Source organism: Squalius cephalus, assembly GCF_949319135.1.
Source record: "Squalius cephalus genome assembly, chromosome: 15".
Taxonomy (NCBI): Eukaryota; Metazoa; Chordata; class Actinopteri; order Cypriniformes; family Leuciscidae; genus Squalius; species Squalius cephalus.
Genome location: NC_137136.1, coordinates 30,143,887 through 30,215,975, shown reverse-complemented (window position 1 = coordinate 30,215,975; position 72,089 = coordinate 30,143,887). Strand labels below are relative to the sequence as shown.

The window sequence follows — 72,089 nt, the reverse complement described above, 5'->3', positions numbered from 1 at the left end:
CAGGAGAGGATGTCTGTGATTCAAGCAATCTTGCACGCTGTGTGATGGATGTGATATTTGGAGTGTTTTTCATTTGACTGAATGTTCAAAAAATAAAGATGATGAGTAAAAAGCTTCAACTTCAAATTCATCACCATAATTTCTAATACTGTTTTATCACATTTACCAAACAATGGCTGCAAATACAAATTTGCAGTGCAATAAATCGCAAGCTCAAGTAATTTGTCATAGATCTCTAAGCAATCTGTTAAAATCAACAATGAATGGCATTCACATCCCGTTTTATTTCTGTAATGAGCTGAATTTCTAAGTGAAACAGGATATTCAATGAGAAAAAAATTAGGGTGGGACTTGATTTTATCCGTCAGATCGATCGAAATTGACCGGATCATGCAAAGTCCCTATATGACAGGTGGGAGGGAAGGAGTTGGTGACATCAGTCGAAAAGGAAAGCCATTTCAGTAGTGGAGCAAGTTATCGGTTAGCCAGTCACCTCCGACCTCTCGGAGGCATTAATCAGTGAACAGATGAAGAAGTGAAGTGATAACGGTTGTGGCAGATACCTCTTCAACAAGCTGTCTACAACTGTCCAAAGCACTTGAAGGGCATTAATGCTGAAGTGATCTATGGCCCGGCAAACACAGGTTGAAACATAAAGACAGGCTTGGGGATTGAAAATGCGCTGGACAATCTGCCTGGATGTATGGATGCTAAGGATGAGGTTTGGTGTGTGTGTGTGTGTATGTGTGTGTGTGTGTGTGTGTGTGTGTGTGTGTGAGAGAGAGAGAGAGAGAGAGAGAGAGAGAGAGAGAGAGAGAGATACAGAGAGACAGAGAGAGAGAGACAGAGAGAATGAATGAATGATTAAGAGACAGCAAAAACGATTCCATCGAATTCAGAGTACTGGACCGAATTAAAGCGAGAGAAAAAAAGCAAAGTGAGAGAAATGAAAGAACTTTACAAGAACAGTTCAGCTATTTAATTTCAGCTGCTTATTGCGCATTTTGGAGCTTAACAGACCTAGTACTCTGTTATATTTCATGGAAAAGTGCATCCAGGATATTCTTCAAAATGTCTCTTTTTGCATAAAACTACATGACAGTGGGTAAATGATAGGATTTTATGTATCATTCCTTTAAAGATAAAGGGATGAGGGTGAAAGAGAGAAAGATGGTTTTGAAGGTGTGGAGTGGTCTTCAGGGGACAAAGGGTCTACTCATTACATTATTGATTCGAAAGTGGACTAACAGATGCAGCCCATACGGCTGAGCTTTGGCCCATGCCTGGTTAAAGCTGCCCACACTCATTCTGTTCCTTTCACTGCTCACTTCATGATGAGATCCATAAAGTGCTCCCTGAGGTTTATCTGATCCCTGAGAGGAGGAGAAATCCATTTAAATCATTTTCTAGATTAAATGATGCCAGTGAAATGCATTATGGTAAGAGGGGATACATATTACATAACTGCTTGTGCATTCACTTCTTATTTGGAGCTTATTTGTTCTTGAATTTACTTGAATTTTAGTGTGAGTGTGTATGCACCAATAAAGAAAAGTCACATATGGCTCTTTTACATCTCAGTTGTTTCTCCTAGACACCAATGAGATTAAATGGAGAGCAAATGGAGATTTTTTTCTATTTTTTTTTCTATTTTTTATTTTATTTTTTCAACATTATTCTATATCCATTTACTCTTACTGTATTTACTCGTGTGTTTGCATTTTTCCAAAGGCCTGTGATATTTTCTGCATTAAAATACTTTCTCCTGTCCCGTCTTATAGACTATAAATGTGCCATTCATAGGTTAACTTTTCCTCATTAACTATCAACACTGTGTCTCTGTGTAAACCCTCTTTTTGTTTTAGCTTTCCTTTCCCTTAAAACTGGATTCACCTTTAAATGTGTTTATTAGCCTAATTGCTGATTTCTTAAGCACTAAACTGAGAGGCTGTCATTCAAAGACTTCTACAGTTTTATTTAACCTGATGACAAATGTTTTTAAAAGCTTTGTGTGACCTGTTAAATACTGTATGCACCACATATGCAGATTCTTACACAATTTATCTTTAATTTGGCCAAAATTAAACAGGCAATTTTCTCCAAGCAGAGATTCTGTTGAATGAAGAGTTTGTGCCACACACAATACTAAATGTTGTTCACTGACCTTTCATGTGCCTTGATACTCAGGAAAAAAAATGTTTGGAGAAACATGACATATGTTTAATGTTATTATAGATTATAGACGATTTTAGATTCGAACACATCTGAAAAGTCATTGAAAGTAAAATAAAAAATAAAACAAAATCTTATTCAAAACAGCAGTTTCCAGCCCTGCATACTCTCTTTTAACGGCCACAAAGTTTCAAATCCAACCCCGTACCTGCTATAAAGTATGCGATTGTTTTGTTGGTTTATAGTTACAAAAGCCACTCTTGCATTTTTGAGCCTTCTGTTCCCTTAGGAATTGAATGTGGATTTTTAAAATGATGGATTAGAATTACAATAAAGTTTTTTATTTATTTTTATTTTTTATGTATAGGTTGCTTCATAAGGACTGCAATTAGTGTGTGATTTTAAGTGCTTGACTTACAAAGGATTCAATTAATCACAATAATTTGGTACAATTATTCCATGAATGAAGCACACAAATGACAAAGCCCTAAAACAGACAATTGATCGTAATAATCACAATTAGCTACTTTTAGACAACAACTGCAGTATGTCACACAGTCAGCTATGCTGTGCAAGATCAAATCAATCAGTGATAAATAAATCACTTCATTTATAAACGATCTAAACAAATCGATTCAATGAAATAAATGAGTGTGTCTGATTATCGCCTTCAGCTCACAAGCTGATGTGCAAAAAGTAGGCCTAGCTTGTGCATGGAAAAGCTGCACTGTTTTGAAAACAACTGTCACGCTAATGAAAAATGTAGTAAAGTTAGTAGCATGGGTATGTTTAGTGAGTTACTGTGTGTAAGCATCTGCTCTGTGCCCTTGGCCCTTTTCCACACACTCAGCACACAGTAGTGCTGAAAGATAATGCTTCTGGTGTCACGAGGACATTTCCCTGTGCCATCTCTGGCATCTGCTGCTGTACTGCTGTCATACAAGACTCACGGCCCAACCCCAGAGACCCACACACACACACACACAGAGAGAGAGAGAGAGAGAGAGAGAGAGAGAGAGAGAGAGAGAGAGAGAGAGAGAGAGAGAGAGAGAGATATTGTGCCTCAAACGCACAATGACTGACTGACATGTTTATGGTGTGCGTGTGTGTGTTTGTGTGTGTGTTCAGACTACTGTGTAATCCCTCTGTAAATTTATTAAAAAGGATTTGCTCTACATTTGTTTTCTAGTTTAACACGTCACCCCAGCTACAAAAATATGCTCTAAAAATGTTTTGCCATTAAGTTATAAAAAAATATTTTTAAATGTGTGTATATATATATATATATATATATATATATATATATATATATATATATATATAACACATTTGATAAAACTAATGCCTTCTTTGTTAATCGAAAGTGAAATGAACATTTGATTTTATCATTTTGCAAATCTTATGGGAATGTTTCACTTAATGTAATGTAATGTAATGTAATATAATGTAATATATATATATATATATATATATATATATATATATATATATATATATATATATATATATATATATATATATATATCTTATGGGAATGTTTCACTTAATGTAATGTAATATATATATATATATATATATATATATATATATATATATATTTTTTTTTTTTTTTTTTTTAGAAAAAAGAAGAAAAAAAAAAAAAAACATTCCGTTTTGAAAAAAATGATTAAAGACCGGATAATTTTAAACGAGCATTCTGTTAACGTTTGCCGAAGGTCTCCGTTCTTCATATACATTTTCAGATATTGTATTATCCACTTTAAAGATGCGTTTTAGTCTTTTTTATGCTGATGAACAGTGATGAACAGACAGACTAATCTAAAGATTTGTTTGATTTCTAACAGCTTGAACAGTAAAAAAAAACAAAACAAAAAACACGTAATTGTATCCTTAACTAACCTTACAGTTTTTCTAATCACAAACTCATCCTTCACTTTCATCACAGTGATGCCGGAATTAGGCTATATGGTATTTAGATCGAAAGCACACATTTGCAGTTCAGTGCATATATTATACATTTTGGATGTGAATGCTTCTCCATTTTTTTTTTCTTTTCGTTTCTTCATCGTGTATGCATTGTTTTGTTGTATAAGAACGAATGCCTTGAAATCACTGTTTCATTCGGTCTGAACGGCCTTTTCCGTTATTTTCAGGAAAACTGTCATCCTCTAAACTGTCCAGCAGGTGGAGACTGTTCTTCTGTTTCAGCAGCTGCCTGCTAAAACTAGTTTTGATGTCAAGACATTTCTGATTTAATGATTCCCTTCAAAAGACGGATGTAAGCTGTGTCACACGAAGAACAGTATAGACTATTTAATATTCAGTTGATTTTATTTACCTGTTTGAAACATGTATATCATGCCTGAAACATTTAAACTCATATCATTATTGTTACAGACCTGTACACATATCTTACATTGCCTACATTTTTATTTGTATACATAAGATTAATGTGTGTAACATTCCTATTATTTGTAGCAGTGATATTACAACAGATATTTATAGGCCTATTTGTTAAAACAACCATTTTCTGCATGGTGTGTTTGAGACCAAATACTTGTATGCAACTAAGAAAATAAATAAGCAAAAGCTCAGTCAGACTCGTAACCTTCCCAAGGGTATTTTGTATCCAGTCCCCTTATAAGAGGTCACATTTCCCAGAATCCGGTTTACATTCTCAGTGTCACAAAAGCAATGCACTGCAATTTCCCGACCCATAATCCCCCTCTGGTCAACTGGAATAGAATGACCTTTTCTGCCGATTGGCTTGCACCTTCATTATAAAGGATGACAATCAAAATCTCCAGCACTTTTTTTAGACATTGAGTTTATGCGGCTCTCGGAGTCCCAGAGTGACAGAGAAAGAGAGAAAGTCTCGTCTCTTCCACAGAGAACACACTCTGAATGTGTGTGTGTCTGACTGACTTACTGTGGAAAGAGAAATTCCCTTAAGAACGCACTCTCCTCTCCTGTTCAACTCTTGCTGTCTCTTTCTGGGGGTCTTTTCCAGACCACCTCTCCTCTCTACTGCTAATGTAACAATGCTCTCTGTGATTTCATGAACCTGAGCCACAAACCACAAAGTGCAGTGTGTCGTGTGTGTGTGTGTGTGTGTGTCCTTGTCTGACCTCACCTCCTGAGTTTAACTTGCTGTGCACACTGTTTCAAACTGTTTTAAACACACACACACACATTCATACAAGTCATTCTCATATAATCTAGTCATTTTTGGTTTATATATATAATATATAAATTACTAGATATGTGTTTTATTATTTTGAACTTTCTATTCTTTCCAAGAATTCTAAAGCAAATAATAAGCAATGTTTCTTTAGCAGCAAATCAGCATCACAGAAATCCGTTTTAAAATACATGAATATATATGATATATGAATGGGATTTTGATTAAATGGCTGAAATAAGTTCTGTGGTGAACACAAGCTTCTATGACATAAAATACATCAGGATTACCCCACTCGTGATTTTTTTTAAGCTGTTATGTGTCTTAAAAAAGGTTGTTTCTAAAAAGTGGCTAAATGGGACTACAGAGGAGGCCGGGGGAATTAAACGTCATCACAGCGAAAAGGTAAGCTCAGTCCGCTTTTTTTTCCCATTGTGCTCATAACTGTGCTCTTAATAAACTAGTCTAACTCAAACGTTCTGCGAAAGGGTTTTCAGATAAAAACCAAAAGAGTTGTTGGAAGCTTAGTGATGTTGACGTTTTATAGCCTACAGTACCTTTAGCTTTTTATACACCCCCCTTCATGTGCACGTGCACTAACTAGCAGTGCATCACTGAACACTACCTTCCACTTTTCCAGAACTTTGAGGCCTATTAGACCACCAACTCTGATTTAATAATTTGACAGATTGGTGAACAAAATATTTTTGTAGTCTGTTCAAACAAGCATGTGCGACTAAGTCTTCTGGAAGAAGCTGATATTCCTCAAATAGAAAATGAGATGGATCAGACATAATTTTGCCTACCAGAGACAACTATTGTTATTGTAAGGATCAGATAAATGTTCAAATTAATTATTAATAGCTTGTTTTACAGTCTTTACTAGAGTGTGAATTACCTGTAAGAGGTCATGTGCGAACAGGACCTTTTCAAAAATACTGGTAAATCAGTTCTGGCAATTTACCAGTCAGGGAAGTTGTAACACTACCAGTAAATTACCGGTATAATGCTGTGTGTAAAGTGCTGTGAATGCAACACAGAATGAAAATTACCGGTATGAGTGTATGAAGTCAGAACGCGCTAATGTATGAAGTCTGCTTTAGGCCAATCATAAAGTTGTTATGAGATGACGTGATTTAGACGTAGTTTTGCATATACAAAGTTAGTACATATGCGCTAGAATGAAACTGCATCCAGAAAGTATTCACAGCGCTTCACTTTTTCCACATTTTTTCATGTTACAGCCTTATTCCAAAATGGATTAAATAAGTTAATGTCCTAAAAATTCTACAAACAATACCCCATAATGACAATCTGAAAGAAGTTTGTTTGAAATATTTGTTAAAAATCACATGTACTTAAGTATTCTGTTCAAACCTTAGTTGAAGCTCCTTTGAAACCAATTACAGCCTCAAGTCTTTTTGAGTATGATGCTACAAGCTTGGCACACCTATTTTTGGGCAGTTTCTCCCATTCTTTGCAGAACTTCTCAAGCTCCATCAGGTTGGATGGGGAGCGTCGGTGAAACAGGTGATCTACTGGAGGCAAGTTGTAGAACCCAAGTGTAGTTTATTAATACTCTTCAAAAGCAAGATCAAACATAAAACAAAGGCATGGTATGAAACTCAAAACAAAAGCATGAACTTGGACATGGTGCTCACCAACAGTGGTCACAAGGAAAAAAAAAAAAAATCCTTGAACAAAGTAACAAGGCAAACATGAGGGCTTAAATATACAAGGACTAATAACAAGACAAGGGACACCTGAGCACAATGAAACAATGACAACATGACAATCACATGGGGAACACATGGCAGGATCACATGACTATAGTCAAGTCACCTTTATTTATATAGCACTTTTTACAATACAGATTGTTTCAAAGCAGCTTTACAGAGATAACAGGAAAATAATGCAACAAAGTTTGTTTCCGGAAGAAAATAGCGCCACAGTCCGGCTTAAGTAAGCTCAGTGAGGTTTAATGTTTGTTGTAAAAAAGTTATTAATTTAGTTCATATATATATATATATAGCCACTCTGGAGAAAACCGTGATGTCATCGTCCAGCTCAGTTCAGTTCTCATATAATGGTGTCAATGCAGGCAGATCAATAATATATTGTTGAATATTAAATTAAATGTCCCCAACTAAGCAAGCCAAAAGCCAATGGCGACAAAGGTGGAAAAAGGCAAAAAAGGTGACAGTGGCAATTACAGAGAATCACATGACAACAGGAAACATGACAGGGACATGAGACAAGAACATGAAACCTGAAGATGACACAAACCAAAACAACCCGTGACAGTCAGTGCACAGATATTTTCAATCGGGTTCAAGTCTGGGCTCTGGCTGGGCCACTCAAGGACATTCACAGAGTTGTCCCGTAGCCACTCCTTTGTTATATTGGCTGTGTGCTTAGTGTCATTGTCCTGTTGGAAGATGAACCATCGCCCCAGTCTGAGGTCCAGAGCGCTCGTGAGCAGGTTTTCATCAATGATGTCACTGTACATTGCTGCATTCATCTTTCCCTCGATCCTGACTAGTCTCCCAGTTCCTGCCACTGAAAAACATCCCCACAGCATGATGCTGCCACAATTATGCTTCACTGCAGGGATAGTATTGGCCAGATGATGAGCAGTGCCTGGTTTCCTCCAGACATGTGACTTTCCATTCAGGCCAAAGAGTTCAATCTTTGTTTCATCAGACCAGAGAATTTTGTTTCTCCTGGTCTAAGAGTCCTTCAGGTGCTTTTTGGCAAACTCCAGGAGGGCTGTCCCACAAAGCTCCATCATCTGCAAACAAAGATCTGCAAATATTTGTATCCACCCTCGTAAACACATCATTTATCATGATTATAAAAAGCAATGGACTAATGACACTCCCCTTCTGTATTTTAATGTTGGATTTCTTTTTAGCATCTCTTCCCTTAATATCTTCCTCTCTTCACACACGTTTCTAGAAGAGTTAACCTTTATAAACGCCTTTTGAAACATCATTGCCTTCTCTTCATCTGTTATTGCTGACTCATCTCCCATTTTGAGCATTGGTAATTCAAATTCCTTACTTATTCCTGTAATTTTTTTAATCATATTCCATAAATCTTCTACAGGAGTACTTCTACCCATTTCATTACAGAATGCTCTCCAAAAATCCCTTTTAGCCTTTCTTACCACTCTCCTTACTACTGCTTGAGCCACTTTATATTTAACTTTGAAAATTATGTGTGTTTTTCAATTTCCTAAACGCTTTCCTTTTATTTCTTATAGCTTCATTAGAGTCTTCATTCCACCACAGAACCATTTTCGACTTCCTAATTCCTTTTCCCTTTGGGATATATTTCTCTGCTGCCTCCTTAATTATTGCAATAATCCTATTATTTGTTTCATCAATATATTTCTTTATATTCTTTCCATCTTACTCAATCCCTCTTCACTTTCTCTCATAAATTCTGCCCAGTTAGCATTTTCATATGTCCACCTCCCTGTAGCTCCCTTTTTGTTCCCTTTTCCTTTTCCACTCCCAAGTATTGTGATTACTAAAAGGTAATGATCACTACCCATTGTGCATTCCCTCAAAATCTCCCATTCCGTTATTCCTCCTAACACTTCTGATACCAATGTTAAATTTAATGCAGACTCTGACCCTGAAGTAATATTTACCCTCGTTCCACACCCATAATTAATACAGACTAATTTTCTTGCATCTATTAATCCTTCAATTACCTGTCCATTTACAACCACTATTGTCCCACCCCAAAGAGTATTATGCGCTTTAAAATCTCCACACCAGATAACTCTCTCATCATCTTGTCCTTCTATTTTTTTCCAATTTCTTAAATCCTAATCTCTTACATGGGTTATAAAAATGAACTAGAACATACTTCTTCCCTTGGTCCCATATTTCAACCACTACATATTCATTTGTTTTCCCTATTCCTACTTTCTTATAGGGAATACCTACTCTGATAAACTTCACACACACCCCTCCATTACTTTCTCCTCTATCCCTTCTCACTGTATTGTATCCTTTAAGAACAAAGTCAAGGTTTAAGCCATGATTCCTGGATACAAATCACATCCGGTTTCACTTACATTTGATTTATATATCCTTTGAACTCCAACCCATTAGCCAAAAGGCTCCTTGCATTCCACTGCAGTATTAATATCATCCAGATTAATGTCCACCCCATGTTTCCTGACTTTGCTGCAACTCCATAGTTTGACCATCCCTAACTTTCTCCCATGTGAGCCCTTTTACACTTAGAAATCTTTCAGATGCCTTCACACTTATTTGAATTTTCTCAGTTATTTTTTGAGTCGTGCAATTAATAACTTCTGCCATAAACAACACAAAATTCTTCTTACTTACCACTAAAACCTCTTCCTTGTCTCCCCTTTCTTCTTCCACCCTCATTTGTTATCTTGCCTCACTTACATTCTGTCCCCCTTTATTGCCACCTTCTATCTTCTCCATATTTCTTCTTTCCACTAGTTTCACGGCTTCAGCATATATGACACATTATTTTTATCCTTCTCTTTCTGTTCCTCTACTGTTTTCTTCCTAACTACGTAACCCCCATATGCAACATTGTGTGCATCCCCACAGTTGCAGCACTTTACCTCAGCACCTTCCTCACATCTTCCATAATCATGCTCTTGTCACAGTGTCTGGTTGGTGTTCCCTGGGTGTCCACTAAAGGTCTCTTCCCCATACCATCACCACCTCATCATGAACTGCATTTCCCATAATCCTTTGCCTGTACTTATCACTGATCATTGCACACAGCTGTTCCCACTCACATTGTTTGTATCTGTCTATTTATACCCTGTCTGTTTCAGTGTTTGTCATGGAGTCCTTGCTTTATGTCGGTTAGCACTTCTGAGTTCGTTTCCTGGTTTGTTTCTTGACTGTTTCTGTATGGATTTTGACCTTTTGCCTGGATGTTTATGATTACGGATTACCCCATTAAAGCTGCAATTGGATCTTACCTTTTGTGTGTGCATCACATGACAGCTCTCCTCCACATCTCACACATCTCTTTTTCGCTTTACACACTTTTACTATATGTCCATATCTTTGGCAGTTATAACATCTCAATTGTATCTTCACTAAAGCTCTTACTGGGAAACGTACATACCCAATTCTTACCCATTCTGGTAACGCTGCCTCTTCAAACTGTAACATTACTGTTAAACTATTAATTGTACTCCCATCTTTGTTAGTTTGTAATCGTCTGACTTCTCCTATTTTCCCTTCCCTCTAAATGCACTCCAGAAATTACTCCACTTACCCATGTCTTTTCACCTACTGGCTTGCAACTCAATACCTCTTGTTTACACACCTTTTTGATTCTCATTGATTTTATTCTTTGCTCATCATTAACACATATCACCAACAATGCTCCATCCTGCATTACTTTTGCACTTTTTATCTCCCCTATCAACCTTTTTAACTCAATCGTTACAGCAATGGGACTCACCCCTATCATTCTATGACCCACTCTAAACCTAACCATTAACTTAATTTCATCCCTTCTTCTCTCTATCATCCCCTCTTCAATTCTTTCCCCTGAACTACCGGTTGTCCCTTCTTTATTATTATTTTTCCTTTTACTTGTCCCTACCATTGAGAATGTTCTCTCCTCAACATTTAATCAACCTACCTCCATCCCATCTCCTTCTCCTTCTCCTTCCTCTGAATCCTCTGCATTCCTTTTGTCTCTGGATCAGCCAGATTCTTTTTTATTCGAGACCTAGTCCTCTTTCTCTCTGATCATATAAACTCCCGTTGATTGAGTTTGTATTTGTTTGTTTGTTTGTAAGTTAGTTTCAAACACTGCACCTTCTTCAAAACTTCCTGGTTGCCCCTCATCGAACCATTAGTGTTGCTTCTCCTGACATGCATTGTTAACTGTGGGACCTCATATAGACAGGTGTGTGGCTTTCCAAATCATGTCCAATCAACTGGATTTACCACAGGTGGACTTCAATCAAGTTGTAGAAACATCTCAAGGATGATCAGTGGAAACAGGATGCACCCAAGCTAAATTTTGAGTGTCATGGCAAAGGCTGTGAATGTGATTTTGTAATTTTTAATAAATTTGCAAAGATTTTAAACAAACTTATTTCACGTTGTCATTATGGGGTATTGTTTGTAGAATTTTGAGGAAAATAATTAATTTAATCCATTTTGGAATAAAGCTGGATACTATGCGCGTCTCGTATTTTTAAGAGCAAAAACGCATTCTGTGTGATCATAAAAAAAAAAAAAATATTGTGAAACTAAAGCGCTTCTCCTCATGCGGGTGAATGAAGACAATTGCGAAGTGTTTAAAGATAATTTCCGATGGCTGACATCACAGAATTTACCAGTATTTTGGTGCTGATGTGTGAATGGCCTCTTAGCGGTAAAAAGCCAGAATGCCCTTGCTTGTGTGAACAGCATAGGCCTATCTGTATTAACTAGTAAAGTAATTCTGGTAATTTTACGGTAATTTACCAGGATTGCTGTGTGAAGGGGCTATTCAAAGAGGTCTTCAATACCATAAAATTGATTGCATAGGTATATACACTCACCTAAAGGATTATTAGGAACACCTGTTCAATTTCTCATTAATGCAATTATCTAATCAACCAATCACATGGCAGTTGCTTCAATGCATTTAGGGGTGGGGTCCTGGTCAAGACAATCTCCTGAACTCCAAACTGAATGTCAGAATGGGAAAGAAAGGTGATTTAAGCAATTTTGAGCGTGGCATGGTTGTTGGTGCCGGATTTTCACGCACAACCATTTCTAGGGTTTACAAAGAATGGTGTGAAAAGGGAAAAACATCCAGTATGCGGCAGTCATATGGGCGAAAATGCCTTGTTGATGCTAGAGGTCAGAGGAGAATGGGCCGACTGATTCAAGCTGATAGAAGAGCAACTTTGACTGAAATAACCACTCGTTACAACCGAGGTATACAGCAAAGCATTCGTGAAGCCACAACACGCACAACCTTGAGGCGGATGGGCTACAGCAGCAGAAGACCCCACCGGGTACCACTCATCTCCACTACAAATAGGAAAAAGAGGCTACAATTTGCACAAGCTCACCAAAATTGGACAGTTGAAGACTGGAAAAATGTTGCCTGGTCTGATGAGTCTCGATTTCTGTTGAGACATTCAGATGGTAGAGTCAGAATTTGGCGTAAACAGAATGAGAACATGGATCCATCATGCCTTGTTACCACTGTGCAGGCTGCTGGTGGTGGTGGTGGTGTAATGGTGTGGGGGATGTTTTCTTGGCACACTTTAGGCCCCTTAGTGCCAATTGGGCATCGTTTAAATGCCACGGCCTACCTGAGCATTGTTTCTGACCATGTCCATCCCTTTATGACCACCATGTACCCATCCTCTGATGGCTACTTCCAGCAGGATAATGCACCATGTCACAAAGCTCGAATCATTTCAAATTGGTTTCTTGAACATGACAATGAGTTCACTGTACTAAAATGGCCCCCACAGTCACCAAATCTCAACCCAATAGAGCATCTTTGGGATGTGGTGGAACGGGAGCTTCGTGCCCTGGATGTGCATCCCACAAATCTCCATCAACTGCAAGATGCTATCCTATCAATATGGGCCAACATTTCTAAAGAATGCTTTCAGCACCTTGTTGAATCAATGCCACGTAGAATTAAGGCAGTTCTGAAGGCGAAAGGGGGTCAAACACAGTATTAGTATGGTGTTCCTAATAATCCTTTAGGTGAGTGTAAATTAAGTAATAGCATAACAGATCGAACAAAGAGAATTACTAATCACAGTAATTTAAAAAAGGGAAAACAGTAGGCCCTGAAAACTTCTATTTTGTGTTAAAGTTTGTTAAATAAATACTGTACAAGAGAGGGAGGTTTGAGACACAATTCATGGTCAATAAAAGCCTTTAAACATTGGCTTTTTTTTAAATCCTAGATGAAACAGTCATTGTAACTGCAAAGGTGATTTTATAAATTTATTTGAAGCTCATTTTAGCACAGAAGTGAATCAGGAGTGAATGTGTGGAATAAATTCACACTAGCAGTAATAAAGCATTATGTTCGATACTAATAATGTCCAATACTGCATGTAGCATATGAGTTTAATTAATAATACACTAAGCCTGGACATTCTGCCAAACATCTTTTGTGTTCCAAAAGAAATTGAATAAAAGAAAAACAAAGGGTAGTGAGCTAGGAATTGAACAGCAAATATCCTTAGTGTAAGGGGACCAAACCACACAAATATTACTTAGCCATAAAGTTTTACTTGAATGACCAATCCAATGTGAGTGCAAACTAAAAGTAAAGTTGTTTACATTAATTTATATTTATATGTGAGAATAGCTTAGTCTGCACCAACAGATGTTTTACATCACTATATAGGAAAAAAAAATAAATCACACATTTGTCCACACATCCACTTGGGTCTATAGAGACCAGTGGACATACAGTAGTTTTAAACCGTTTAAGAACATGCTTTAGAATCAGATGAGATCCATTTAAACATAAGAGCAGTTTACTGAAAACAATCATCCTGTTTATGGGTGTAACAAGGAGTCAACAGAAGTGGGATCCATGTGCGGCTTTATTGTTAACAAACGTAATACAACAGGCAGGGGTAAATCACCAGCAAACAAAACGAGGTATATCCAGGTAAACAGGCAGAAGATCAGAAAGTCATTCAGTGATACATCAACACAGGGAAAACAGTCTAAAGTCAAACACCATATAACAATAAACATGGGAGAAATGCTCAGAATTGTCAGTCCAGGCAAAACAAGACTTCACAGTGAGTGTGTGTAGCATAAATAGTCCATGGGATGAGGATCAGGTGTGAGGGTGTGAGGTGTGAGGTACGGGGTGATGGGAAATGTAATCCGAAACGAAGTTAGTAATCCGGTGAAGGATCCAACTGGCGGTGATCAGAGGGAGCCACAGAGGCTTGATTGTGACAGAGCCCCCTCCCTGCGAACGGCTCCTGACGCGAGGAGGTGGTCAATGCTGGGACACCTGGGGCTGATTTTCCTGTAGGGTAACCGGAGTCGAAGGTCTCTTGTAGAGAGCCAGACCCATTGTCCAGGGCAGTAATGGGGCTGAAGGCGGCGGTAGCGGTCAGCCTATTCTTTCTGGCGCCTCACAGCCCTTTGAAGATGCACGTGTGCCTCGTTTCAGACGTTCTCACTCCTCTGCAGCTAGTAATTTACTGCAGGTAGTTCAGAAGGTTCTCCCGACTAGGGGAATAGAGGAGGTTGACAGCCCAGGATGCATTGAAATGGAGTTAATCCGGTGGAGGGTTTTCGGTGTGAATTTTGTGCATATTCCGCCCAGAGCAAATAACAACTCCAGTTGCTTGATCATTGTATACTGTAGGACCTGAAGTAACGGGTGAGTTCTTGATTGAGATGTTCAACTTGACCATTGGACTGAGGATGGTAACCTAAGGTCTGACTGACATTGAGCATCTGGAAGAAAGCGGCACACACACGTAAAGTAAACTGAGGCCCTAGAGCGGAGAAGATGTCCTCCAGGAGGCCATAGAATTGGAATACATAATTACAGAGATGTTCTGCTGTCTCAAAGGCCGTGGGTAACTTGGGCAGTGGGATGAGACGGCAGGATTTGGAGAAACGATCGATTACAGTGAGTATTGTGGTATGACCCTGGGAATTAGGGAGATCTGTAACAAAGTCGATGGCTATGTGTGACCAAGGACATTAGGGAATAGCTGCGGATGGAGTAGACCGGCAGGGGCTTGATGGGATGATTTGGTCATTTGACAGGTGGTACAGTTCTGGATGAACGTTATAATGTCAGACTGTAAATAGGGCTACCAGAAGCGATTGCTGACGAGTTGCATGGTGGTAATGATAACTGGGTGATCAGAGCTGGGGGAATTATGCACCCACTGAGTGACTCTTCTACGAAGTGCAACTGGTACATAATTACAATTCGGAGGACAATCAGGTGGAGGTGGATCAGAGCTTTGGGCATCTGCAATTTCTGTCATGAGGTCCCACTGCACCGGTGCCAGGATGAGAGTAGAAAGAAGGATAGGCTCGTTAGTAGGTGGTGAAAGGGCAAATTCATGCTGCCTGGAAAGGGTGTCCACTTTGATATTCTTGGAACCGGGCCGATAAGTTACCATGAAGTTGAATCTGGTAAAAAAATAAATAAATTGCCCATCTTTCCTTTTTGGACTGAGTCTTCTAGCTGAACACAGATATTCCAGGTTTCGATGGTCAGTTAGTACCAGAAAGGGTACCCTTTGCTTTTGAACAGTCGCCGCTGTTCAAAAGCTGCCTTCATGGCCAGGAGTTCCCGATCTCCCACATCATAATTTCGTTCAGCAGAAGTGAGTTTCCATGAGTAATATGAACAAGGGAAGACTTTGGGTGGATTGCCCTGTCTCTGAGAAAGTACCACCCCGATGCCAGTGCTGAATGTGTCAACTTCTACAATTAATTTGTGTTCAGGGTCAGGATGATGTAAGATAGGGGCTGTGGTGAAGCGTTTTAAAAGAAAGGACCTTTCTGAAGCTGGTGACCAAGATAGACAATGTTCTCCCCTCCTAAGCATGGAAGTTGGTGGTGTTGCGACAATGCTGAAGTCTCTGATGAAGCACCTGTAGAAGTTGGCTGCAGACTGCCATCTTCTTTACTCACAAAGAAGAAACTGAGGAAGTGGATGGTCAAATGAACCTTTTGGACAGTCTTCGCTGTAGTTTTTCATGGCCTCTGATACGGGTTGTGACGGGGAAAGTTCTGCCTTTGAGGGGTATGGTACCTGGAAGAAATTATATGGCACACTCAATCGAGCAATGAGGAGTTGGTTGATGCCTTGGTTTTGTTAAAAGCCTCTATGAGATCGTTGTACTCTGGTGGTAGATTGGAGATGGACACAGGTTGCAGTCTAGAAGTAGTGTGTTGGCTGTTTTTGACAGGGACAGGTTGGATACAGTTTTGAAGACAGGAGTCAGACCATTGCACAATTTGTTTCTCAGCCCAGGAAATTTGAGGGTTGTGTTGTTGCAGCCAAGGAAGTCAAAGTATGATGGGGTTCTGTGGTGATTTAAATTCTAAATTAGAAAAATTCTAATTATTTCAGTGTGCAAATCCCCAATCTGTAGAGAAATGTCCCCGGTGGTGTGATGAACATGGCACGTCCGTCTAACGCTGCCACTGCCAAAACAGATTTGCACAGAATTAAGGGAATATTATGATTCCTGACAAAGTCTGAATCAATTAGGTTAGCGGCAGCCCCAGAGCCAATCATGGCCATGGCTTTGACTGAACCATCATTAAAGGTAAGCATTACTAGTAATTCAACATTAGTGGAAGAATGAGACTCCGCTGTGGAGTTTCTTTGAGATGGGTGGGTCAGGCAAGGATGCTCTCATATGTCCTGGTTGAACACAGTACAGGCAGAGTCTCTGACGGACGCACCACTCTCTCTCCTCTAAGCAGGACTCTGAACCGGTTCAAGGAACGAAAACGAAAACCGGAAACAAGCAAAATTTTAACAGGAACAAAAATGAAAACAAAATCAATTTTAATCATTCTGAACAGAAACATTTATTAACCGGTTAATAACACTGTTTTATCGTTCTCTTTAATATTTTAAATTGGCAGTGACTAATCATGAATTGAGTAGAACAGCATGTGACATTGACGCATCAAGCGTGAGTGAACGCTTAGTTTTACTCAATTTACTATTCTCCTTTAATGCTTCCGCTCCTCCGTGAGAGATGCAAGACCAGTATGTTGCGCAGGTGTCGCTTATTGTCAATCATGCCACCAGCCTCGCTCCATTCTCTCACGGCCCTTGGCCTCATCCTGCTCGCCACATACCCCCATCGCCCCTCACAGGCCGGGGGGTACTCACGAGACTGCGCTCTACTCCCCCCCGGCTCCTCTGGGTGGACCAGTCACGGTGACCGTGGCACCTGGGGGTATGGATAGACGAGGCAAGAGAAAAGGAGATGGAAGCATGAGGAGTGACAGGGACGAGAGAGGAAAAAAAATTGTGGTCTGGTTCCCACAACGCACTGCCATCTGGTCCTCCACCAGCTGGGTGATCATCTCCGCTGTGCCTGGCGATGGCGCTGGATAGCCCTTGGTGAACGGCTTGACACTCCTCCACCGCCTGGTGGATGGTGACGGCTCTTCCGAGTTCGGGGAGTCGGCAGGAGTCCCCAATTCCCTGCTTCTCCCCATCATGGCAGATGGCAGCAGGCTCCGGCCCACGGCGAACGGTGGTGACTCCTCTGCTCCCTCACAGACGGCAGCTACCCCTCCAGAACCCAGGCAGCCAGCAGCGAGTTTGACCGTTCCCCCAGCAACTCACTCCAGCACACTGCCTTAAGCGTCCATGGCAACAGACTCCGCTCTGCCCTGCTCGGTGGCACCACGGATTCCCCACAACAGCAAGGGCTCTCTGACAGCGCGTCCCTCTTTTCTCCCAATGAACAGCAAAAACCCCTTAAATTATTTGGGGGAACCATCATATTTCTCAGGGAATGCTAGACCAGGGCTGGCAGTAGCTGTCGTCATTGGTGCAGCGTTTGTTGTGGGGGTGATTAAAGGCTGGCTTGCTTTGGATGTGGGGAGACACCAGCTTTGTAGCGTCTTAATCAGCTCCTCCATTACTGACCTTAGCCGGGTGAGCTGTTGTTGGTGAGTAGCCAAAATACTTGCTTGTGTGGACACCTCGGTAGACAGATGGTAAATAGCCGCTGGATCGGGGTCTGGCGAATTCTTCTGTAACGAGGAGTCAACAGAAGTGGGATCCATGTAGTACAACAGGCAGGGGTAAATCACAAGCAACAGAGATATCCAAGGCAAAGCAAAACCGTAACAATAAGACAGGCAGAGGGTCAGGGCAGGCAGCAAACAATACAAGGTATATTGAGGTAAACAGGCAGAAGATCAGAAAGGCAGTCAGTGGTACATCAACACAGGGAAAATAGTCCAAAGTCAAACACCAGAGAACAATAAGCATGGGAGAAAACACTCAGAATTGTCAGCCACGGCAAAACAAGACTGTGTGTGTGTGGCATAAATAGTCCATGGGATGAGGATCATGTGTGAGGGAAATCAGCACCAAGTACGGGGTGATGTGAAATTTAGTCCGAAACAAAGTTAGTATCCCGTTGAAGGAGTCCTCTGGCAGTGATCAGAGGGAGCCACAGAGGCTTGATTTATTAATTGAGCATATTATTTGCTTTGTTATGGTTATTGGTTGTTGTTAATATTATTAGTATTAATTGATGATAATAACAATAATAATATTAATAATAATTTAATTTAATTTGTATAATTCTAATAAAAAGTTGTCCCTTTCATATAAAAACCGCATTCTTCTTGCAGAAGAACATTGTTTTGGATGCACTTTGGTATGCACAGAAATCAAAAAAGTTGCCATCTGAGCAGGTACCACATCTTACACTGTTGTTTTGACTTGGAAACTTTCATATTTTCAAATATATAACGTAACAAAAGCTTACATTACAAGTGTTTAACATTTTATTGCAATTCTGATAAGGTCAAGCTTTATACAATGAACTCACACTACTGATACATGACTATCTATCAGTTCAATAAAATATCTTACCCGATGAGTAACATATAAAATGAATTCTGCGTAATTTTTAAATCCTTTTAAATCTTGTCTTAAAAAATCAAGTTCTTGCCACCTCTGAAAAGCCAATCCAATGTTGATTCAGGTTTTATTACTGACCCAGTCGCTTTCTCTTTTTGCTTGTAGATGCTGATCTGTTCTGTGTTCCTTTTTCTACATATACAACTGGTATTTCTCAGGAGGTTTGCTGTTCTGCTTTGTCTATGGTAAGCATTTCTCGCTTGTTGTGACAACTAATGTATAATACACAACTTCACATTACTCCCATACCATTCATGCTCCAGTCGGAGCTTCGACGTCTATGACGTCTATGACGTCGTTAAAACATAATTATTATTATAGGTTTATCAAAGTGTTCCTGGGCAAAGTTATGACTTTATGCTATAATCATAAATTTTTTGAAATATTTTCATCAAGTGACAACAGGCCCTGTGATATTGCCAAAAAAACTAAACTAAAAAAACAGAGCAGAAGTGCTGTGCAGGATGAAAGAGCATTCACTTAATTGCAAATGTCAGAATTAAACATCTATTTTTATTAATTTGTTCATTATGAATATTAACTGCTATTAGATTAGATATAGCAAATTTCAGTTTGATGTTTTATTGTGAAAGTTTACATTTATTGTAAGTCATAATACCATAATGCCCCTAATGCAGGTCCAATATTTTGGCAAACTGTGCCTCGGGCCATCCCAGGTGCAAAGATACAATCAAGACTTGCATAGACAAATGGATCTAGAATTCCAAAACATCAAATGCATCATAACGTGCTGTTAGCTGCCAAAGTATTAGAAGCAGGAGTGTGCCACCCACCGCAAACTTCAATATCATGCATAACATTGTGCATAAACGTTCTCACAATCAATGAAAGTGGATACAATGAAGATTTATAGAATAATATGCATCATTACACTGAGGACAGTCAACACAGGGAACCAAATAACATATTGTACTTTGTTTTAACTTATAAACTGTTCATCATTTTGATATTCATTTTATAATCAGCTACACACACGTCATACTGGGAAAAGAATGATACTGTAATGAAAACAGCAAAAAATAATTAAAGTAATATTGGAACATTAAAATGCTGTCACCATGTAATCACCTGCTCACCAGTCTGTTTTTAGTGGATGATGAAAGATGCTTTGCAGAATGTTCATTCTGCTTGTTTCCATACTAGAAAAAAAATAATTTCCTTCTGAAATCATATGATGTTCTGTGGGAAGAGCACACCGAACCCTAAAAGGGCAGTGTATCTCCAGGGATACAAACATTTACAGACAGATTATGAAAAATGTACAGAATGTTTATAAAATTTCAACATAAGCATAATAAGCTAATGCTTAATATTGTAAATATGTGAAATATATCAACTTTTATCTGAAGGAAAGTAGATTTCCTGCTACAGGTGGGCATGCTGTTTTTAAATGCTGCCCCTGAGCTAAACAAAGAATGTATGAATGAAGTCACCAGATCGAAATATTCACAACAAACACCCTTTCAAAATGAAACTAAGAAATTAGACCTACACTTTCACTGCCTTTCCCCACAGCCACTCAAATTTTTGTATCCCCCAGGATACAAAAACCTTTTTAGAGGAATTAATTATTCCATTGATATTAATTCCATTGTCATTGGTATATGTACAGCACACACAATCTTGTTGATCCAATTAATTAAAGGATAAAAACCTCCCTCCCAACATTTATTTGATCTTTTTAAAAATTGGTGGCAACATGACTATTCTAAAAGTGAATAATAATTTTGATTTAATTCTGATTCTCACATGGAACAATTATAAGATTCAAGAACATAACCAACATAATGCATAAGTTACTAAATGTAACAATGTATTTTTTTTTTTTTTTTTTAGCTCTACAGTCCCTGCTGTTATTCCTTTACATTGTATTCAAAAGAGCAGCTCAGAAGTTCTGCAAAGCATCTTCTTTTGTCTTCTATGAAATAAAAACTGCATTCATGACTCAACACTGGGATGAGTAAATGCTAAGATAATTTGCATTTGGCTGCAACTATTTTTGTAAAACACTGAGAGTGCACATTTCAAAGTGCTAACAATTTCAGATTTGATCGGACTTGTGGTATTTTAGACACATGACATACTGACAGTCCTTCATTATTTACAGTGGAAATCACTCCATGTCCTTTAGAGAAGAGTTTATTAAAAGAGTTTTTTAAAGCCTAGTAATTTAGCATGGCTCAGGATTGATGGTATTAAACTGGGCAGTTCAACTTATTTCTGCTTTGCTCTGCAGTGAACTGCATAAGTACACAAGCTCTCCAGTGACATCAAACGCTTTAAATGGGTTAAAAAGCTTCAACCATTAAATTCCCCCCAGGAGACAAAAGGAGCCGGGCAGACTAATGCATGCTGGTTAAGAGCGTAATGAACTGAGCCTGGTCAGGATGCGTTGACTCTATGGGAACTATTAATAGGCATATTAGCCTCTCGTTGAGTTGCACACATCTGATTGTTCCGATACCTAGTCGTCTTGCTGTACTTGCCTACATATCCTCACTGAAAGAGAACCTTGTAAGTGACTGATTTGGAACATTTATACATGGGCAACAACTCCACGCATCATATCAATAATACATCTCGCACGAAGCTTGACACACTCGATTAACAATTTATTTTAATAGGGTTTGCTATTAGATTACTGATTAGTTAACACATAAATGATAAATAGTGGGTAAAATAGTCTATTTTTAATTAGATTGAACTGCTTTAGCAATACTTTTAAGTACTGAATTAAATATTTACAATCATATTTATCTTTCTTCATTAATACACTGTTATTCCACTTGTTTAGTTGTCAAAATATAATATCTCATTTGTTATTATCTATGAATTAATATATATATATATATATATATGAAAAGTATTATATATATATATATATATATATATATATATATATATATATATAATACTTTTCATTAAATTGTTCATACATTTATTTGTATAGTGCTTTTCACATTACATATCGTTTCAAAGCAGCTTTACAGAAAATGCGTTTGTCTACAGTACAATTTAGAGTGATCCGTTATCAGAGGTTACTGTGTCAAAGTAATGGAGTTCAGAAATGTACATATACAAATCATGTAGTTACGACCGTAACCCTGAATCTCTGAGAAGGGAACGAGACGCTGTGTCTGAATCATGACGGTATGAGAATGCGTGATTGCATCTGAAGCACGTTCAATAGCTCCAATCTCATTGATGCAACATCACCGCGTGACGCATAATTGCTTACCGTGGAAGCTACAAAGGATACCCGGAACACAACAGCGTCAGCTTCTGAATGGCTGAAGTAAGTCGCTCACAGGCATACTGAAAGTATGGCAAGGCGACGCAGCATCTCGTTCGCTTCTCAGGGAGCCAGTAATCGAGATGTTCCCTTTCAAGGGAACTCAACATTGCATCTGAATGATGATGCTATGGGGACGTTAATACTGACTGCTCCATATTGACAAGTGCCTGTCCTAGCTTAAAGCTTGAATTGTATGTGCCATGTTCAGGGAAAAAAGGACTACTGTCAAATAAACAAAGAAAATAAGAACAAATAATCAAACTACTGTCACTGATGAAGACGGATGCAAGGATGAATCAACACAAATCTTTAATGAAGATACTTCAAACACTCTAAAAGATAAAACATTGGGTCAACAAAAAAAAAATATGTTAACGTTTTCCACTAGAATTTTTATGTTAAGACTGCTGGCAGAATTACATTAATTCAAAGCGATGTTTTGAGTACGGTGAATTACTTTTTTTTTGGCCACAATAAAACACATTTCTAAGTAACATAAACTTAATAGGGAGAGCAAGACAGTTTGAAGACTGTGAGAGTGCGCGCGCGCGGCCGTAGGAGGGGGGGTCTCTCTCTCTCTCTCTCTCTCTCTCTCTCTCTCTCTCTCTCTCTCTCTCTCTCTCTCTCTCCTCATTCTCTGCTCGTTCTCTCAGTAACATGCGCGGGCGCCTGTCACAATTGTAAACAATAAAAACGAAATTTGGAAAACTAAAACGGAATTCATAGGGCCCTACATAACTCCGACTTGTTTTGAGCAAAGTATCTGAACAAATAGTGTAGCTACTCAATCAGTGACAGGCTACAGCTACTAGCTAACTTTACCTCGGCACACAGACTAACGTATACTATCAACACTGCTCAAATTTCAGAGTAAGGACTTCCAGATTTTGGTATTCGGTTACAGTAGGCTATCACCAACAGAATCCTGAGCGAATGCTAATATGTGTAAGCATAAAATTACTTACCATTCACCACATTACGCTTCAGCGAGTTTCAGCTGTGGCCACACTCGTCGGGCCTTAAACATGCGAACGGAAACTGTGGACCGTTTACACGTCATCAAATTGTTTTTTACATTAACAGAACTTAAAATTAAATACATTTTTGATTAACTGAAAATGTTAAACTCTGACAAGTCATGATAGTATATTTAATCAATATGCATAATTTGTGTGTCATCCCAGCTCAATAAAATAACAATTACAAGTAAAAAGTCTAACAGTATCTCAGAACTTTTTTTTATTTCACAACAATATATATATATATTTAAGTAATGACTAAAGGTCCTCTGAATTAGTTTTTAGAGTGAAGGAACACGTAAGGCAACGTAAGGAAATGTTTATGTTAGTATCCGAACAGGCAACTTAGCTTGATAATAACAATGCCTCTTTTTGATGCAGGTCCCAGGACTGAAGAGGATTACGAGACTGCAGAGTGGCTGAAGAGACTGATGAAGATGGAGGGATACAGAATAGCAGATAAGTAGTCGGGTCAGATACCTGTTTGAGCAATGATACCAGACAATGGGAGTTTGTGAGATGGTGGCTTAAACAGCAGTCCATGATGAGTGACAACAGGTGGGTCAGAATTCTGGGGACTGGGAATGAGTGGGAAGAGCTGAGGAGTCTAGCGCTGAGGGATCGGATGGATTAGTGACAACTACAAGCAACAGTGCAAATAAATACAATAGAGCAAAGATACAAATAAAATAAACAGTGCTTTTCATGTTTTTCAGGTAGGTCTAACAGTAGTTTTTAGGCACAGAAATTGAATAAAGTAATCAAATATAAAACAACATTGCATATAATCTTCACTGTATAAATTAAATAAAAATTAATCATTAAAGTTACAAAAGCTGTTCAGTCAAGAGCAGTGAGAGATTTCCTTTTGTTGTTTGATTAACATTAAAAACAGACAGCAGGAATATTAGCCTGCTGTCACTTATATATAATATATAATGCACGGACCCAGTACACTAATACTGTACACATGCGTTAACTTTCTCTACTGTTTATATTCACTTAAGTCATTACCTACTATGTTTGTTAGTATACTCGCCAAGACGGGCATGTTGGCATAATTTGTATGAGATGCGGCTGAGATGTGGTTTTCCGTGTGCTTCGAATGAGTGAGCACACAAATCTTCTTACAACGCGCCTGAGTTCTCTTTCACATCCTCTTGTGCTTGAATGTTTAAATTGGCATGGCTTAATTGAGTTTACTTTAAACACAGACGCTGTACATAGTCTCTCTCTTAGAGAGCTTGCTGCTAATGTACAGCACCGGCCGCTCCTCTCCTTCTATCTCCTGGGACGGGACCGCTCCAAGCCCTCTGTCCGACACGTCAGTCTGTAACAAGAAGGGCAGAGAAAAGTCCGGAGAATGTAAGAGCGACCCGCCACACAGAGCAGCCTTTACCTGGGTGAAAGCTTGCTGAGACTGCTCCATCTACTTGGCCGGATCTGGTGCTTCCTTTTTAGTGAGATCAGTCAGCGGGCAGGTGAGGTCCAAATAATTAGGCACAAACCTTCGATAATATCCCGCCTGCCGCAGGAACTGTCTCACCTCCTTTTTGGTCTTGGGTCTCGGACAAGTTGCAACTGCTGTCGTCTTATTAATTTGGGGACGCACTTGTCAGTGACCCAAGTGGAAGCCCAAATACCTGACCTCCACATGCCCAACCGCACACTTCTTTGGGTTGGCCGTGAGTCCAACCACTCTCAGCGCTCTCAGTTTACTGCCAGTCATTATATTCAGCATGTGGCCGGAGAATTCGGTCCATGAGGCGCTGAAAGGTGGCTGCTGCCCCGAACAACCCGAAAGGAAGAATAACGAATTGATGTAATCCAAACGGCGTTGTGAAAGCTGTCTTTTCTTTGGATACAGGCGATAAGGGGATCTGCCCGTATCCTTTTGTTAAATCCAGTTTTGAATAAAATCGAGCTGTTTAGCTGATCAAGCAATTCGTCAAACCCAGGCATTCGATATGCGTCATATTTCGACACAGCATTTACTTTGTGGTAATCCACGCAGAATCAGACAGAGCCGTCTGTCCGATTCTTTTTATCGGACATAAAAAGTCTTATCGGTCTTAATGTGTCCTGTAACAGGACACCAGGTTCTGCCAGTGTGTTAGCTTCATTTGGGATGTTAGTTTTGGGGGGAAGTTTCATACACCTTTGTTGGGAGCGTGAGTTTGCTGGATTATTAATAAAATATAATAAATAATTTGTGTGTGTTTGATTGGTCCAGATGCTACACTGAACTACCTCATAATTGATATCTCCAATTGGCTGTGTGACCTCAAAGGGTCCTTGCCACTTTGCGAGTAATTTAGAACTCGAAGTTGGGAGCAATACAATGTAACAATATTAGCTCAAAGGGGAAATATTAATAATAATCCATAATCCAAATTTCTGGCGGGAGTTTCCTCTGTCACCAGGATTTACAAGCCTTTGTCTTAAGAGTGCTCATTCGGGCTGGCATGCTGAATTGGTGTTTGATGACACAACTACGAAAGATTCTTGTAATACTAATATGTTGCACAGCTATTGGCATATCATGTACACAATCATTTCGATCTTCAGAGTACCAATTTATCGAGACCAAACATGGTATAAGTGGGTTACATTGACCGTTGGTCCTGTAATAACTACATAGTGTCAAAGAGATCATAGTATCAACAGAATTATTAAAAGACAAAACACATAACAGTAAATCATTCTCAAAATGTTCTGGAATGCATGTTAATTTCATGTTAGTCAATTCATCAATAAATGAATGCAGGAGAGTCTGTTTAGCAGATTGTTTCTGTCTTTCCATGGTCTTTCTCTTGCATTTGGCCACATTCTTTAACACCCATAAAACCTTATCTGATCGTAAAAACTCTCTGTGTTCCCTGTAACAAGACACCGTCCTGCCAGTGTGTTAGCCTCATTTGGGATGTTAGTTTTTGGTGAAGGTTTCACAGTGAGTTTGCTGGATTATTCATTAAATAAATGAATAATTTGTGTGTGTCCGATTGGTCCAGACGCTACAACAAGGACTTTATCTCCCAGTGCAAATTCTCGCTGTCTGTTTCCCCTGTTGTACAGCCGGCTCTGTTTGTCCTTGGCCTGTAACAAATTATCCATTGAAAGCCACCCCAAAGTGTGGAGTTTTGTTCTCAGGTCCAGCACATACTGAGTTTTCACTCTCCGAAGGTTCGTCCTCTCAAGTTTCTTTTTGAACGTCTAAGACCCCTCAGGGCTGACGTCCATAGAGAAGCTTGAAGGAGGAAAACCCAGTGAAGGCTTGCGGGACCTTGCGCATAGCGAACAAGAGGGGTTTCATCCATTTATTCCAATTTTTGGCATCTTCGTGAACGAACTTCCGAATCATGTTTTTTTTAAGTGCGATTAAATCGTTCTACCAGGCCATCAGTTTGTGGGTGATAGATGCTGGTGCGAACCGATTTACTGACAAATAATTCGTAAAGTTTGCGTAATGTTCGTGACATAAATGCCATGCCGTGATCAGTGAGGATCTCTTTTGGGATCCCCACTCGGGAGATTAAACGAAACAGTGCATCTGCGACACTCTAGGAAGAGATGCTGCAGAGCGCCACTGCCTCGGGATATCGTGTTGCATAGTCCACTATCACTAATGCAAAGCGATGCCCATGTGCCGATTGTTCTAATGGCCCGATGAGGTCCATCCCAATTCTTTCGAGGGGGACTTGCATTAGAGGAAGAAGGCGCAAAGGCGCTTTTGGGGAGGCCGGTGGATTTACCTGCTGACACTCACGACAAGCTGGCACCACCTGCGTACGTTCTCGTGAATGCCCGGCCAAAAGAATCGGGTCAAAAGACGATTTAGTGTTGTTGTCCTAAATGTCCAGCCTTGGGATTACAACGAGCCACCTGGAAACGCATTTCCCAACGGCTTTTTGGTACTAATAACTCGGTTGTATGTTGTTTGGTCTGAGTGTTTTCGGTCACTCGATACAACTGGTCTTTTAAAATAGCAAAATATGTATAAGAAAGCGGACGAGCAGGCTGGAGAGGTTGACTGTCAATAGAACGGACCTGTTCAAAAGCATTTTTTAACCCTCTGAGGTCGACAAACGCGCGGGCGCGTTTTGCTGGATTTTCTTCACATTGTAGCACTATAAACTTAAATTACTCCGTCATTTATGGTCATACAGAAAAAAGAAATATAAAAAAAGAATCTGTGATATTTTTACTTTTGTATGTGTCCACTTACAATCAAATCAAAACATTGTGCTTTTGTAAAATAAAGAAAATAAACAGGGTGTGCGTTCTGCCTCTCCGTCGCGGTGAACTTTTTTTTCTTGAGCACGTCTATAAACTGAAACAAAACTCAGCGAATACTTGTCACACATTTATGAGCCATATACCTTTATAAACATTTAAGTGTGTAATTTTAAATGATCGGATTCAAACTGAAAACAAATATTCTCTATTTAAGTAATTTGTATAAAACCAACAAGATGTCCAGCTTCTCAAACGCTTCCTACTTATTTTTAATTTGAACACGCCCACTCGCGCAAAAGAGATTGACATGCAAATCTCCACATGGAACGCGAACGCGCTCATTACCTCAAAAACAAAACACCAAAACACTTCACAAGTCTCTGCTTTTCATCAAGTTTGAAAGACGCGCCGTGAGCTTACATTGGATTTACCTCAGAAGAAGAAGAACGCGATTTGAAGACAAGAAAGATGTAAGGTAAGAAATTCTTACATATTAGTTTATTATTGTTGCATAAATTTCACATTGCAGTTGAACTGTTGCTAGATATATGGTGAATATTATAATATTTAGACCCGTGTTTACTGTTACTGTGTTTGTGGATATCTGCTCAAATGTAGATATGTATATGGTAACCATAATTTTTTATATTTGAGCGCGATCGCGTTTGAATGTATCATATTTTGGATCGCGATCGCGTTTGAAAAGCACCAAACGGCTTCATGTTTTTACTATTATCTCATTTCATATCATCATAACGAATGGAAACATTTGAAGTAACATGATAATCAATATATTTTTCTCTAGCTTAGTTGTTACTGAAATATTTTGGAAGATTTATAGGCTGCTATGTTATTGTTATTATTATTTTATGCAGCACTGCGCATAGCCTATGCCTACAAGGCACAACAAACTGTTCATTATATTATATATTGTTGGAAACATTTATGTGTGTGTGTGTGTGTGTGTGTATTCTGTGAATTTTAAAAAGCAATTTTAACCAGAAAAATCTAAAATTTATTCCCAAAATCGTGCAGGCCTTTCTCTTGATATCAGTATGTTCACTTTTTTTTTCTTTCAGGGCCCAGATGCCACTGAGTCCTGCTGACTTCAACATTCACATGAGTCTCTGTACATGAACATGGTAAAGTGAAAATCAAACACCTTGGAAATGAAAGGTATGTACAATGTTTTTAGGAATGGCACAAAGGTCTCTGTCTTTGGACCATTGTTTTCAATGAGTGCTTTTTTGTCATTTGTTGTGTATCTTTGGATTATGTTGTGTTGTAAATAAATCCAAAAAATCTAAAAGCCATTCTTTTTTAAATCTCCTCATTATTTGTTCAAGGTTGCTCAGAATGACAGGGCCTGATAGCTCCTAATAGGGCCGTTAGGGGAGGGTCTTTGTCTTTCTCAGGTGTGAAAAGCTTACATATTATCACACAAAACACGTCGTAAAAAATTTAAATCAATATATTGTCTTATCTGAATGAGCAGTCAGGGTGATTTTCACATAGTTTTAGAGCAAATATTCTAGGCTACGTCATACAATTTTCAAAAGTCTTGTGAAGAAATAATCAGTATGGGTTTCATGACCTTATTTCAGTGAGAATTTTTTTTTTGTATTTTCACAAACCACACATAAATGTCATTATATCAAAACAACAAACTTTTACACACATGCTGCTGATATATTATTGTAGCAGAGTTTGTGCTGAATACAGTGTAATTAGACTTTAGCCATGAAAATGTCACAAGTAACAGAAATAAGCACAAATGTCAGAGCATGTCAGAACACCTCCAGGGCCCAGAAAACAGCTCAGACCCCAGAGGGTTAATGACTCATCCTGAGACTGTTTCAGGAGAAAATCATTGAGTTCCGAGAGGATCAGCCTCTCTATTGCGCTCTGTTCTTCTTGTACAAATCTCTGAGGTCCCGGTTCAGCCTCTCCCACAGCCGCCCCACTTTTCCTGCTTTTTCTTCCCACAAGAGACATCTGCACATAAATATCCCAGTAATTCAGTAAAAGCATGCCAATTTGTTCCCAAAATTAGTGGATGTCGGAGGTGCGGGTTAACTGCCACCTCTACACTATGCTTTTTGGATATTTCACCACATCCCTGTGTACACACCGTACCTGAACCATGCGGCTTTCATCGAACGGATCGAGGTTTGGTTACATCCTGAATCCACCAGAGCCTGATAGGTACCCCCCTTAATACTCACAGGTATTTGGTAGCAGCCAGCCTGACCGGGGGCAGCATGTGGAGCATTTGGGACCCGGATCATTGTCCCCACCTCCATCACAGGACACCTGTCAATACAATGCTCCGGGTCCCCGTGACGCCAACAGGCCGGCCCCCCTGGGCGGAGCTCTCGGGCAACTGGAATAGTCTGGATCTGGCCCAACCCACCTTCGGGGCGGGACTCGAGCAGGGCTTGGAGAACGGGACCTAGAGAGAGGGACAGGTCAAGGGGAAGAAGTAGAGGGAGGGGGAGAAAACAAAGGGAAGTCAAGTCAAGTTTTATTTATAGAGCAGAAGTTTAGCACAACTGTAGTTGATCCAAAGGGTTTTACAGTGCAATCAAATAAATCAATAAATTGAAAAGAAAAAGAAAAGGAGTAGAAAAAAGGGAGATAAAAATCAAGTATCAAAATCATTCAATGTATATACATACATACATAACATAGAACAGCAACTAATTTAAAATACATACACAACATCACTCGAATGCAAGAGAGTAAAAATCGGTCTTTAAACTGGATTTAAAAGCAACCAGTGCCATCACTGATCACCTTGATGTTTAAAGGTAAACTGTTCCAGAGCTTTGGGGTGACTACAGAGAATGCTCGATCACCTTTTTATTTACACAGAGAACGAGGGACAGATACAAGTAACTGATCACAAGATCTTAGTGACCTAGAGGCTGTGTATGGCCTAATAAGATCTCGAGCCGAACTGTGTAGTGCCTTGTATGCAAAAAGAAGGATCTTAAAGTCGACTCTAAATTTTATTGGTAGCCAATGCAATGAGGCAAGAACAGGGGTGATATACAGGAAGAAAGGAGAGAGAGACAGCTGGAAGGGTTCCGCCGACCCCTGGGCACTCCACCATCTAGTCCTCCGCCAGTTGAATGGCTGAGGCCAGCAATGCCTGTAGATGATCTGCTCGACATCGCTTCCCTCAGCCAACAGCCATTTGCGGCATGAGTCCCGGAGCTATTGAGCCATCATGAAGGGCCGGCCGCTCTCGCCCAGATCCGCGGAACTGCTGACGATGTTGCTCTGGACTCCGGCCAACCCGCTGCAGGGTGCCACCTGTGCCTCACTGGACAACAGTGGTATGAGGCGCACCAGCCATTGCTCTCGTGGCCACCTAACTGCCTCCGCCATCTTCTAAAATAGATTGAGGAAAGCTTTGTGGTTGTCTTGCGGCCCATTTTATTCAGCGGCAGGTGAGTGGGTGGGGCCTGGTGCGCTGCGGCTCCTACCCGAACCTCCCGGTCCATCCAGCTCCGGAACCTCTCGCGGTCCTCCTGTTGCTCCTGGACAATCACCTGGAAGTGACGCTCCTGGTCGCTCCGCATGTCCAGTTACGCCTGATTTGTTTTTGATGGAGGGCCGTAAGTTATGTGATGACTTCCGCAAACGGCAAACCTGGCGAAGATTGCATGATGGCGGCGGCTTTCCTTCTTCCTTCCCGGGTTTCCGCACCAGTACAATGAGTTCATAGATAAGGAAGGAAGAGGACAGGGTCGGCTTGACTGAGACTCGTGTTTTATTTAAGTTTATTCACAGGAAAATCACGCTCTCAGCGCTCACAACATTCACTCTCATAATAACATAAATGAACCAGTCCATCTCTCTCTGCTTCAGTCTCATTTCCCATTGACTTAATCCGGTCTCTCCTTGCCAATTACTGAAACAAGACACAGGTGTTTGTCATTAAGACTTTGGTGTTTGTAATTTACACTTGACCCACTTATGCATAGCTTGTCTCCCAGCTCTCTCTCCTGTCGCAGACCTCGCTAAACCACGCCCCCCTCCCCTTGTTTGATTTTTGTGGTCATGTGACTTATGTGACTTATGGTGTTTGGTGTTACATATTAAGGTAAATGCTTTCAAGTTTCAAGTACAATTCTTTTGAAGTGATAGTGCTATATGTAACAATATCTAGTGTAAGTGATTAATCCTGTTTGACATTTGTACTGGCTTCTGTATACAGGCTATCAGGGCACCATACAGACTTTATCAAAGAATTTGCTGATTTTCTATCAGTACTGGCTACAGACAAAGCCTCAATTGTTGATTGTTCCCGCCTCCTTCTTCCAACAACATCTAACTGTTACACTGATTTTAATATAAATGATTAAGATTAGGATTAAGAATGATGAAGATTACGGAAAATAGTCAGACGCTGTGATATAACGAGCACCTTGGGGCCTCAGGAAAGCAGCCCGAAGTATGGAGCGCAGCTGGAAGAAAACAAAACTAGACGTATTTCACATTTCGTGGAAGGAAAGTGTAATTGCATTCAGAAAGGCTTAAAAAAATGCTGGATCTGCTTACATTTTTTTTTTTTTTTACAAACACAAACCTAGGAATTTATTTGATATAGTGGCTAAATTAATGAGAAATAAAGATAAATAAAAAACAGCACATTAGTAACGACTTTATGAATTTCTTTACTTGCAAGTTTGATACTATTAGAAAGAAAATTATAACCATGCAACCATCTACTACAGTATCACATCAGATGTCATGCAATAGACCCCCCGAGGAACAATTCTATTCATTCATTCCTATAGGAGATGAAGAATTTTCTAAACTTGTTAAATCATCAAATCAACAACATGTATGTTAGACCCTATACCTAAAGAGATGCTTCCAGAAGTTATAGATCATCTTTTTAATATTAATAATTCATCATTGTCATTAGGATATGTACCAAATATGTTTTAGCTGGCTGTTATTAATCCTCTTATTTAAAAAAAAAACACACGATTTGATCCAAAAAGTTCATTACAGACCAATCAAAAATGTATCGACCACAACATTCTTTTGAATAGACTCGGGAAATTGCATTGGCATTGTTCAAATCATACTTATCTTACCTTTACCTATTTGTAGCAGTAAATTAAGAGGTGTCATATCGATCACAAGTTCAGTATGGAGCACCCCAAGGCTCAGTACTAGGACCGTTACTTTTCACCCTGCCCATGCTACCCTAGGCTACCCTTAATTAGGAAGTGTCAGCTTTCACTGTTACGTTCTCTGTCTCATCCTTATCCTGAGGTTACCGTGGACCTGAAACACCAGAGGATGTTTTATTTCATTCAACATTAAACAGATTTACACCAACCAGCATTTGTATTTGTGCATTCATTGGAGGTTTACGAGTTCGGCCAGAGATTGAGCCCGCCATACAGTCAGTGTTCATCAGATCTCAGGAATGTTCGTGTGTATGTATACTGTACCATAACAGCATGCAGAGTGAAGAACAAAGATCTGTGTCATTTGTCACACCGCTATCCCGTCTCGGAGTGGGTGCCGATTTCTTCATTTCGAAATAACGAGGAACGACATGTTTTTATAAAATGTAGTGGTGCAAAAAGTACAATATTATGCTTTGGGATGTAATGAAGTAAACGTTTCCCAAAATTAAAATACTCAGATAAAGTACAGATACTTAAATAATGTACTTCATGTAATGTACTTATCCGTCCTTCGGATGAGACATTAAACCGAGGTCCTGACTGTCATTAAAAATCCCAGGATGTCCTTCGGAAAAAGAGTAGGGGTTTAACCCCGGCATCCTGGCCAGATTTGCCCATTGGCCTCTGTCCCTCATGGACTCCTAATCATCCCCATATATACTGATTGGCTTCATCTCCTCTCCACCAATAATCTTGTGTGTGGTGGGTGTTCTGGAGCAATATGGCTGCCATCACATCATCCAGGTGGATGCTGCACATTGGTGGTGGTTGAGGAGATTCCCCCTTCCATATGTAAAGTGCTTTGAGTACCCAGAAAAGCGCTATATAAATGTAACAAATTATTATTATTATTTAAGTACAATAATGAAGTGAAATGTCTTTGTTACTGTCCACCAATGCTCACAACTAAAAGCGGAGTTGTGAAGAAGTTCACGCGCCACGCAAGCCATAGAGATAGCCTCAACAATCCATTTACTTATTTTCGGTTTGGATGCCGAGGAACCCTGCCAACATTAAGTCTTCTTTCAAACAGCCATAAGATATCATGAAGTAGTTATAAGACATTTTCTTTAAGGTAAAAGTAAGTTGTGTGGAAAAGTACAAAGGAACAATACATTTACAATGCAAATCATGTTTTATTCATAAAAAAAACTGTAAAAGTACAAGGTTTTACCAAATCTAATACCTATGTAGAAATATAGGAAAACAGCATGTGGATTTAAGCTTAATATTTATATATATAAAAAGATACTTGAAATCAGAAGGTGAATCCAATTTTAACAATCATTTTCAATTGATATTTAGTGTTATAACACAAGTGTACAGTATGTGCAGCTAACTGTTAATTTGTCCAGCTTATTGGTTATTTTTGTTCTTGTCCTGAGAATGATAAGCAAAGATACATTTAAAAACAAAATATAAACAGTTTGATCTCCACAAAAGTGCACAAAAATATGTTATTTTACAGTCTGGTTAACCACAATCACATAAGTTGTATTTTCTAATATCATGTGACTCATGTATAAGGTGGCCAAGAATGTGTGAGGGGTGTTTCCTGGCAAGCCAGAATGCATGCTATTTCAAAAGTTTAGTTGACATGTTGCCACGGTGGCACCACATATCCATTTTGTATGTATTCCAGTATTCCATGCACACTCTAAATGTTGTGTTGTGTATGTTGTGTATAAGGTTAAGGCATTATTCATACATTATAATGCTTTAAGAATACCCTTATGATGCATTATAAATGCTGGCTTCATCTGGTGTTATAATGCATTGTACTCTTAAAAGTTATAATCACAAATAGGTAAGTATAATAATGTATTGTAACTGTTGTCATGATTATTTATCAGATGATAGTACAACATATCATAATGTTGTTTATAAGGCATCATGCATCTATTATAGTGCATTAAAGGTGCTCTAAGCGATGTCACACGTTTTTTAGGCCGAAACATTTTTTGTCACATACAGCAAACATCTCCTCACTATCCGCTAGCTGCCTGTGCCCTGAACACACTGTAAAAAAAAAACGCGGTCTCTGTTGACAGCCCAGGCTTCACAAACTGCAACAAAAAAGCCTGGACCACAAATACTGTAACAAACAGTGTTCCAGCCAATAACCGACAAGAATGATTTGGGGGTTGGGGTTGGGGGTGGGGAGATGTCCTAGACAATGACAACGACTAACGTTAGAATTATATTCTCTTGCATTTTGATATGGTCGACACACGACCAAAGAGATGACGTTCCAATAAACAAATAGCAAAGAAGAGGGAAAAGGAGAAGGAATCCGCAAAGTCACAAATTTAAATTGGAAAAGCCTGTTTCAGGAAGCATGGAAGGGAAGGGAAGGGGAGGGGACGGGATGAGGAGGAGGGAGGGTCGAGCTAGCCTCCGTTTTGTTTAATACTTCGAACGTCAACAAGAAGTGACGTCACCCAACATCGCTTAGAGCACCTTTAAGGATAACCTAACAGGCTTTATAAGTGTTTCCATATTTGTTTACTTCAAATATGGAATAAAAACCCCATCCACTTCATCCCCTTAAACAAAATCAAGTCTGGCCCTACATCTGTTCTTGTTACAGAAGCCGTTTCACTCATATAAATGACACAATAGGAAAGAAAAAGACTAATGCAACTTCCATTTCATGCCGACTTTAAAATAGGACCCCCAGTCTGTTACGACAGTAAATGTCTAATGTCCCATATTCGCACAGAGAGCTCCAGCACACACAGGCCTGTTTATGACCACTGTGCTCGTCTTTTCCATTTCAGTGTTTTCTCTTGGATGTCTCATTGTATCAGAATGTTTATCTCTGATGCATTGCGGGATAAAGAGATGAGAGAAATCACCCCTGAATTATTTTATCTGTCCCTCAGTTGACCTTCCTGTCTCCCCTTCCCACATCCTGTCAGTCCAGCCATGGCTCTGACAGTCCATCTAAGACACCAAGAGCTGATCTGCATCAAACACACACATACACACTATTCACATATATATGCAGATGCAGGGGTCTTTCCTGAAATAGAGCTCAGGTTGCTTTAGCTAGGCTTGACATTGAGTGTCAGAGATGCTACTCACGCACACACACAGAAAGAGACCAACATATAGCAGTTGAAGCATCTCAAATCAAGCAATAATCCATGAAGACCATGTTTAGCACAGTTAGTGTGTCATTTCTGCATCACTAGCATCACCACAAGGAAAACACACACACACACACACACACACACACACACACACACATATATATATATAATTTTTTTTATTTTTTTTTATTTTTTATTTTTTTATTAACGTTCCCTTATGTGTCAATCTCTGGGGTTCCCATACATATGTAAGCACATGCGCTCCTCAAAAACTCCACTGATTGTTGACACACTAAAATAGATAAAAATGTATATATATATTTAAATGGGATGTAAGATATAATTTACTGAATGTTATTAAAGTCCAGGTCATTTTAATGAGAAACTATGCCCAAGATCTGTAGTTCCAACCACTTAAGTTTGCGACACTGTTCGCAGATGTTAGTTGAAACTATGGTTATGGGAAACGGCAAATCGCTCAACTATGTTGGTAACGACAGAACTTGCGAACATAGTTGGCTAATGATGCTTTATTATTATTATTATAAAGGCAACTTTACACAAATTATTTGCTTGATAATGTGGAAGTAAAATTGGTTGTGAATGACATTTCATAATGACTTGTCAGTGGTGGTAAAACCACTGCACCTTTCGGCATTTTAAGTTTGAGTTTGTTTTCATTAAAAACTGCTTGCAAATATATACTGCTGTTTTATTTCTGCCTTTTTTCACCCCCTTGCAGACACATCAAAGATTCCATGAAGAACCTTTAACATCCCTGGAATCCTTCTATTAAAAAAATGGTTCTTTTGATAGTAGAACATGTTTTGTTGTTGTTGCTTTTTTTAGATTATTAAAATGTTTTTCACACTGCGAAAAATGATATTTTAAGAATTGATCACTGAAAGGTTATTTAGGGAACCAAAAATGTTTGTTCTGTGGCATTGGTGCAAAAACTCATTTTTGGAAGCTTTATTATAAGACATTTGATTATCTTCCCTTTAATATTATAACACCCTTTAATTATCTTCATATTTTAGCGATTTTATACTTTTTTTTTTTTTCCTTTTTCTCACAATTTTAAAACAACAAGCTTCTATGTTGCCCTTATTTTACCACACTTGACAACAAGTCAATAAAAAGGTAAGCATTCAATGAATGCAATTAGAATCTTACTTATATGCAATGACATATATGACTATTTTGCAGCTTCATGTGTATGAAAAGAGCTTCAGATCGATTTGAATGCTAGATCTATTTGTTTCACACGATAAATTCTCCTTGGGCTTGAGTCTCATTGTTATAACCTCCGTCATGCAGAATTAGGTGGTTGATTAGCAGTCCAGCAGCCGTTGGAAATCAAAAGGAACAGGTCTAGCTCTGTCTTTCTTTTTTTAGGACTAGAACAGCTCACTGGTTGCTGCAGACCGATGTGTTGTATTGAACATATGGGCTTTCATGTGGTAAATTGAATATTACTCATATGTGAGTGCACACTGTTTTTTTTGGTTATTCTGCCCAAGTTGCAGGCACTACCAGGGGACTGCTTTCCTTTTACTGAGAGCCGCTCTGAAGAAAATCTCAACAGACCTTGGTACAATTACTGTGCCTTCCCCTCTCCATCTCCTGCTCTCCGGCCCTGCAGACAGCAGCCCCGGGGAATTCAACCCACTATTCTGCGGAAGATTTGGGCAGTCAGGCATCAAATGTAGGCCTCTTCTCACACTCTGGGCCTCGGTGGCGGTCGCGTCAGGGGACTCGGACTTTGTGTTTTCACACACTTCCCTCCTTGGGACATGAGGCTTCGCTGTGGCAGGAAGGGCCAGGAAGAGGCATCGGCCTCCGGTACATCTTCCAGAAGCCGGGCTGGATTTAGAGGGAGCAATGGGATGAATGTCTAATGTGTTTTTTCTGGCTTGCTTTTATTTCTTTTGTCCTTTATATTTCCGCTTTTCACAAGTAGGAAACAAAATACGGCCTGAAACTCTTAAGAAGATAATGTGATTTTTTTCTCTTTTTTTAACAAACGGTCAGTTAAAGAAGGTGCCTGACCTTCAGAAGATGCTGATCGTCAGCCTGAGGAGGTCAAACTAAATAATGCATGAGCTGTTTTATATTTGTCTCATATGAGGTTTGCAACTTTTACAGTCCTGTTACCAAAACTGAAATATTTCTAAATACAGTATAAAAAAAACACATCCGTGTGATTTTAGTTTGTAGCAATAGAAAAGATTCAGATAAATGCTTTTTTAAAATCCTTTTATTCAGCAAACATGCATTAAATACTGTCAAAAGTGACAGTAAGGTAATGTTACAAAATATATATTTTTATTTCAAAATCAATGCTTTTCTTTTTGCATTTTTTACTAAAAATTATGGTTTCTACAAAAATATGAAACAGCACGGCTGTTTTCAACATTAATATAAGAAATGTTTCTTGAGCAGCAAATCTGCATATAAGAAGGATTTCTGAAGGATCATGTGACACTGAAGACTAGAGTAATGATGCTGAAAATGTAGCTTTTCATCTTTCTAAAATCACATAGAAAACATCTTAGATTGTAATAATATTTCACAATATTGCTATTTTTACTGTATTTTACTGTATTTTAAACTTCAAGGAGAAAAAGTAAACCGTACAAAAACTTAGGTAATATAATGGTGCGTTCAAGTCATCTCGTATAGATCGTATTTACGAGTTGAACGCACTTGAACGCCACCACAATGTCGTAAATACCAGTGGGGAGCTCGGGATTTTCTCTAAGCTCCGATCTTTACGAGTTGGGGGAGTGTCAGTGATTAACATGGCGGAATACACAATACGTAAAGGTATTTAGCTGTGATATTGTCAGGCTTTTCTATTAACAGCTCAGTTAGCTAATCGCCAACACAGAATATGATAGTATTATAATATAACAATGCAACATGTGTGGTGAGGCACTAGAGGTGTTTGGTTACTGATTTTGACTACGCCACTCCAATTTTGTTTGGGTAGGAGTCCCCAAGTCAATAAAGGGATTTCCCGCTAGGCTATCCAATTAAATGAATAAACTTAAAGCAAGACTGCTATACAAATTAATACATCGCTTTTATTAAATACATGGATTCTGGTCTCATTCGATTTCTTTCACAAGCTAGCCACATTTAGTAATACAGGGTGGCAGTAGAAGAGACTATGTGGGGTAACAATACTTCAAAAAAAAAGAAAATATACACAACAAATGAATAAATACAATACACCCCAAAAATAAATTACAAACTTTCTACACCGCACACTGCGTGTACAAATACACACCAAACTTTCCACACCACACGGGTGTATAAATTAAAATGAGTATCTTCCCCCACTAGTTACTCTGTTGGGAGCTGTTGGATATGACCTAGCTTGGAGTTCACAAAATAAACCATAAAGAAAATACAACGGATTAATTTTTGGGCCAACAAACAAACAAATAAACAAAATAAACCGATTACAATACCATAATCCTATTAAGAAACTGAAAAATAAAGGTAGGGAAAAACAGTGGTCATTTGCACTGGATGGATCGAATTCTATAAAGAAAAAAAAAAACAATAAAGCAAACACACATTCTTATCAAAGCATACAAGTATTATCTCTAGACATAACATCAGTTCCTACTAGAAACCACAGCCCGTACAAAGTAAAATTACAATGTCAATCAATGTTAAAATATACTAGCTATTCCAGAATTACATGAATAAATAGATACCTTATTTCAGAAGACACTGGAAGTACAACCGTCGTTAATGTCCACTGCTCATCTCGTTCAGCATAGCCAATGTGAGGGCCTTTAAGGAAACTTCTCTAAAAAGTATTTATTTGTTTTAATACATACAAAAAGGTTTTTCACAGCTCATTTCGGACAATAAAACAACCTGTTTTGATAAAGGACAAACACTCACGTGCAGTGTACTGCAATGGTAACCCAGTGTCCACAACTCATCCAGTCAAACCTTCTCACCATTAAAGCTGGGGTAGGTAAGAATGGTCTAAAAAACTTATTTTTCAAATTTGTTTAAACTTTATGTATATACAGATGGTGGACAACCAGAATGAGACTTTTACCGCCGCCGTTCCCGAGGCGGCAAAATTGGGATGTGTATTTGCTGCCTTTTACCGCTGAGTGGCGCTGTAATCACAGACTTTGAAAAGTGTCAGTTTATTCTCTTTATGACGTAATCTGCCGTGGCAGTAATCTGATCTGAGGTCACAGATAAATTCAAGATAAATATTGTGGTTAAACGAATTCAAATTCATTAAATTTAAACAAAGTAGACACACGTTAACATTGTGTGCCCAGTTTTTCTATAATTTAGAAAGGCTATGTCAATAGGTTACTTGTCATTTACTTCGTGTTATTTTAATGTGTTTGTAGATTTATTAACTGAAACATAACAGTGAAATAAATTTAAATAATTTACCGTAAAATTAAAACATTTTCAGGACTTGCAGTTACTAACCGATGTTAGTCGGTTTAAGCATTCTTTGTTATATTCAGAATTAAATAGGCTTACATGTTGTTATGATTATCAATTGAATTCTTTAATAAATAATCAACCACAATGCCTATTACTGCCGCAGCAAAAATAAACCAGTCGAATTTCAAAGTCGTTCGCGAAATGACTAGGCTATACCGGGGGGCGCAAGTGACAGGGCAAAACAGCAGCAACTGCGGCATTTTAAACGGTAAGTTTCCTATCTGTTTATTTAAAAAAAAAAAAAAAAAAAAAAACATGGCGCAAGATTTTGTAAAAAAAAATATTATTTTTCATTATTTTAACAAAAATGAGACTGATTGAATATGTAAAAATATAAACAAACAAAGCAGAGAATAAAACAAACTTTTAGGGAAAAAATATTGGCCTATTATGCTACAACAGAATTGGTTAACATTAACGAAAGCAAAATATGTAAAAATACATTTCAAACAAAATAAAACAAAACAAATTCGTGGCCGAGTGGTAGGCTATAACTTACGTTTCAATAATTCAGATGACACGGGTTCAAATCCCGAACAAACATGGGCTACTTTTTTATTATTAATGCAGAGAGATTTGATAGTTCTAAAATATTGCTACACCATATTGTTTTTTTCTCCTATAGCCTATATTAAATATTTTATATTTATAAAATAAAATTACCATTCATTTCCATTTTACATTAGGGACAATTTTTATCCAACAGAATGGATGAATTAACATCTGCATAATAATAATAATAATAATTATTATTATTATTATTATTATTATTAATAAATAAATAAATAAACAAACAGCACAAGGTCTTGTAAAAACACTTTTTTTTATTTTTTTCGACACATAATTTCGAGACAGTAAATTGCCAATGTTAAAAAATAAACAAATAAAAAAGAATATAACAAACTTTTAAAACAGAGAAAATAGTAGACCTAGGCTGTTCAGACGATAGCTCTGTGGTCAATGCATTAACAATAGCCTCTCGGAGCTTCAAACGATCTGAGATCGAATCTCAGTGTAGCCGACGGTGTTTATGTTTTTCCGTTCTTGATGCTTAAATATGCATCTGTTTATTAAAGTCAATCATCTTGTTTAATTATCAATTGTACATTACAACATAAATTTGCTACATTCCAGTTGAGCCGCTGCAAAGACGACACATCTGATGAAGGAAGACTGTCAGCCGATTGCACCAGAAAATGAAGATGATGAAGCTCGTCTTTAATCTGCTAAATTATTATTTTTTGTGTGTGTGAATCATTCACGAGATTGAGATGACTGACACCCGGCCATACGGAAGACATTTTTCAAAACAGATCGAACAAATCAGAAAAAATACTTTCAATACAGTATTACTTTCAATTAAAAAATAAACAATGAAAATGTAAAAGAAAATTAATTAAGTTTGAAAGCCCATCGCACATTTGTTTCAAGGTCTGAATAAAGTGTCGGGACAGTTTATTTATTTAAACAGGGTTGCATCGATAGAGTTTATTCCCTTTGTGATGCAAAATAAGAAACACAGAATCTTATTCTTGCAACATTTTAAATTTCTATTGTCAAAGAAATTGCAGCTAAATTAAAAAAATAAAACGGTACAAAACGAAAAAAGTTCAAAGCAACATAAATTAAGAACAGGCGTTTTTCTTTGCCTCTCTCGCGCTGGATATTTTTTTAGTAAGTTTGGTCTCCCTCACTGCGCGCGGCGGGTCTTTCTCGAAATTAAGCATTTCAGCGTAAAAAAACACCATACAGCTGATAATACTGTATATGTCGCTGTGTGTCATCCACACAAATCACGAAAGAAAAAACTGTAACAAATAGCTTTTGTTCCTTCAAAGACACAGCATGCCTTGCTGAATTCACCTTACAATAAAACGAGGTGGGTCGCGAATTAAAGAGCTCTGTATCTGCTAAATTGAAATTGTGTGTGGAAAACCTTTAAATACAATCAATAAAACTACATTATATAATTTAATAAGATATAGGGCCTACTGTACATAGGCTATGGACTTTTGGAGATTTTGAGATTAATCCTTAAAAGAATTTTGCCTTTGCCTGCTCATCAGGCTGGCTCCGACACTCTCCATATGAAAGACGGAACATTAACACCTCTGTCCTGCACCCCCACGATAAAGCAACTATTGCCTTCTCCAAACCCCCCACAGGCTAGCTGAGTTTGCAAAACAAAACAAAGAGTTTGCCACTCGTCGTGGTGTGCCAAAACACTTAATTATAAACTTCAATATTTCATTCAAAACAATCTCAAAACGCTTTGTGACATTTTGAAAAGCCGTGGATGCATTACTGCCACTGGAACCATGAACGCAACAGAATACTGGTTCTGATTTTATTGTTTGTCGTTTAAACGTCATATATATATATATATATATATAATTTTTTTTAACAGAACTGCTTTTGAAATTACGATTGGAATTATTATAGGCTACAGAAGTAAAGTCATTGTATAATATTTGTTCCTTAGTGTAAAATGGATGGAAATGCATGGTGATTTTATTTTGTAAATAGGCTATAAGCAAAAAACTATGTTTTAGAACTAGACAAATCTCTCTGCATCAACAATAGACTATAAAATGCATTAATAGGCTAATATAAAAATATCAGTAGTCCAAGTTAGTTCGGGATTCGAACCCGTGTCATCTAAATGATCGTAACGTAAGTTCAACCACTCGGCCACGATTCACTCGTTGCCATATTGCCTAACGTTCCAGTGTGTGTTCGCTCACACGAGCGAGAAGCGCTCTTCATTCAAATGAACGCGCCGCCGCGTTTGTCGAACACTAGTTCAACATGCCAGAATAAAACCTGGCTTTAGAACAATGCATAGCGCCACTCGTCGTGGTGTGCCAAAAAATGTACAATAATTTAGTTTCATTTATTTCAGTGTTAATGTTTGAGTTAAAAAAATCCTCTACAAATTAAATTAACACAAAGTCGGCTATAAGAGTCCTTTATAGGCTACGTAAAAAAGCAAAGGGCTTACAGTCTTAACATTTAGGCTACTTTGCTTAAATTCGATACATTTATTTTCAGTAGGGCCTAATAAATTTGTAGGGATGTAATTTCAGTATGCTTTACCAACGCTATGTATTCAATTAAAGTTCCAAGAGGTCTGGTCTCTATATTTCCTTCCCAGCTGACACTAATATGCAAGTGCACAGCAAAAATCACAACTTGTGCTTGCTGCGAACGCAAGTTATTTAAGGTGTCTCAACTGTACACAGTCTACCCTACAGTGTGAATTCGTTACAAGGTTTCATTTAATTAAATTAATGTGCAGCAATTTGTACAAATAGAGTCTATAGGCCTGCTATACTGTTGTAGCCATTAAATAATCTCATTTAGTATCATATTTGTTAAAATATTATAATGTTATTTTTTTCCATCTATGTTGAATATGAAAAGTGAACAGCATGTAAGATAGGATGCATTATATCGAGAGATGGATATGGAGTGGGTCAGACATGATTTTGACCACTTCATTAAGTTTTGTTTAGTAGAAAACCTTTCTTTAAAGTGAATTTCGTTTTCTATAAATTGTATCTTAATTTTAATCAATTTTTCATCAACCAATTGCCTGGATTTAATAAGTAAGAGAAGCAAATATAACAGACACTATAATCATGGAGGCGCCCACGTGGTCACTTGCATTGCACGTCAACTGGAGCGCATCTCATCCTCCTAACTTAATGAAACTCAGCGTATGCCTCACACAGACATGATAAATACATCAAATACACAAAGCTTGAAATGTCTTCAAACGAAATAATTCAAAACGAAAAGAAAAAGGCTACTCTCTGATTATGTCTTTATGTGCATTTCTCTCAGGTGCGTTCACTACAAATATGGCGATCGCCAACTTCATCTTTGCAGTCGACACTGTCAGAAAACACTAGTTTATTGATAAAAATCAATGCACGCATCACCGGATTTACAAATACACATCTTGCTTGTTGCACGCACACATATTATGTAGAAAAAACCGAAATATTATGTTGAAATAACATTATTATTAATAATACATCTTTTAGAATATTTGATTAAATGCTGATTGTTGCGCTTGTTCAATTTAATACAATTAAAACTTTAATTGTGATAATTAAAATAATTGAAAATTAAATATTTAGTGGCCAAGTTTTGCTAATTTATTATATAGGCTATTATATGCCTATTGCCTATATTAAATAGGTCATATTAAGACAAGGCATATATTAAGTTATTTTAGCTGTTATGAGAAAAATAAATCTAACGAAATCTAAAATCTAAATCTAATAAATCTAAAAAAAACATTCTAACGCCAATTCAACATGCCAGAATAAAACCTGATTTTTGAACAATGCGTAACGCCACTCGGCCTGGTGTGCCAAAACACTACATTTTAAACTTCAATGTTTAATTCAAAACAATCTCAAAACGCGTTGAGACATTTTTTTAAAGCAGTAGCCTAGCCTATATACATTAAGGGCATTGAAACCAGTCGTAATCTCTCAAATTATGCCACACTACTCCATGTATTTTTATTTTTTTTAAGGACTGCTTTTGAAATCACTATAAATTACTATGCAATTGTATCGCTCACGAGAGCTCTTCGTTTATCTAATTCCTCAATAGAATAGTAAAAATATTCAGCGTCATTGCTCCTAATATCGTCTCTATTTTTAACTTTTGATTCTATTTTTTCAGTTCTAAAATTGATTCTATCTTTGGTTCTATTCTGTTGTAGCCTTAGACGCCTATTTATATAGCCTATATGAAAAATATGCCTATTAGGCTTAGGGTTTTATATTTAACCCACTGTGTGAAAGGGGCTATACATTTTAAAATACGGCAATTGCTGCTGTTTTGCACAATGTCCCTTTGCGCCACCTGGCGGTCATTTCGGGAACGACTTTGAAATGCGGCTGGTTTATCACCGCGGCGGCTGGCGCGGCGGTAATAGGCATTCTGGTTGTCCACCATCTTTATCAATACATAATTAAAATGTAAGTATTCTGAAAAAGAAAGTATAAAAATCGAGTGTATGTAGACCTCTAACGACTGTTTTAAAGACAGCTCATTATTTCCATTCAGTCCACCCTCTCCCTTCTGGGGTCCTTTCAAAGCCACGCCCCCAAAACACATGAACGCGCGACTCCGACCGAAGACGCATTATTTACCTGAGACAAGCGGAGAGGAAGGAGCGCAGTACATGTAGCATCATGTCAGAATCACATGTAATGTAACTTTATAACGTTGCACTCTTTCTATGAGTTATAAATAGCCAGTAAGATTATATAACGGTAACTAACGTTGCAGTAGGCTATGTAAATAATTATTCTAGCGATATGTAATGCTAAATAAGGTTTGCTAGTACATTATTTTAGCAACATGACAAGCCAGTGAATTAGCAGGTTTCAATTGTTGCTTTGCACAGTGCGTGACATTTTATCTGTATGTTATGCAGCTAGAGTTTTAACACTGAGTCAATGGGCTCCGACGGGCTTGTTTATCGTCATCGGTCTTTTTCCGTTTAACGTTACCTGTCTTTGTTGTATGAGCAGGTTCCACTCGAGAAATTGGTAGTTTTGGTTGTTTGTCCGCCATTAGCACAGCTGCTCGGTGCACCGGCAATCTTGATTTTGAATGACGGTACGCGCTGTGCAAGAGAGGGGCGATCAGCGCGTATGCGAACTTGATTGACACTGCTAAGACACTCCTCCTGGCTCTGAAGGCATCTGATTGGTTCTTTACACTCGGACCGAGTGGCAGTGATTGGTCAGAGTTTTTACTGTCCTGCAGCTGCTACAGAGGTCTGATTGTTTTAATTCTTTTTTCTGAACACATAATGTATTGACTACTCTCAGGATGGAAGGACCATTTCACCCAGTATAAAAAAAAGTGTTTCTGAACAGGATTACCTACCCTAGCTTTAAGGTATTTAGACCACATGTCTAAACAAAACAACTTCATAGACACAATGAATGGATTAAACACCCCTGGCCCAATTAAAGCAACACTGACACTCAAAATCGCTGGCTCTTGGCCAACACGTCAAAACCATCATAAAGCATCACCAGTGAGCATTAAAACACTATTCTTAAGACCATAACCTCTTAAATAAACCTACCAGAGCTTGTTCTTCCAGCGACCAACCATGCCAAACAATTCAAGCACTGCAGCCATTCCACCCAAAAGGAAGTGACATATTTAAAGGGAAATTACACCCTCTACTGATACCCTCAGTAGTGCCCTCTACTGACCTGGCTACACATGTAACAATGTGTTGGCAGTGGCTTCATAAATTAATTAAAAACATAAAAATACAAAGTACACCTGATGCACATTTCTTTGTTCTTCATTTTCTAGAGCAAGAGTTTAAGAACCTTACTGTATTTTTGTGTATTTAATTAAGAGAAAGTACTCCGCCATTTTGCTCCGACGAAAGTGACTTGAACGCACATGCCGTAATAAGCACGACTTCCCACCTCGTACATACGAACTTCCCAGGAGGACTTGAACGCACCATAAGTATGGCTGAGCTGGAGGAATGTAGTCAACATTGTAAAAACTGAGATAAGATGATCCTCATGTCATGCTATAGAAATGGTCCTATCCTGTGTCACATTTGTATATCAAAAGATTATATTGATATTGTGGCATTGTTGTACAAAGTGGTAACACACAACTGAACATGCTTTAAGTCTCTATTTCTGCCAAATCTGACTCTTACGGATGACTTTTGTTGGTGGAAACTAATGTAGTCAGATTGATTCAGTCTTATTAAATAATATTTTGAGCATTTATACCAAGAAGGTCAAGACATTTGAGGCATGATAAAAAGGTATGGCAATTGGCAAAGAAAGTCTAATAATAGTTAATATAACATATCTAATATTTTTCAATACAAAAAGTTCATACTACTTTTCTCTCATTGTTTTCTTTTTTTTATCTTGCTTTCCACTGAGCTGAGAGAGGGCACAGTTTGGATTTAAAGCTCAACGCTACAGAAGGAATGGAGGAATAATGGTTTGGGGCTTAGGGAGGTCGCGTGTGTGTGTTCGCGAGATCTCTTTCATGGATATGGGGCATTTTTGTGTAATGTCACTCTGTGCTGAGAGGTGGAGGTAGGAAAGGTGTGTAAAGCCCAGAGGAACACACCTCCATCAGTCCTGGCTGTCTCACCTCAACTCCATTCCATTAATCGGCCTCCAGAAAGAAGCAGGAGCAGCTACAACTCCTGATGCACTTCCTTTAGTAACCTTTATATAATGAAGGACATGACTGACACAAAAAGAGAATTTCACTTTATGTCAAACAAGTGTGCTTCTAATTTAACTGGTTTTATTCAAATAAAAAAAATATTATTTGAAATATAATTATTATTATTATTTTGCAGTAGATTAACAAAGTCCTTTTCGTGGGTTATTAGCTCTGCAGATTTTCACTTTTCACATGTTTTTGAATTTATTCTTAGGAAAAGGAGCACATGAAGGTGTACGCAGGTTAATCCAAGAGCATGTCTTTACATCACAAATGGGGAAACATTAGGCTCAAATTATGGTTGAGTATTCAAGTTAGTGTTCACTGATCACCTGGTTCAACAAACATTACTGCACAGGGCTTTACACAATATAAGGTGATGAAACTGCATTCTGTTGAGCCCTGGCTAGAAATACGGGACATTTAGTGGGTTTGAGATGCAGTTTATTTAAAGCAATTAAATTAATGTCAAGTCAAGTCACCTTTATTTATATAGCGCTTTTTACAATACAGATTGTTTCAAAGCAGCTTTACAGTGATAACGGGAAAATAATGCAACAAAGTTTGTTTCTGCTGTACAGCAGATCTAGAGGAAAATAGTGTCATAGTCCAGCTTAAGTGAGTTCAGTGATGGTTCAGTTTTGTTATAAAAAAAAAATTTGTTATTATATTTGGAGAAAACAGTGATGTCATCGTCCAGCTCAGTTCTCATAATGGAGTCAATGCAGGCAGATCAGTAATATTGTTGAATATTAAGTGTCACCAACTAAGCAAGCCAAAAGCCAAAGGCGAAAAAGGCGACAGTGGCAAGGAACCACTGGAATGGAGGAAAAAAAAAAAAAAAACATAGGAGAAACCAGGCTCAGTCGATGACCAGTTCTCATCTGCCCAACACATGAACAGTGTATGATTATGATTCAGGCAGCATTACAGGTCAGAAGTCAGAGTGGAAACTACCTACATTTAGATATTTCCAAAGAGAACTTGGTTGTTTGAAAAACTATTCAACAACAAACAAAATGACACGTGATGTCTAACTAAACAGTGTATTGATGCTTTGATACAGTGCTATCAGTCTCTAACACTAAGAATGTGGGGCTTGTGGAGAAATGTTCAGGTGAATCCTGTGGACTGAGTAGATATTGGCCAAACCTTTGATCTATGAGGATATTACAGCGTGTCTCCACTCTAAACGCATTAACCTTGAAAAGAGATTTCAACATCTCTCTATGGTCCATTAGACAGCACCCATCAAGAGTTTCCAACCAGGGGAGAACATTTGGGAGCGCTCACTCCTGAAGACTGGGGAAGAAAGCAATAGTTGCGTGAGTAGAAACGAGTAAAAAAAAATAGTTGATGAATCAACTGCATCACAACAGCAGTACTGAATATTTCATAATAATCTTTTATTTCAATATAATTCATTCATTCATATAATAACTATAATTAATAATGTTGAAAAGAAAAACCCAAGAGACTGCAAAAACACAGCAACTGTGAATGTGACATCATTATTGTCATGACCCAGGCAAGGGAAGAGGATTAGAGGATCTCAATTGCAACAGTGTTTATTTAAAAAAAAAAAAAAAGACTTAGGGTATGGTTACATGACAACAACGTAAAATGGAAAAGTTTGTCCTTTGCGTCTTTCGGGTACAACAACAAAGTTGTCAAAATGATCCCTGTTCACAGATCATCGAAAACGACTTAAAACCTGTATTCTGCTGCCAGACCAGTTGGTAATGTCACTTTTGTAAACACTCCTCTAATAGAATGAACACAATGTCATCATTTTCACAAATTCACTTTTTTTGAGACAATAATGGTATAATTTTCAAATACTTTGAAACCCATTTTCAGGCCCCTAAAATGGCATTGTCATGTAAATGGAAGGCCAAAATACATAAAATATTGAGTTTTTTGTTAAAAATGGTGTTGTGTAAACAGCCCTCTGGAAGGCAGGAAACAACATAACAACTTCACTAACATAAAGACAATTTCAGACAATCAGCAGAACTAAACTGAGGACTTAAATACACAGGAGAAAACAAACTGAACAAGAAACAGGTGCAATCAGTAACCATGGAAACAAACAAGGGCATAATCAGTAACCTAGGAAATGGAAAAGAAGTGGGAAAATGGGGAACAAAGGAAGCAGGAACAGAGCACAGGGAAACAATTGAAATACAAGTCCATAAAACAGAACATAAACCTGACGATAATGGCATATATTTTTTTGACATGACTAGACAGCCTGATCTCACGGCAATTCGTACGAATTCTACGAGGTGGCTAATTCGTACGAATTCATACGACCTCACTCGTACGAATTAGTACGATTTTTGCTAAAAACCCCTGACCCCTGACCCCCTGAACCCCTGACCCCCTACCCCTGACCCCGTCCCTAAATCTACCCATCACGTGGGTTTAGACAATTCGTACAAATTCGTACAAGTGAGGTTGTACGAATTCATACGAATTAGCCACCTTTTTATCACTCGTACGAATTCGTACGAATTGGTCGTGAGATCATGTTGGACTAGACCAGAACTGTTGCTGTATGTTTTTTTGACAGAAACATATATATATATATATATAATTAATTTAGTGTTTTTTGGTACATACTAGAAATTGTCTAAATTGTTTTAGTTATATATCTAAATCGTATCATGTAAATGTTTAAATTTCATCAGATAAACATAAATATATTTCAATTTAAGCAGAGAAATGTATTTACATTTTAGCAGATAAACTTTTTTTTTTTCTCTTACATTAAATGAACCAAATATATTGATGATGCGCATTGTACTCATGTGGATTTTCAAATCCAGTACAATGCTAATGACATCCCGTAATACCTGACTATTTAAAAAAAAAGGAAAAATTGAAAGATAGTGTTTTAACAGTAAATAATTCAGGAGGAAAAAAATGTCAAGCCACTTTAAAAATATTTCAATAAAATACAACATCTAAATCTGTGCATTTTTACACAGTTCTGTACTTCTAAATGAAATCTTCTTCTTTTTTCTTCTATCTAAACTTGGACTTGTTCCACCAATTCGGCCAAGACAGTGATTAAAACACTGAATTCAATTTAAACATTCTATCAGGCTTTGCATTTCTGGGGCAGATTTAGGTAAATTTCCATTGAACTTTGTGTCAAGTTCAACAAAAAGCAAAAGTGAGGACAGATCCAATTACAAATGGATTCACACCAAGAAAACCGCATTCCCCACTGTTGTTTATTGAGTGGAAGAAAAAGTAGGAGATTCAAAAAAATAAAACAATCCTAGACAGAGGCCACTCATAACACACACACACACACACACATCTTAAAGACAGTGATCAGAAGAGCCTAACGGGGGTGGGAGTGTTTCGCAGCAAACTTATGAATATTATTTGGAGCAGTATTAAAGAAAAAAGGGAAGTTGATGATGGCCAGTCTTCATTGTTGTGAGTGTGTAGGCAGCGTGACACAGTAATGCATGCTAATGTAAACATCAGCACTCCTCTCAAATCAATTCAAATGTGCTTATTCAGGTGGAAAATAAACAAGGCAGTGAGGGAGAAGCACACTGTCCTCCAAAATCCACCGGATAATGTCATTTCACCATCCTCCCCTTCAGCAGCCAGAAGTTTATACTTCAAACTGACCTTTTGTGGGAGTTCTTTTATTAATTGGACCTCGGTTTATTTATATAGTTTTGTTTAACACACTCAAAAACACTATGGGAATAACATTCAACAGCAAGAATGGAAAATTACATTAGAAATGGTCAATGTAGTGCAGTATAGTGCATCGGCTGAGCGCAGTTTAAGCAACCTTTCTATGAAATAGTCAGTTACAACCCACTGCAAAGCATTTCAAAGGACATTGGAATGTCTCTGCACTAATTTAGCTTTGAATCTATTATATATATTCAACATTACTTATACACTGATCATTTTTATGTGATTTACATGGTAATCTGTAATAACTATGATCTTAAATTCCACAGAATTGGAATTGTCTGAACTGGAATTGAGATGAAGAAAAGGAGAAAAAGGAAAATAAATATGGCAGATTCAGAATATATATCCGTGTGTGTGTGTGTGTGTGTGTGTGTGTGTGTGTGTTTGTGTTTGAGAGAGAGAGTGGTTTAGTGTTTTATTTAAATATATATTCTAATTTTTGTTTACTTTAACTTGAAATAGTAAAATAGTTAAAAATTAAAACAAATAAAATAAGTAATAAAAACTTTATAGACATAATAAAAAAATAATAATACAAATTACAAAAATATAGGGTTTGGTTTAGGGTTAGTTGCTTGTAATTATGCATAATTTACTGTTATTACTGTAGTGCAAGATGTGTAACAGTGACACTGTTAAAAATAAAAATATAACTTTAGGCCTATATGTCAACGCTAAAATAACTGAAAAAAACATGCATGATGTTTTCTTTGAGTTACACCATTTGACCGCTGAAACTGAACTAATCTTACCATGTCCTGAACTTGACACAGGCATGATAGTCTACAGGAATAGGTGATGTCATTTCCTGTTACATTGTTTAAATGTCATATGGTAACTAAATGGTTTCCTGCACACTGGTTATACCACTCTGACTTTTTCAAGTTTTTCAAATATGAATACAAATTTTAACCACTGTGACTTCTTTATTACAATCTTCCAACCTCCACCAAGACCAAAGAGGTATATAATACCTGGAGTGAGAAATCCATTAAACATTCTCATTAATGTCAATAAGATTCAGTGTACTGTGTATGTGTGTGTGTGTGTGTGTGTGTGTGTGTGTGTGTGAAAGGAAGCACATGGTCTAACAAAGCCTATTGTCAGTCAAAGCCATCTCTCTGGTCTCTGTGTCCCAAGGCCATGTGTCAGAGAGGTGGAATGACACTGATCACCCTCCGGCTGCAGATGTCCAGCCGACCAATCAGTCCAGTCCGGTCCAGCTCAGATCCCTGCCAAGCATGAAGCCGAACACGGCCGAGGCCACACGGGACCCTCCAAGACCACCTTCGCACAATCCGCAACCCGCCTCAGCTCATCAAGAAAATGAATGAATAATCAGCAAAGAACATAAATACATCAGAAAGAGTAGGATGGACAGTCAGGAAGAAAAATGCTTTTTTAGCGCGTTTTCTCTCCATCTTGGCCCATTTTTCTCTGAGTGGATGAAAACGCACAAAACACCAAAAAGACATTATTCATGACTTTTACAATAGTCTGCCTCATTTTTAGGCCTGTGTGGAACATTAGAGTGTGTGAGGCTACGATAATCTGGAAAATGGGCACTCACAATTATTAATTCATCATACTGCTTCGGAACACAAATGCATTGTATTGTCTCATTCGGCATCTTATTTTACCCATAAACCCCATAAATCGGCCAAATGGGATGCGTTCTAATGACAGAGCCATGTTAATATCAAAGCGAATAGGCTCTTGGGGCGCAGACGGGAGCACAATGTGGAAATTCAATCACAAGTCCTTTCAATCATGGAACGGGAAACAGGGATGCGTTTGAATATTTTTACCTGGAAGTATTAAAATTATACAATTTTAATAGCTATTTAACATGTAGTTGCTTTTTTAGCAGCATGCTTTGGCTGTTTAGCTGGAAAACGGACAGGTAAAGCAGGAATCATCTTGGCAGTTATGAGCAGGACATGGTCTTTCCACCAGATAACTTTTTTTTTGGATCTATTCTGCTCTGCTCCCGCCGTACAACTGAGTCACTGACTTGTGAATTTCTGCTTCCCTTTGTCTTTTTTTCTCTGCTCGCTGGTAAACAAGTAGATCCTTGAACTGAGATTGCCTGAGGGTTTTCACATTCTTTATTTAGCTGCCTAAATATCTATTCAACCACCGCAGAAACACAGACAAACCTGAGAGGGGAGTTTAAAAATGAAACTGTTCAAGTGTAATAGTCAAATTTGTGTCTTTCATGGTTTGGAGTAAATTTGATCTTTTTAACATTGATTTTTATACTGTATAAAGTGTATATTCTATCCCCTACCCCTAAAGCTACCCATCACAGAAAACTTTCTGCATTTTTACATCTTCAAAAAAAATCACTTAATATGATGTATTAGTTATTTTCCTCATGGGGACCAACAAATGTCCCTTCAAGGACAAGGATTTTAGATATTTCCATCTTTTTGCCAAAATATCCCCACAACGATTACCAGGGCCACCCACCCACACACACACACACACTTGGGAAACAGAGTATATTCTTTTACGAAGTTAATATAATCTGTGGTGTGACATGCTAGACTCCATCTAACCATCTAAATATTTTAAGAGTATTTTGCTATTTATTGCATGTGTAATATGCATGCATTTTTTTTTCTTTATTAACTGATAAACTACACGGAATATTTGCAGCATTGGTGAAGACAAATAAAAATCCTCAGATGCTCTCAGCTGAGTGTTTGCATCTCTAACTAGCTGTTTGAGGAACACCTACTCGGGCTTAACTGAGCAAAGAGTGAGCGTACTGACCCTTCTGATCAATAATGCATGGAGAGTGAACCGCAACATGCTAAACCTCTTAGCCACTGCAGCGGAGGAGAGGAGAAAAGCTTCTTCCAGCTCCTCATAACCGCGGCTCTCCGTGTGGAGCATCACAGAGCCTTTGATTGTCCAAGATAGACATGATGAAACAATTGACACTTTCTTTTGACCCACATTCTAGAGGCTGTAATTCATCACACACAGCTGAAGGCTGAAACGGCAATATTTTGAAATTGCATTTCAATATCTGGTAACACTTTATTTTACAGTGTCCTTGTTACAGATACATGTAGTTACTAAATAGTAATAACTGTAAATGATGCATAATTACATGCAACTAACCCTCAACCAAACCCTAACCCTATAGTAAGTATATGTAGTTAAGAGTACCTAAATATCTAATTACACTGTAATACGGACACCTTAAACTAAAGTGTAACCTAATATCTGGCAACACTTTATTTTGATGGCCAACCCTAGACATTCTACTAACTATAAGTAATTTGTCAACTACATGTCTACTAACTCACATTAGAGCATTAGTAGAGTAGTAGACTGTTCGTAGTAAAAAAGTAGATCCTTGAACTGAGATTGCCTGAGGTTTTCCACATTCTTTATTTAGCTGCCTAAATATCTATATAACTGCCACAGATGGGAATTTAAAAAATGAAACTTCTTGACTGGTCAAGTGTAATAATCAAAAGTGTGTCTTTCATTATGACTGTAAGGGTTTGGGTAAATAGAAAAAGTTACAAATTTACAAAGTTACAAATGTAGTTACCAATTACTGTTAATTAAGAGTTAGCAGATATTAAGCAGACAGTGAACTAATACTCTAATGAGAGTTAGTTGACATGTAAGTGCAAAGTTAATTATAGTTAGTAGAATATCTAAAGTGGACCACTGAAATAAAGTGTTACCCAGTATCTTTATAAATTGTAACAGAAAACAAAACATGCATTACAGTTTTTCTCAGTCGCTTTGGTGCATTTCTCATAACACTATTTACATTTGCACAACAGTTAATGCAGTTCTCAAAACAATTAGTACAAACTGCAAAACCTAGTTGATAACCTGCAAAAGTGTGTCACTTGCTCAAAATGGATAGCTCATTCCTCAAAAGCAAGTATTTATGTCAATGAATGTGTCAGTGTCATCAAAATGAAAAGTCCTGACACCATCGTTTATGAACAAGATAGTCAAATGGCTTTGTCATGTTTTCATTATGACAGTTTACTCTGTAAATGTTTTCCAATGATAAAAGTCAGATCTTGGTGACACTACCTGAAAATGCTCAATACAGCACTAAATACTATTTGCACAGCCATTTGAAAAATACAGTAAAGTTACACATTACTGTATGTATGAGGTAACGGAGTACAAGACACTGAATATGTATGTTTCACATTTTTACTGCATATGCTCTTTGCAATTCTAATTTGTTCACAGCATTGTGCAAAAGAAAAAATACACCCTTATTTACAACAAATATAAACCCCCTTTGGGTAGAGCTGTGCACAACTGTAAACAATATTGCAGTAGGCCTATATACTGTATTGGAACTGAACATACAACATACATAGGACTCTAATCATTCATGCACATCCAGACGTTCCTCTCTGTCTGGTCACATAATTTCATCTACATCCCAGCGAATATCATCTCTTGCTCAATTGCAAATTGTTCAATTTAGGAGACTTTTTCAGCATTTTTTTTGTTGTTGTTTTTTTTTTAAATGACAGATTTTGACAACTAGTTCAACATTTTTGTATGTAATGACTCAAGCAATGAAATGAGGACTATTAGTTTTATATGGAATGACTATTCATCATTCACAAGTATAGTTAATTTTGACTGACATGACATAAGCAAATGATAATGTTATAAAACAGCAGAGAGTTGTATGAAAGCAATGGATGCATGTCCAAAAGCATTTGCAATTTGTTGGAAGGAATGAGAAACTGCTACTATGATGTGCACAAATGACTAAATGTTGTGGAGGTTGAACTAACTGTTGTGCAAATGTAAATAGTGATGTGAGAAATGCACCAAAGCGACTGAGAAAAACTGTAATCATCATCTATATATATATATATATATATATATATATATATATATATATATATATATATATATATATATATACATTAAGCAATTTACAGTGTTTACCTTAAATCCAGGGCAAACTAAACAGCCCCTGACCTTTAAACCCACCCCTACTAATCTATTCATAAAAAAGCTCAAATAAATGCAGTGCTTTTTTGTGTGTGTGTGGTTTAAGCTTGAAAATGCTCATCGATTGTAATTTCATACACATTTTGGGTTTATTTGTGTGCCAGAACACGGCGTACCGCAATTATTTTGCTTGATTTATTTTCCACTCCCTGTAGTCACCGGCCTCACTTCTTTGCAGCAGTTATTATAGTGTTTTCTCTAATTTGTCACCCATAGAAGGGAAAACGAAAAACTTTCAGAACACAACTCCAGCTGTTCTTCAGAGAATAACACAACCATGCACTGTGTCAATAATACAGTCCAGCGATTACAGCAAAGGCATTTATCGTCAGTTAAATCATAAATCAGTTAATGCATGCCTGGCTCTGGATAGAGTCAGAAGAGGCAGGTTAAGATATGCATGTACTGTAGAAGCCGATTCTCTTGCACAGGAACTTTATCTGCAGACAGCCTGGGAGCTGCTCGCGGCATGATGTCATTCCTGGATCATCAGCTGCACCTGTCTCATCCTAGACTGAATACAACTTTGAAGTGTTGTCTGCAAACCGGCTATTATTTACGGTTGACCAATATTGGACAGAAAAACAAAGCATGCAATTAAAAATTGGGCTGAGGGAAATGTTGTAATTTCAGTGACTGATTATTTTTCATGATACAACTCATGAAAGTAAAGACGAATATCCTCGCTTGCGAGACTAAATTTCATTGGGAACCTTCGGTGAACTGGTGCATTAGATGAAGCTGAATGTCTGCGCTCGGAACAGAAGGGCTCTAATCTGCTTCACCATGAAGAGACTTAAAATAGAAGTGTATGAACTTGTCAAGGCACTTACAGGAGAATGTGGAGACTGCCTCAGACTGCAACACAAATCCTCTCCTCACACTTCCTCAGATGGTAGAAAATTTACACAGACCAGTGTTGTATACTTCTGCCTTACGCAAATCTTCTAAATATTATTTGATTATTTAACTCTCATGTTCTGTTTGGGGTCTGAAAGACTCAATGCCCTTATGTTAGCTTGGACAAATACTTTTCCATATATGAGAACTGATTGTAAATTAAATAAAAAATAGCTAACACACTTTAAGCATTGTCTGTAAAAAAGTAAAAATAAAAAAAGGCTGCATTAGCTGCTGTTTAGCATATAGGATACCCCATATATAAAATATGAATAAATGCAATTAGTTTTAACATTGTCTAAACTGAAGTAACATACTCCTGGCTGTTGTTCATGTTGATGTGTTTTATTTATTTCTACAGTGCTTTATTTTAATAATGTCATGAATAATAACCATCTTTATAAAAAAATAAATAAATAAATGCATATGATGAAAACAGACAAATCTTCCATAATGTTAAGCATATTAGAGTCAGATGAGCATTCAAAAACAATTTGTACAGGTACATTTTGAAAAGCAATCATCAATTCATCTAATCATATGTACTAATCACATGTACTATCACAATCATCCACATCCAAGCATCCTTTTTCTACGTGTCAGGGTTTTGTTTGTTTGTTTGTTTGTTTGTTTGTTTGTTTGTTTGTTTGTTTGTTTGTTTGTTTGTTTGGAGGAACATTTTCTTAAGAGATACAAATTTCATGTGCAACTGATACTTCAGCATCATGTGTTAATCATATAGGGCCTCTCATTGTTGATCCTTATATCAAACTGTATCATTTTCTTCGGTAATTGCATTTGATTTGCCCTAATTAAATCAATTTGCAATGGTTGCGTAATGGGCGTCGTCCGCTGGAGAGGATACATGACTTATGTGTGTACCTGTGAGATGTATAGACCTGTATAGTCAGATTTCTCTGAGCTGGAGGAGGGAGGAGGAGGAGGAGGAGGAGGAGGAGGAGGAGGAGGAGGAGGAGGTGTTGAAACATGCCGTCCGGTGATTGATTTGCGCTTGGTTTTGTCGGAGACAACAAAAGGATGCCATGTCCTTTCAAGGTGTAATTCACCCAGCTTATAATTCTGATGAGACGTTAGTGCTAGATTTATGCATTCAAGTATCCTGCTTATCCGATCAGATATTTGGATTTGGCAAAACTTGTCTCACTGTTCAAAGCTATTCTTAAATCACGTTTAAATGTATCAGACTGCATCTCTGCAAGCATTGCTTTCGTTTTGAACGTATTTGCATATTAAATACACCCCGTCATATCTTATCCATCTGTCCAAACGAGCCGAGCTTCGTTTAAATCTTTAACGAAAAACAGGAGCAGGAATTCTTGCGCAGACTTCATTATCCTCTAAAAGCTTATACTAGTGCGTCTTAATATTTAATAGGGACCCAAATAACACCATCAAAAAAAAAAAAAAAAAAAAAAAAAGTAATGTAAATGTATACGGAAAGCTATTGTAGACTTGCCCATCAAACTTCACGGATGCATTACCTGATTTCACTGCAGTCTAGTGTGTGTGAGGAGGAATCAATCATAGAGTTGATGTTACTTGAGATAAAATGTCACGGGTTATTTTCAGGGAGAAAGAAAAGGACTTATTTAGCTCCAACTGCTCCATATATATATATGCCCATGTGTGTTTGTCCTCTCAAATAATGTAGGTTATTATTTACTTAGATTAATAGCTTTTGCTTAGATTAACAACTTTTTTCCATAAGGAAAAAAAAAAAAAAACACTCAAATCGTCACTTAGTAAATGAATGAAAATTCAATGCTGAGCCAGATTGGGTCAGTCACTTGACCTCACGTCTATTAACACACACACGCCGACATTTGCTCGCTTATTGTCTGACTAATTTAATTTCACAGAACACTTATTTTCCAAACTCAAGTGCATGGCAAAGGAGAAGGAAAGGGTGAAAAAACTTGCCTGATAAAAGTCTAACTCAATTTAACGACAAGTACCTTCATCTGTAAATGAAAGCAATTATGCGGCCCATATTATATTATGTTGGCCGGTCTCAAGATAGTCATCAATCACCCGCAATCGAGCTGTCACTGCGGGCAGATTCGTTTCTTGCAGGCAGTTTTCCAGCTGGGGAAAAGAGAAGTACATCATCATTAATTTGACTGTGACCCCGGGGCTTCTCACATGTCTGAACCTGGGCTTCTCTAAGCGAGTCAGCAACACACCATGGTGCACCTACACTTTCATCACTCTCAATGGTGAAATGAAGACCTTTACATGAACAGACATATGCACAGACTTTAGATAGATAGACAGATAGATAGATAGATAGATAGATAGATAGATAGATAGATAGATAGATAGATAGATAGATAGATAGATAGATAGATAGATAGATAGACAGATAGATAGATAGATAGATAGATAGATAGACAGATAGATAGATAGATAGAACACTTTTATTAAACCTCGCAAAACATGTTTATATTGGAGATTATTTCTATTATTTCAGTGATAAAATATTGAACTCTACAGACGTACAAAAATCAAATAGTGCACTTTTATATAAGTATTGCACATCCAGGGTCCTATGTACTAAAATAAATTAATATTAATATTAATATCTCATTTGGGGCGCGTTTGTTTGAATAAACTGCTCACAATACAATTTCAATCCACGAGAAGGTAAAATACGTCTAATAATATCTGAACTAAGAGTTTTCGAATTCTCTGGGGTTTTTTTTTTTTTTTTTAGAACAGGTAAATAAAAAGTGTAGCCTAAGTGTTTATTAATGTAGGCAAACCACCGGATTATGTATTGAAATTCTGATAAATTGAGATGAAAAGGCGCTTGATAAACCGATTTATTGTCACATTTTAGTATTGCAAATCTCTTTTCAAAGCTCAGTTTAATTGATAAGCTCAATTACAAGCCCATTGTGCCTTAAAATTCCACCCCCACCTCCCTGTCACTCGTTGGGATTTTTATCCAGAGAAATGCATATTAAAGTTAGAGTCTGGTCATTTTGACTGGGTTTCTTCTGACGTCAGAGCCACCGGCGTTTAAAACAACCCGCATCTGGGCTGACGTGTTTAATACTAGTTTTTATAACGCAAAATATGTATTTCTGACATCAAAGGCGGAAATTCGCCAAATGCTTTACGATGTGCGCGGCAGTGTTGTAGAAGTTTAATAGAGCGATAGGAGAGAGCATCCAAACTGGGCATCTATTGAACATCCTCAGGAAGGCGTTTAAGCAAATTAAACATGGTAGTATTGCGCTTCGCCCTATAAGCGTCCGGCAAGCTTTATGCTTTACCAATCAATCGGTACAGTGAAACACAGCAGACCTGCAGTCTCGCCTGCTTTCGGGGAAACGGGGATCACTCTACAATGTCCTATCCTCAATTCGGATATCCTTACTCTTCTGCACCTCAGGTAAGAGTCGTTATCGCGCACTTATTGTTGCATTGATTCAGATTTTTTTAAATGTGAACTTTAAAGGGGAAACGCGCTCACGTGCGCTGCGGGGTTAAATGCGAGTGATAAAGACAAAAAGATAAAGGTTTAATCGGATTTCTGCGATGCAAGGGCTTCCCTCTGCGCTTATCATTTTACAAATCTACTAACACGCGTTCGAGTCACAGACACATGCAAAAGTGCAGATGTGATGACAGGGGGAAGGAGGACAACAGTTGTTTTTGGCCATGATCCATAAAATGCATTGTCCTGTGGGGGCTGACTGTGGGCACTGCCAAAAAAAATAAATGAACTTTCACAGGAAACACACATTTTTCCGAGGTATGCAGGTTGGTGTTTTATTTATCCTGTGACATTTCCAAATCATTCCAGTTCCTCATGACCACCAACTCTTTGACATCTTGCTGCGAGTCGAGCACCAGGTCCATCTCGGATTCGTCCGCGCAGACTCCCGTGTACTGTCCCGTGTATGAGAGTAGACTGTTGGCCACCGCCAGGCACGAGCTGAGCTCCGCCGCTGCGCTGGGAGTCTACGGGAACCCGTACACGGGCAGTCAGGGCTATGGGAATTATGTTACCTATGGAGCTGACGCCTCCGCTTTCTACTCTTTGGTGAGTTTAAAACATATCCAATTATAGGCTACATTATAATAATAGCATGCATTCTAGCAATGATGTTAAGATCCCCGCAAATCTGTATAACGAATGTGTTTCTATATCTGAGAAAAAGGAACGTTTATAAAATTATGTTCAAATATCAGCAAATTAACCTTGTATTTCTTTAGTACCTACTGAATAAATGATTACAGAACTGATGCACAGTTCATTTTTTATATTATATTAAGTCCAAGTTTGACTTTAGGATAATGGCATAGGAAATGGCAGAATAATTAGCATAATATATTGCACCTGAAAACAATGTTAGCAAGAACCTTATTATCATGACAAGCATCATAAATGTAAAGTTGAATCGCATGAATGTCATTACTGACAGGTCTTGTGTTTATTTCCAGGGAACATTTGATGCCAAAGATGGAAGTGCGTCTGCGCATGCGGGAATTACACAGGCTGCCGCATATTACCCATATGATCCCTCCCTGGGACAGTACCAGTATGACAGGTATTGAATAGCGGCCTTCATTAGAGTCTTCTGATTGCCAATTAACAAGTGCAGGACTCAGTTCATTTGGATCAATTTCATAGGCCGCGTTCAACATATTGATGGAATAATTAGCGCAATCGCCCTATAAACGTACAAAAGCATTTAATGTATCTTTTTCAATTTCAGGTCACTTTCTTTGATGCATATTTTATGTTATATCATGCTCTTGACAGTTTGCCCTTCAGGGTTTCCCCTGAAGTGCTTTAATGGCCAGATACTTGGCCGGTGCAGTCTGTGTGCACTCGATCAAGCAATTTGTGCGCTCTGTTATGCTTCTAAAATAAACGCGATGCATGGCTTATGGAAACAACATAAAACATAAAGTCCTTATATTTCTATGCACTGCAAGCACATTTGCATCAACTTTTACCACAACAACATAGCCTACGTTTATTTCTTTCATATCACAGATACGGATCTATGGAAGGAGGAACTAGAAGAAAGAACGCCACACGCGAGACGACGAGCACGTTGAAAGCATGGCTCCAGGAGCACAGGAAAAACCCCTATCCCACCAAAGGAGAGAAGATCATGCTGGCCATCATCACCAAGATGACCCTCACGCAAGTGTCCACCTGGTTCGCCAACGCCAGAAGAAGACTCAAGAAAGAGAACAAGATGACATGGCCACCAAGAAACAAGGGCTCAGACGATAAGAAATACGATGACGATGATGAGGATGGGTCACAAGAAGATCAAATCAAAAGTGAAACCAATGATGACGGTCAGTCCCATTATATTCTTCACAAAAATCAATGGGTCCTTTTTTCTTCTTTTTTTATTGCTATCTTAATTTTTAAAGTTAAACTTTTCTGCCTTGAGCTGTCTGGAAAAGCGCCAGCACAAACTTTTAAAAGTCTGGCGAGAGACATCACTGTACAAAAAAAAAAAAAAAAGAAAAAGTTCATTACATTGGAAAACTTTTTTCAGAGTATTAAAATGGTCTTCACATCAAGACTTTATTTAATTACTTCTTTAATAAATATCACATTCTTACTATTTTATTGTAAAAGAACGTACTATTTGTTAAGTGTAATATAATGTAAAAACTATTCCATGAATGATATTAATCAAAGCATAGCCTATTGTTTCGGGTGTGTGTTTTTAAAATATTTTTAGCAATTTATAAGCTTGTTTATTGTTCTCTCTGTCGCTCTACATTTACTTCCCATCACTATTTTTTTTAACAGAGAGCAAAAGTCGAGAAGACAAAGAACTTCAGTTGAGTGACTTGGACGACTTTGACACCATCGAGTCTGAGAGCTCAGAGTGTGAACTCAAACACCGCTTTCACATGAACGCGCACATGGCGACCACCGATGATCGCATCAAAGAACCATCGCCAAAACTCTCAATTCCCGGTCTGCTCGAAGCTGAGCGCGATCTCACCAAAAGCTGCTTGAAATCCACATCCGAAGACTGCGAACACGACCTTCGACACGTCAAAACGTGTTTCCAGCAGCAGGGCCATCCATTACTGGACAGCAAACCCCGCATCTGGTCTCTGGCCCAGACCGCGACCTCGTTGAACCCTACAGAGTACTCCTCATGTATGCTTAGATGTCAGCCATCACCCTCCGCCTCCTCACCTGTAAACGGCCTGGAAAGACAGCAGGATTCACCTGTTACGACTCTCAGAAACTGGGTAGATGGAGTTTTTCACGACCCCTTGTTCAGACACAGCTCCTTAAACCAAGCACAGACGAACACTACAGTTTCTTGGACCAACACGACCAAAGGCTCAATCTTAGAGACTGGAGCCCTTGGACGTTCCGTAGGGAACAGCAACGTGATAAAAACACAGCAGCAAGAGGCCAGTAAGGACAGTATGACATTTCCAAAGGGGGTGAATAAAATATTCTGTTCCTAGCACACCAAATGACCCTCAAAAGCGAGGAGGACTGTTTGGAATAGCCGTTTACGATTTTCAGTTTACAGACGCAACAGAGAACAAATGTCAGACTGGGCCCAAATACGTTTTGTTACATAAAATTATTGCGCTGTCTTGGGAAAATGTATGTATTTATTGCTGTGTTGACATCTCACTGGCGATGGTCCAACAAAAGGGATTGGTTTATATATATTTATTGGTTAGGTTGACGCACGTTCAGATTATGTAAATTAACAAGGTTTATGTTCTGAAAGATTTAAAAAAAAAAAGAAAAAAAAAGTTAACAGCCTAGTTTGGTTTCGGCTTTTATTGTTTCTTTGGCATGCATATGTTGCTAGTTTTTAATGATTATTCTTTTAGACGAACTCGGACCTTGTTACAACGACTCACAAGTGTCACTGTTAAGAAAGTATCGCACAAATGCACAGATCTCCTCGAAACTGGGGAATGTTCAAATCTGCTCACTACAATAAACGGTCAATTTTCCGAAGCTTTTGTTCTGTGTATCGATCAGAGTCGCTGTCCCTGGTGCTGAACATACGCAGCATTATTCCAGATTAAATTCACCTGCTTGGTTAAATTTTTAAGCTTTATATGTATTAGTCACTAAAGGGTTGAAGTCACACCATGGAAGGATTTTTATCCTGCCGTAATTTAGCATCATTAACTATACAGATTTCAGATTTTTTTTTTTTTTTTTTTTTAAGTCATTTCATTATGTCAAAGTAATGGCATAACAATACAAATGGCCTGACTGTCCACTCTAAATAATGCATATGATGTTCTCCACAGTGATTGTTTCGTGTTTACTGTGTTTGGCTTTGTAATAATTCCTCAATAACTCTTTATCATTCCCTCTCGTCCTCTGATGGGAGAGATGAGGCCCTCAGGAGCCATAAGACAGCGCTGGACGAGCTCCATTAACCCGCCATAACCAGCCTGTAATTGGGATGTTTTCAGTCATCATTCACTTCACTCTATTGATTTCTACTCTCTCTCCCTCTGATAATATTATCGAAGCACCAAATCCTTTACCCTGACCCAACACTTGAGATGGCCTGAGTTATCCAGACAGGCCGTTTATTTGGTTAGAAGGCGAGATCATTCGAAATGTTCATCTTGACACAGACCCCTCAATTTGTGGAGGTTCTCTGTACTCTGAGGCTTTTTCACCGGGGCGCGTCTCTAAGTGAAAAGGGCAAGAGAATTAGTTGGTCGAGATAAAAGGGCAAAAACACGCAGTCAAAGGCAGGAGTTGACAGTGATGGTGAAAGTGTGGCCCCTGGAGGACTGGGGTCCGTTGAGAGGGGCTTCAGTGATGAATTTCAATGTGAAAGCCAAACGATTGAGATCTTCTCCCTGGACAAAGACATTTGAAAAAAACGTGTTTTGTCTGTACAACGCAATGCACAACAAATGGTGGTGATGGTGTTGTCGTCAAATAAAGAGCATTATTTTTCACACACACACACACAAAAAACTATATAAAATGCCAGATTTATTAATACTTAATAATTTACTCATAAAAATAAATTTTATATTATTATTAATAATAATAATACTAATAATAATAATGTAACATTATAAGATATTAAGATTAAAATATTAATATTACAGAGCAGAACGCAAAATATCAAAGAAAAATGGGGAACAGAATATAATACCATAGCACATCGAATAATTGTATACGAATATTGTTTCAAGAAACTTTCCTATCGTAAAGCAGGGTTTGGAGAGGGAGAGAGAGAGGGGGCGGAGGAGGTGTGATGGTTTGACTAACTCATTCAGGCGTGTCAAACACACACACAGAGAGAGAGAGAGAGAGAGAGAGAGAGAGAGAGAGAGAGAGAGAGAGAGAGAGAGAGAGAGAGAGAGAGAGAGAGAGAGATGATGCTGAATTAACGGCGCTTTTACATACAAACCGAATCAAACTGTAATCAGCGACGCGTTACTTTTCATTAAGCGCCTTTGACAGCAGCATATTCAGACTCGACAGGGGACACAGGGACCCCTGAAATAAACTGCTTTCAAAACACAGAACCATAAGATAATTCCTTAAGCTCCATTAACAACTCTTAGCCCCAGGAAATAGAAAACATCTCCAAATCTAAAAGCTTTATCGACCTGCGCAAACCTCTGCTGATGGCTCCGTTTTTTCCCCTTTATTTATATATTTATGTTTCGTCTTAAGGGACGGGGACGTCCAGCGGTGGTAATAGACTTTAACAGAACATATTAACTGAATAAGGAGGAGAAAAAGGCGAAAAGATTTAGATCTTTCACTGACCAATTAGTGTGTTTTATTTGTTCACAGGCTCTGTCATTCATCAGATTTTATCTACTGTGTTTTCTTTTCGATTATCTTTTTTCTTGTGTTTCTAACAACCACACAAAAAGTTTCGCGTTACACGATTTACGAAACATTAACAAAATAAATAAAAGCTACTGTATGTTATTATTTTATTATTAGGCCTATTAGTATTATATAATAAATATGAAGCGTAATCCATGTGATGGGAGGAGATAACACATGGATCAAACAGGCCCACTTCAAGAACAAAAATAAAGCATGTTGGACATCAGATTTCACAGCTCTTAACAGAACAGACGCTTGTTTATCAGACACGTTTGTCCACATTTCCCTCTGGACCCCAAACTGCAGACCTTTAAATAAGAGTGACACACGCGCACCCCTGGGAGCAAAGGACACGGTAAATATATTTGCACATCATTAGTAGCTCTCTAACACTGGCCCACGCCTGTGTGTTTTCTGTCCTGGCTGTATCATCAGTAACATTTGGTCTTAATTAATCTGGCAGGAAGCTAATTAATAAAAAGCAATTACTGTATAGTTTTACTGGCCTCAACTGAGGTCTGGAGAGTGAAATGCTGACACAGAATACAGCTTGAAGGTTGGCTCTAAACTGCAGATCTAACACAGTTATACATGCTACTCAAGCCATGCAATTCTAATTCGAATTAGTATTACATTTTACAAATAAAAATACAATTAGGTTCAATTGTATTGTGTCCTTGTTACACATTTAAGTTTTGAGTATTAATGACGTATTATAGGGTTAGAGTTAGGAATAAGGTCTATTGGTTTGGGGTTAGTTGCATGCAATTATGCATAATTTCCTGTTATTACTATACAGTAAACGTGTGTAACATATGTAATAAGGACACTGTAAAATAAAGTGTTACCAAAAACTGAAATGACAAACAACCAAAAACTGTGTAAGATTTTACCATGTTGCATTCCCCACAATAGGTCAAATTGTGAATATATATTACCGTTGTTTTTCCCATCTAATGGTTTTGTGCCGACATCTCTTTCAAATACAAATATGCCTTTTTAAAGTGTTTCACATTATTTATTTTCCCCTTTTTCTAATCTTTGTGTATAATGACAAAGTGGGCAAACTAAATATGTTTAATCTTGCATTCAGTGTCACAACTGTTCTATCAGTCAATATTAATCACACATAAAATAGCACATGCAAAAGCCATTTGTTTTTCCTGCGGCTTTAAAATTGCATTTAAATGTCATTAAAGTTCACTAGATCGGCTAGTGTAATAGGCATCGATGCAGTCGCAGAGAGCTTATCGGCTGCTTTCTTCCGTTAGTCACTGCGGGTAAAAGACTGGGTCTGGAGGGCAGATTTGAGGTGGTCTGTTTGATATGCTTGTCCTCACTCACAGGTGTCACAAACTTCCCGTTGGCCTTCATAGACCAGCTCACACAACTCTAAAGTCACTCCAGAGGTCACATAGCTGCCATTGCTGGTGTGATTTGCACTCTCTTACTGGCCTGTAAGAGCCTCTCTGAGCTTTGAAGAGGCTGGATTGAGTGTTAGCCAGTGTTATGTGCTCATGTGACTGAAGGAATTCACTGTCACTTTGCCAGATTATCGGACCTGAAATATCACACAGACTATACCTACATATATCAAGGCTAAAAAAAGGGCTCATTGTCCGGGGCCCATATGAGTTAACAGAACTATGCGATAGAATGAGATGAGATAGAATTCACACTCCAAAGCAAAATGAATACAAAAAAGCATGAGGCTTTAAAAAGTATTGTTGAGCCTTTTTGTTGAAAAATAATATTGTTGTGCCCTGTACAGAAAATAACTATTTCATGTTTAATACTCCATTGAAATAAGTTGTGGCATAATGTTGATTACCACATAAATTCATAATAATAATATATATATATATATATATATATATATATATATATATATATATATATATATATATATATATATATATATAAAATAAAATAATTATTCAAATAGGCCTGTATAGTTGTCATTTTCCTTTCGTAAGTATTTTTCTAGATGTTATCCATGTTTTATGTCTAAATGACATGCAAGCAAACAACCAAATAAAGGATTTCAAGAAAAAAAAAAAAAAAAAAAAGGTATTCACTTCCTTCCTGTCACATGAGGCTGTCAACTTCCTACCCCTACTTCCAGGAAGCATGGCGAAGGCAAACCCTCCCAAAGAAAGGTCATTTTCATGTTACTAATAAGTATTTTTTGTTGACATATATATATATATCTACATAATCATGAAGGTCTCTAGAATCATCCAAACGAAACAAATCTTACAAGAGATCTATAGTTTTTTTGTATACTTAGTCAAAAGTCCAAATGGCAACTAAAGTTGCCGGTGGGCAAATGCCTTGTAAGTACATATCTCAGAGACCCAGGCAACAAAATGTAATTTTGTAACAAAAAATATATATATATTTTTTTAAACAAATGTAATTTTACTCAGTTTATTTATGTTTTTACTCTACATTTGGACATTTTTACTCCACAAAATGTATATGAATAAATTATTATTATTATTATTTTTTTTTTTTTCTAAATAGGTTTTTATAAAGAAAATACAAAAAATTCAACTTATAAAAGATCCACATTTCTAAATTTTATTAATGTGGATAACATGGATAATTTGACATGGTTTAGTGTAAGATTTTTTGCCCATATTTTGGAAAATGCAGTTTTAAAAGTAAAACAAAATAGATGTAGTATATGGCTGCAGAACTCTAAAAGTACTAAAAGTTTAAAACTAAAAGACATCTTTTCACAAGTTTTTCCAGTTAGATTCATATATGAAATCACAATTATAACAATAAAAGTTACGTTTTGTCAAAGTTTAGCAGTTTTTGTACTGAAAAAAATCAGTTTTTCAATAATGTTACATTATGATTGATCAGGGTGTGACAAAGAGAAAAGTTGGAGTCTTTAGAGTTTATCACTTATTTCAAACATCTGTTTTTCATATAATTCTACAAATTTGATTTAAAGTGTGCCACTTCATTTCTGTCTATGTGTGTTCTGTGTTGTTTCTGATTTCGAGGATGAATTTTGTCCATTGACAAAATTCATTTGATTCTAATCATAATTATTGAAAAACAGATTTTTTTTCCAGTACAAAAAAGGCCTAAACTTTGATTTTATAATATGTAGATATTAATACAACTGGACAAACTTGTGAAAAGGTGTCTTTCAGTTAGTCAAATAGCAAATAGTGGCGCTCTGCGGCCATCTACTGGTTAAAGTGATAATTTGTTACTTTTAAAACTGCATTTTCTAAAAGATGAGCAAAAATCTTACACTAAACCATGTCAAATTATCCATGTTATCCCCATGAATGGAAGTTAGAAATGTGGGTCAAAAAGACCCTGAACAGCGCACAAGGGTTAAGACAAATGGATTTGAAGAGATTATAAGCTAGGTGCAGCTTTTTTGGGTTCGCATCAAATGTTCTTCGACTTTTATACATAATAAATTTGTTTATGAATAAAGATTGATCTGTTGAAAGCAGTTATTTTGAGATGGCAAATGTTCTCTTCCTATTCATATTTGACATTGAAGGGGTGCATACAACATATTTGCCCACTGGCAACTATAGTTGCCGCACATTCAAAATGTGATTTTCAAGAAAAAAAAAAAAAACAAAGAAAAAAACTTGGGGAAAATGAATGCAGAACATGTTCACATAGGACACTATTAACACATGCATGAAACCATTCAGGGAAATTTGGGCACAAATAGGTTAAATGCAGAAATGTTGAATTTTTTGTTGTAGTTTTTATAATTTTCTTCTTTTAAAAAGTGTCTTTTTTTTCCAAAGGATAATCATTTTAACTTGTGTTTATGCTTAACAAACAGAGTAAGAGCCATAATATAAATAATTTAAATGTGACAATAAAAGCATAAATGTTTGAGTAGATATACGTTGTTTACGTATATTCTTTGAGCACTCCCTTTTTACTCTGTAATGGTTTCCCCGAAAGAATAACGAAAGATTATTGTTACAACAAACAGTGAGTTATGTTAACAGATTGGCCCCATTCACTTCCATTCTAAGTAACCCAGGAAAGGGGGGATAAATTGAAATTAAAAACTTTTAATTTGAATTTTTTGTAATCAACATAATGCCACAAGCACTGTTGAAGGGGTGAATTCTGGAATCCACTGCTGTGTCAATGACATGTATATGTAATGAGTGATTATAATCAAGGTATTTCTCCATATCACATGAGTTGAATGACTTCTGTGGGCTTATGAGATTTTACTTTCTTATAGAAGTTACCTAGCCTGGGTTTCCCCATGCTGCCTTGCACGTTTATTCACGCTGCTAGGCAGTCTGGACACCATGGACCAGATTTTCCCCTCAAAAAAGGAACCAGTCACAGAACGGGGAGGGAGCAGCAAGACGATGACGACGTCTATGCGACACACCGAAGCAGTTTGTTTATATCTATGGATCCAACATGGCATTAGATGCGAAGTTACCTTTTGATGCAGCCTTGGATAGTGTTCTAAGTAGTTTAGAACGCAAGTTTATTTCGTCTTCTTCCTCGTCGAATTTCTGTCGCTCTACATACATCATCTGGTATAATTGAAACGATTGGCTATGAGTTACGTACAGGCACATTTGATAGACATTCGTAGCGCCCAATAAACAGCTCTGGGCATTCGTAAACCATGCCTCAAATACGAGAAAATGAACATGTGGTTCCCAGACCACGTCTCAATGAGAAGAGGTCTGACGTTAGCCAGGCTAGAAGTTACCAGTGTGATTACTGAAATGTTCTTTTCATGTATTCTCTAATGTCTGTATTTTATATCTGAATGCTGTAACAGTGCTTGCTCATTTAGCCCGGCTTCCAGAAATGAAATATGGAAAGATGTTTTGTTTGAGAAATGGTTCAACATGTGTCAATACATACATCTGTTTTTCTAGGGTACTCTGACAACTATGGTCACAGGGGTCATGGAAGTCTATAGTTTAAGGGATCCTTTCTTTGTTAAAGTCTTACTTTAGATTAAAGTGTCCTCTCCTTGAGAGAAAGAACGTATTATCTTGATGTTTTGAAGACTCTCCTGTTTATAGTTAGAGCCTGGCCAAATCCAACCTTGAAAAAGCTGTGTGTCGGTGTGTGTGTGTTAGTCTTTTTGATTACAGGTTAAGGAAACCACTGGCATTATGTTGTTGTTCCGGACAAGCTGGCGCCCAGCAACCCAAATCTGCGACCTGGAAGGTTACGACATGCCTAACTTAGTGTCAGCTGCATAATCGATGGAGATATGCTTCAGTCTATCTGTATATGTGTGGACAATTACTATGTTTATCTATTTCTTAGCCAATGAAAATCACTCAACCTGAAGCAAGGATGTAGCTTGGACCTTGGTGAAGGGTATAATTGCTGTGATCTGTGAGTGGCTTACGAACTCATTGTAAGTCTTGAAGCTGACTTCAGCCTAATGAAACTGCAAACTATCTTCAGTAAAACTTTTCATTAATTTATTATAATTCTGACTCTGGGTCTTCATTCCTCATATCTGGTTTTGGCTATCTGAACCAGACTGTAACTTTGACTGGGTCCCTTACACTGTAGACTGGGCTCAACTCATTTTGAATCTGGAATATGCCTTTAAAATAAGATAAAAACAACAAAATTCCTGATTATGAAAAGGAAATAGAAGAGGATAGCATAGATTGATGTCTACAGGATGAGAAAGGAGTGCAAGATTGTGATGTAGAGTTGTGAGCTCTTGTGAATCGTGTGAAGTGTGCCGTGAATGAGTCTGCCAGTCAGAGCATTAGAAGAGCTTCTCCACGAGCTCAAAACAGAAATCCTGCACGACTACGTCTGTGCACTAATCAAAAGGTTACTCGTCTTTACCAGAAGTTGTCATATGCATCTAGCTATTAAAGTATCCAGAATTG

At 37.9% G+C, this 72,089-nt stretch overlaps 1 protein-coding gene and 1 long non-coding RNA gene across 2 annotated transcripts; one reads left to right on the top strand and one right to left on the bottom strand.

Annotated features, from left to right (window-relative positions):
* Positions 1-38,978: 38,978 nt before the first annotated feature.
* Positions 38,979-39,898, bottom strand: LOC307172936. Its single transcript, XR_013823782.1, has 3 exons — positions 39,834-39,898; positions 39,641-39,735; positions 38,979-39,461 (listed from the first exon to the last, which is right to left on the bottom strand). It is a non-coding gene; the product is annotated as an uncharacterized lncRNA (long non-coding RNA).
* Positions 39,899-60,293: 20,395 nt separating this feature from the next.
* On the top strand, positions 60,294-64,325 carry irx4a (iroquois homeobox 4a). Its single transcript, XM_079895720.1, has 5 exons — positions 60,294-60,741; positions 61,156-61,395; positions 61,797-61,903; positions 62,356-62,669; positions 63,136-64,325. Exons 1-5 carry the CDS (start codon positions 60,697-60,699, stop codon positions 63,813-63,815), a joined length of 1,386 nt encoding a protein of 461 aa, XP_079751846.1. The 5' UTR covers positions 60,294-60,696; the 3' UTR covers positions 63,816-64,325.
* Positions 64,326-72,089: the final 7,764 nt, after the last annotated feature.

Coding starts and splice junctions, on each gene's coding strand:
- irx4a (XM_079895720.1), top strand. CDS start 60,697: ATGTCCTATCCTCAATTCGGATATCCTTACTCTTCTGCACCTCAG. Junction 61,904..62,355: donor GGACAGTACCAGTATGACAG/GTATTGAATAGC, acceptor TTCATATCACAG/ATACGGATCTATGGAAGGAG. Junction 62,670..63,135: donor AAGTGAAACCAATGATGACG/GTCAGTCCCATT, acceptor TTTTTTTAACAG/AGAGCAAAAGTCGAGAAGAC.